General features: G+C 33.9%; 2 protein-coding genes across 3 annotated transcripts; one reads left to right on the top strand and one right to left on the bottom strand.

The window, feature by feature from the left end:
* Positions 1-10078: 10078 nt before the first annotated feature.
* On the bottom strand, positions 10079-12997 carry LOC149423841 (lysozyme-like). Its single transcript, XM_089632149.1, has 3 exons — positions 12863-12997; positions 12132-12284; positions 10079-10240 (listed from the first exon to the last, which is right to left on the bottom strand). The coding sequence occupies exons 1-3, from the start codon at positions 12990-12992 to the stop codon at positions 10089-10091; spliced, it is 435 nt and encodes a 144-aa protein (XP_089488275.1). The 5' UTR covers positions 12993-12997; the 3' UTR covers positions 10079-10088.
* A 20680-nt stretch (positions 12998-33677) lies between these two features.
* LOC149423840 (zeta-sarcoglycan-like) lies at positions 33678-47095 on the top strand. 2 transcript variants are annotated; one of them, XM_089632147.1, is made up of 7 exons: positions 33678-34364; positions 37679-37799; positions 40069-40408; positions 40704-40893; positions 42773-42965; positions 44605-44728; positions 46668-47095. In XM_089632147.1, the coding sequence occupies exons 3-7, from the start codon at positions 40070-40072 to the stop codon at positions 46848-46850; spliced, it is 1029 nt and encodes a 342-aa protein (XP_089488273.1). In that variant the 5' UTR covers positions 33678-34364; positions 37679-37799; position 40069; the 3' UTR covers positions 46851-47095. The 2 variants fall into 2 exon arrangements, with proteins under 2 accessions (XP_089488273.1, XP_089488271.1); XM_089632145.1 differs by lacking the exon at positions 37679-37799.
* The last annotated feature ends 24994 nt before the right edge of the window (positions 47096-72089 follow it).

The following is a 72089-nucleotide window of genomic DNA, read 5'->3' as shown; positions in this document are numbered from 1 at the left end:
GAAGGAATACAACAAGCTACTCCAGCGCCTCTTTCGGCTCAAATCGGTATAGTTATAGTTACACTTCTTAACATTAAGGCGATGCCATACATCGTGTGAAATTTTGAATCAAGCCGCTAACAATAACACCCCTTATGTAAATGGCGATAAGGTTTAAATTCCCGTTCAACACCATCCGACTTTTTTGATAAATACAAGAAAAAAACATCGCCAAAAAGTGGCTTTTATTTTATTTTGTGGAAGTTCAGGCACAAATATTTTATTTTTTTACGATCATTTTATAAAGAACTTAATTTGCCACATTATACAATAAATCCGTAACCGAAAATGCATTCGTAAGTAGGAGATTTTGAACTTTAAAGCAGTTTTTATAGGCCTGATACATTATTTTTTCTAGGCTTATTAAAAGACTTATCTAAAAAATACTGGATCACCTAGTAGGTTAAGATGTGTTCTATTCGCGGTATTTAATTAAAGCATCTAAAACATTTCTAAGTGATCAAATTTTCAAACCAAAAAAACATGAATTTGCATTGCTACGCATGGCATCGCCTCAACTGCTGAAAACATAGAATTGTGTTTTATGGTAGTTTTTAAAGGTATTTCACGGAGCACAATTTATTTTAAAGAATGAAAAAATTTGCCACCGGGTTCATGGAATGAGGTTTATCTAGATTGGGAGAGACTGGTTGAGAAAGACCATCTGAACTCTCCACCAAGACAAAACCTTAAAGATGGAAAAGATTTTTTAACTAATTTGAAGGCGGGTATGGGTATTACCGCCCTGGGGACTGAAGGACAAATCTGACCGGGGCATCCTTGCATTATAAAAGTATCGATTTAGTTAGTAATAGCATAGATCATTGTAGAAATGTATTTTATATTTGTACAGCGCCCTTGAGGTTATCCAAATATTATTATTATTATTTATTTTTTCTATAACACGGAGATCTGTGATTTATTCTTCTTTGGTAAAGGAAATATATATTTTTCTCAGTGTATCTCAAATAATTATACTTGATTCCATGGATAAAATCGTATAAAATTTCAAAGTACATTTTTACAAATTAGCGTTTTTTTTCGTTTGAAAAAAGCCACTTATTTAATATTATCTTTTTAAGAAATTTTCAAAATATAATAATACCTGTTAAAAATATCATTTTTCTATTTATAGAAGAGTAAGTATAAAAGCAGTTTACAGTACATAATATTGTACTGTTTTTTGTATAGTAAATACGAAATAATAGTGTTTGATCGAAAAAAAATTACTGTGAATACGGCAACAGGGTTCCAACTAATTTGTGCCAGAAAAACCCAGGGTATGTTGTGAGGCGAAAGGAGTGGCGAAGAGAAGGAGATGGGGAAGATAAAGGTTTGAGAAGTACCTGGCTATTCAGATGTAATCAGCAAACACGTCTAAAGTCTTATAGTGATATATTTATTGAGATATTGGGTCGTGTTGCGCCACCTTCTTATTAAGCTAGGGTTTCTGACAACGTTGAAGTGTCCATCATCAGGGCAGATCACGCTGAATTTTAACCAGTGACCTCCAGATTCGTAGTCGAGGATCACAATTGCGCAACCACGGACGCCGTCTATATAAAATATGGTTGAGTTTATTTCTTAGTTATTGCTCTTTAACAAGACCATGGAAATGTTTTGTTTATAAACCTTATTGTATTTATATTATCAAACTTCATGCAATTATCTTTACTCTCATTACAAAATTCATATGTTCTTAAATAACAGTTGGCGAATTTTTATAGCGCCATTTTTATGGAATACATTTTTTTATTTGAACTAAATGAAACGAACATTCGTTAACCACATGTTCGGTCTGCACCACAGGGCATTCACACACACGTTCTTTAAGACCCTACCTGTAAATCATGTAAACACACAAGTTGTGGTAGCACCTCATCCTAATGATGAAGGACCAGAGTTTACGATGAAGTATGAACTCAGCCACCCAGGCTGGTTCTCAATAAGGTAAGGTAAGATTGTCATTTCTTACTTCAGTTGATTACAACTTAAGTTTCCACCTGTCTCCTGCAGTGACAGCTAACCAGAAAAGCCTCTCTCCTTCCATCCCGAAAGAGTCTCGATGCGCTTGTGCGATTGTCCACATTGTGGCAGTAAGCTGGACATTGACCATGGAAGTGTGGGAGATTCGTATAGCTGCCACGAGGGTTTTGGCTTAGGTTTTGACAACCAGTTTATCTACATTGTTCATTCCAGAATGATTGCGATAGTACCTATATTAGATAATTTAGTCATAAGGTTCATTTTCGCACAATCTTTTTTACATTATCATAACATAACATTTTCCCCATATCTGCGAACAATAAACTAATTTATCTAACAGTCTGGTATTTCATAAACATAATGTCACGAATTTTGGGATTAAGGCGATGCACTACGTTGTGTAATATTTTAAATTGAGCCGCTATCAATAACAACCCTTACGTATATGGCGATAAGGTTTAAATTCCCGCTTAACACCATCCGCCTGTTTTGATTTATGCAAGAAAAAAACATTGCCAAAAAGTGCCTTTTATTTTATTTTGTGGATGTTCAGGCAAAAATATTTAATTTTTTTCGATCATTTTATAAATAACTTAATTTTCCACATTATACAATAAAATCATAACCGAAAACGGGTTCGTAAGTAGGACATTTTGAACTTTTATAAGAAGGTGGCGCAACACGACCCAATATCTCAAAAAATATATCACTATAAGACTTTAGACGTGTTTGTTGACTAGATCTGAATAGTCAGGTACTTCTCAAACCTTTATCTTCCCCATCTCCTTCTCTTCACCACTCCTTTCGCCTCACAACATACCCTGTTTTTTTCTGGCACAAAGTACTTGGAACCCTGGTGCCGTATTTACAGTAATTTTTTTTCAAGCAAACACTATTCTTTCGTATTTACTATATAACATCTAGTACAATATTATGTACTGTAAACTGCTTTTATACTTACTCAATCACTCGATTAACATTAACCATTTGTAAGTAAAAATAGAAAAATGATATTTTTAACAGGTATTATTATATTTTGAAAATTTCTTAATAAGATAATATTAAATAAGTGGCTTTTTTCAAACGAAAAAAAAACGCTAATTTGTAAAAATGTACTTTGAAATTTTATACGATTTTATCCATGGAATCAAGTATAATTATTTGAGATACACTGAGAAAAATATTTTTTTCCTTTACCAAAGAAGAATAAATCACAGATCTCCGTGTTATAGAAAAAAAAAATATTTGGAAGATTTCTATAGCGCCGTTTTTGTGCAAAATAACCCCAAGGGCGCTGTACAAATATACAATACATTTCTACAATGATCTATGCTATTACTAACTATAACGATACTTTTATAATGCAAGGATGCCCCGGTCAGATTTGTCCTTCAGTCCCCAGGGCGGTAGTACCCATACCCGCCTTCAAATTAGTTAAAAAATCTTTTCCATCTTTAAGGTTTTGTCTTGGTGGAGAGTTCAGATGGTCTCTCACAACCAGTCTCTCCCAATCTAGATAAACCTCATTCCATGAACCCGGTGGCAAATTTTTTCATTCTTTAAAATAAATTGTGCTCCGTGAAATACCTTTAAAAACTACCATAAAAGACAATTCTATGTTTTCAGCAGTTGAGGCGATGCCATGCGTAGCAATGCAAATTCATGTTTTTTTGGTTTGAAAATTTGATCACTTAGAAATGTTTTAGATGCTTCAATTAAATACCGCGAATAGAACACATCTTAGCCTACTAGGTGATCCAGTATTTTTTAGATAAGTCTTTTAATAAGCCTAGAAAAAATAATGTTCAGGCCTATAAAAACTGCTTTAAAGTTCAAAATCTCCTACTTACGAATGCATTTTCGGTTAAGGATTTATTGTATGATGTGGCAAATTAAGTTCTTTATAAAATGATCGTAAAAAAATAAAATATTCGTGCCTGAACTTCCACAAAATAAAATAAAAGCCACTTTTTGGCGATGTTTTTTTCTTGTATTTATCAAAAAAGTCGGATGGTGTTGAACAGGAATTTAAACCTTATCGCCATTTACATAAGGGGTGTTATTGTTAGCGGCTTGATTCAAAATTTCACACGATGTATGGCATCGCCTTAATGTTAAGAAGTGTAACTATAACTATACCGATTTGAGCCGAAAGAGGCGCTGGAGTAGCTTGTTGTATTCCTTCTAGATAATTACGTCAAGTAATTGACTTTAAATTGTATTTGTGACGATAGCAGGCTTAAAACTATTGTTAATACTACTGTTAATAATGAAAAGCAGTTAAAGTCGAAGGTAACCTAATATATATATATTTAGTTTGAGCTAATTTCGGATACATGGACTTTACCTCTATTGTTTTACCTCTTCAGTGATTTTTAAATTATAAAAAAAAGTTTTTCTTTTCATTAGCTCCACACAAGAGGCCCTAATGAAAAAAAATCCCTCAGGGCTTATGTCGTCTTTGGAGATGCTGTGTAGAAGGTCTTTCAGGGAAGTAAAGGTTATTTTGGAAAGGATATAAATATGTATGGGGGGTATGTGGGAATCTGGGGGTCCAGGTGACGTATAAATGAATCCATAACTCCCGCTGCGGTGCTAGACAATGGGTTGATAGAGTCCAGCTGTAGAGGTTAAAAGTTTTCCCGATCCGGCCTGCCACGCAGTAGGTGGTAGGTAGGACAAATCTCACCCCATGAACCCGGGCTTCAATGCTATCACGTCACCAAACGAAGCAAACCAAAAAAAGCTTCCAAAATTATGAATTAATAAAAATTGCTTTCAATAACTACAAAAATAATTAAGAAACGTAACAGGACATTCACGTCATAATTGTTTTATTTTTTTTATTTGGTAAAATATTTTTTACATTTCAAAGTTTTCCAGTAATGTTGGCCTCACTGGGTGGCTTGCCTGTGCTGAGGCTTTTATTTTATAATGTGAAAATAAAATCTACATATTATATGTAAGTAATACATACATTCTTATCGAATTAATAAGCGCTACTACGACAAGAGTTAGGTATACCGAACTCACTTAGGTCGGGAAGGCCATGTTGGCAACGGTCCCTCCACCCTTCCCATTGAGCGAACCCGCCATACGGAGCGGGTTGGCTATAGATAAGCTTGGCGCAGTTTGCAGCAGCAGTGATGTCGTCAGTTACCAGATCTGTGAAAAATTAACTACGTGTTATTTTCTGTTTAAAATCAGTTTTACAAACTCACAGTTCATAATGCTATTAATATCTTACACAATATTAATTCAAACAAGATGAAAAAGAAAAATATACAAGACTCGAACTTAAGTTTTACCTTCGCACTTGATGTTGCAACCTCCGCCGGGACTCCCAAATGTGCACCAAAATCCGTCCATGATCTGGAATAATCCCCAGACGGAGCGACCATCGGTTGTTGGTCCCTGGATATGTGTTTTAAGACTACTCTCTGCTTCCACCAGGCACACCCCTGAAATTATAACATTAATAAAGTTGAGTACCTCATACAAGATGCACTACAAATATCCCACACAAAAAACGCAAAATGTCCCGCCATCTGACTAAATATACTTGACCCACCCCTTTTCCGTTGGTGTATTGGCACTACATGACAACATTTCGTGTATGGGACAATTTTGTACTTGACAAAAACACACGACACACGACACACTTTTCGCGTTAGTATTATGATATGGGATGCAATTACCTTCCCCATCTAGACTCAGTAAAGTAGTTCGTCCGGAGGAATGGGCGTTGGAGCGATTTCGGAAATGGCGTGATGACTTAATTCGCTTTCTCTTGGACGTGAACGGATCCGATAGGTCAGGGTACCTTTATGAAATGGGTTGCCAGCTATGGGGTATAGTCTAGCCACGTCGGAGTCAGCGTTTGATTTCTGATCACCATCCACCGTTTCGTATTTGGTCAGTGGAAGAGCCAACGTAATTTGAAAAATATTTCGATCATATAGTTTACCCCTTCTCCCCCCCCCCCCTCTCGTCCCTTCCCTATAAAAGATTAGGTGTCGAGCAACAAAATTAATATATGTTAAAACAGATGGAGGCGACCCCGGAGCTGAGATGGCGAAAACCGTCGCACTATGCATGTCAATACTATACTATACTAATTTGTACAATAACGAAACTATTTCATGTCCTCGGATTTATTTAAGGTCGGAAAGAGCTTAAAAGGAAAAATTTTACAAGTGATTACTACTGTATTAGAGTTAGGCGTACTGTAGGGGACAAGAGTAGGTTAAACGCGCGGTCTTATAAGAAAGTTTAAAAAAAAATTCAATGGTAAGGGGATCATTCACTCTAATTTAAACGAAACAGGATTACCACAAATATATGCATTAATAGCCCGTTCATATCTCATATGAATTTCAAAACCAAAAAAAAACACAACGCTGAAAAAGGGGCATTATTGCGAATTAAATCTTAAGATCTTTTGCCGTATGTTCCATACGGGGATCGAAAGGCTTAGCTAGGGTTTCCTCTTAAGGTAGTTCCTTTAAAGGGCGCCACCAACAGCTTAGGAAAATCGAAGGACAATGACCAGGATGTTACAACATTTTGCAGATCAGACAGGAGAAATAAACATTATTTTAATGTAGGTATAAATGTAGCAGGACGGAAACATTACACGCCGCACCGCGAACCATTTATTGAATAAATAATTAACACTTCTGCCGTAGATCATACCAATAGTTCATTGTTATATCATATCGTGGTGCGCTGCGTTTGGTGACTTAGCAAGGGTGCCCGGGTTCAAAGTTTAAAGTTTTGCACTACGTGGTGGATTGGATTGGAAGAGAGACCCTTTGAACTCTCCAGCTTTCTCAGACTCTCTCGACCCATAGTCTTGAGCCGAAGTTAGGTATGGATTAATACACCTGTCACTCCCCATCATACTAATCCCACAAATACGGACCCACTTTTCTTCAATCTTCTTCAAATAACTGGATTTCCTTATAATATGGTGCAGTTATCATCTCCTTTGGGAATTAGACTATTTTCTGAATACCGTTTGATTGTGATAAACACTCGCTAGAACGTTGTGATTTTTTTTAAGTTTCATCTATTTTCCTTTCAATCATGGCCTGTCGTTGTCGCTGCCGTTTAAAAACATCTACCTCTTGGTATGTCGAAATTTTTAAATCAAATTTTTCCTCGTGCTCCATCTGATTCCATTTTCGTCGTAACTTACCGGTTATTTCCAAAATTATGTTTTTGTTAATTGTGCCGTCTTACTAGATAATATGCTGATATATTTATAAAAAAATTATATTGATTAAATATAAATCATGTAGTTTCCCACAGAAAAGCTAATTATATTCAGAGAAATGATTTTTAAACGTACATAAACGCATACCATTAAGAAAACATGTTTTTCTTGTCGATATAAAATTAATACAAAACTTGGAAGCGGAAATTAATCCAGTTCCCGACATCCGATCGAACTGAAACTCAGCGGACCGAGTCGTTGTCAATGACAATGCATTCCATCACCGTGCCACTCACGTACACACGCGTGTACGTGAGTGGCACGTGTTTTGTGGTACACGATTTTTCATATCATTATTTTGAGGAAATGACAATTCACACACTTTTAAAAAGTGTTAGAAAGTCATGAAATATATATGAAAACCTTACCTGCATAATTACGTTGTAATTGGAGTCGAGTTCAGACTTAGAAGAGAAGAAAACATGTTAATTAACTAACTATTTTTATCGTAATTGCTCAATATATAGTATGTAACAGAATCTTATATATGAACATCTACACATTTAGACGTTGTAACGTTAGCCTACAAAAATTTGATTTCTAAATGATAACTGTAACTTGATTTTTTCACAGACCTGACGACTGACGACATCGCGTCTATAGTCTACCTCCTCACGTAGAACCTTCTACTGAGTTGGCGTAATGTGCCAGACCAACTCGCAACGTATTGCCGTAGGTAGCTCTAGACGTCGCGAGTAGGTAGTCACTCGCAAGTAGATAGGTAGGTCGTGTTGTTTACAAATAGCGAAGAAATCTGGATTATTCTCTCGCTACAAGCGTATTTCACACTTCTTTGAATTACTAATCAGTGCGTAAAACGAGCCCTTGTTGTGATTTTCTCACGAAAACAGCGCCACAAAAATAATCCACTCATTATTATTATTACATCCATGAGATGTTTTGTTTATTTGTTGTGGTGATTGTTCGTCTTCATATATAGCGATCAACGCTAAGTAAACATACTGTTGATAGTTTGAGAATAATAATTCTCGTGGTACAGTTTATTTTGTAATCTTCGTAAGTCAGCAAGAAATTACACACTTGGAAAGTAGAAAAGACGATAAAAACATAACAGGCATATTTTTTTTATCAACATATCCACTATCATGCATTATTAATAATAATTTCATACATTAATACATGCGCTATCTTAGATATATTTGTTGAATTGTGTTCAGCGCATTTCCTACAAGATTATAATATTGTGTAGTATAACGAAAGTACATAAAGTAGGTAAATAAATAAAAATAATGAAGGTATAAACTTCATATTGTTTTTGTCCTGATGAAGAAGGACATTAACCGAAAAAAAATTAATCTGTATAACTCAAATAAAGTAGTTTAAAACAAATAACGTTTTTCATTTGCATAATGTCAAGCCATAAAGTCTTTGCTTTCTTCGATCATTGTTTATGCTTAATAATGTATTCCTGCTACTTTTGTTTCATCTCTCCCACTCTTCTTTAGTTAATTATTCCTTTTGTTGCTCTTCCGTCGATCACCATATAAGGTGATCCTTCTGATTGCATATGACCAAGGAAAGTTTTATACTATATTGCTGAGTGATCGATGTGATGGTGTATCCTCTATAATTTGTAGTCTTAGGAATACTTTATTAATGGAGGATAGGATGTAACTCATAACACTACCACTCTGGAATGTGCCGAAAATATTTCATAATTCCACTATTATATTAGTTTCATCTTCGATGTTTAATTTAAAATTTTAATCAAATTGCGGGTATTTTTAAAACGTACTAAATTTGTGTTTTATACTGATATTTTTTTGGGTTACTACGCAGTATTCCGCTTAGTTATATGAATATAGCACAAAAACACTGCTCCCAACCTTCTGTAACCAGCGAGACTATGGCATCCCTAATTCTGGCAGGGGGAGGGAAAGGAGATGAGAGGAGGACGGTAGGGAAGTGTTTGCTATTTGAATTTGGTCACCAAACACGGCTAAAGCCATTTTAATTCTGAATGGTGGTAATACACCATAGCGATGCTGAGAGTATTTTCCATCATGGAACGTACCGTAAGTATACAATATATTATTTTTAATGAATTAATTTGTAAATTACACAAAATAATCAAATAAAATTTACTTTATATAATGATCGCTAGTCAAAAGCTTTACCTTTTTTCCACGGAGACCGTCAAGTAATCTTTCAATCAAACTACCCTTATGTTAGCTAAAATAATATGGAATCACGGGTATAAGTAAAAAAAATATTTTAATTTTTTCAATCTCCGGAAAAATATCTTCTCGTTACCACGAGAAGATATTTTTATTATTTAGATATTTTTAGATATTTTTTGATACCTCAAAATAAAAAATAAACTCAAAAAATAGTCAAAAATAAAAGATATAAATTTGTTTGGTCTAAAACATATTTATACATTTTATTATGACGAGCCACAAAGTAAATGTTTATTACAAATATGCAAAAAATAGTTATTCATTTGTTACTCAATCACACAATAGAAGTAGGTACTCACAATTTATAAATTTGAAATCACTCTCCTTAAAATTTGTTTTATTTGAAATAGTTCAAGAAATTATCTCTGTATCTGAAAATGTTTGATTATTTTATTTATTTATCATTAATTGTAAAAAAGTATTAAATAACTAAAAAAAGAATAAGTATAAGTACAAAAAGTATTAAGTAATATATAAAGGTGGGTAGGTATATAAATAGAGAAAAACATTAATTACTGCATTTTTTTCAATACTTCAATTATTTATAGCTTTAGTATTAGCTATTAATGTGTAATACGATAAGTTCACAGGAGATTAAACTCGCTCAGGTCGGGAAGGCCATCCTGGCATTTATCCCTCCACCCTTCCCAAGGAGCAAACCCGCCATATGGTGCAGGTAGGCTATAGATATATTTGGCACAGTTTGCGGCAGCAGTGATGTCGTCAGTCAGCAGGTCTATGGAAACATAGTCATAGTTTATTTTCAAAATAAAGTATTTTTTTCAAAGCTTCACGATTCGTTACGATTAATTACTAAAACAAAATAACAAATTATTGTTCTTTTAAAAATAGGGAGAGAAACATACAGTTTAGAAAAAAGGCTATGTTGCGACCCAGATATGAATTGGAACTTTTTCTACACTCGTGCACTTTTGCATCAGTATTAAACCCGTGGACAAGTTTTAGTTTCATGGTTAAGTCATGTCTTTTTCTGATATGGGTAAGTTACTATAAAATATTTTTAAAGTTTTGTGAAAACTAAAAGAAAGAGACAAATACGAAAAAAACGTCTCTGGTGAACCATTAAGCAACAAGAGAAAAGACTGTAAGGCCTTCTTCGTACAAAACTTAAATTTGGATTTGAGGTCAAAATACTTTTACAAACTGAATAATTATTTTTTTTAATCAAAAGATATGGCAAATTCCTAGTACGGATACGCGGTGCTTTGGTCGTGTTTTACAATATTAAATATAAGCCATAAAATAATTAAATTTTTCACCATGTTAGACGAAAATTTGATGATTTGTTGTGGTAATTATTAAAAAAATAATCTTTCCCAACCTACTATTTGAATTAATAAATTAAACGGTGTAAACAAATTTGTGTTCCATCGAAAACCGGTCGTTTGAAATTTAAATTTAAAGTTATCAAATATATTTTGTATAACTTATATTTTTTAACTATTTTATATTTCTTCAAATTTTGCAATTTCACTTTGTGGCACCATTTTATTAACTAAATAATTAAAACACTTTGTTTTTACCACGATAATCTTTATTTTTTATATGAAGTCAGCATGTTTCGAGAACGATGTTCTCTTCATCAGGACAATTAATGTACTAAAAACTAAAAAGATTTTTTTTAAATATTTACCCTCAAGTCACAAATAATTGCCAAACTTGCCTCTAAAATTGTGTCGATCGATTTTTTTAAGGGACTTTATTTAATAATTATAAAAACAAATAAATATAGTACTACATATCCGTACTAAATTTTAGCCACACCTTTTGATTAAAAAAATATTATTCAGTTCGGTAGGGTATTTTTGACTCAAATCCAAATTTAAATCTTGTATAAAACAGGCCGCGCAACCGTTCCAGATGATATTTAAAATTACTTTTTCGAAGAAAATTTCTTCTGAAAGCTGATTACTTTGTGATGACATTATTTATTTTGTTGAAACATAAATAACTTTGTTTACATCAATTTATTATATTCAACCTCTACAAGTTTCATGAACGAGGTTCACCTCATCTCATATTACACTTATATAAGTCAATCAAGCAGAACATACTAAGATTAATAGTGCCCACAATCCAGCGAACGACTGAGATGTCGGTCACTTGATGGAGGATTCTGGTCTTACTTAAGGACTTTTTCGTAGTCATCCGAGAGAACTCAATAAGGATTCCGTTCTATACTTCGCAAAGTAAAATTCCTATCCCCTTCACCACATAAGTATATTCCTTACCCAGGGATAAATAACGGGAATCCGCCTCCTACAATCGCAGTTCAGTTCAGTTCACTTAAAAAGTCCTTATGTTTACAGTTAAAAACAATCCCTCTCTCAGCCGAGAAAACTGGAAGCTCAGTTAACGAAAAAGTCATCAAAAATTTTAAGGTTAAGGACAATATGCCTTTTAGATCTACACACGATTCGAATTGCAGAACTCAAAATGTTGAACCACCATCCGAATTATAATTGTTCCGACGGCTAGACAATGGGAATAATTTTAATTCGGTACGTGGTTTTGCCTACACACGATCTAACTTACCGAAACCCGACAAGTTGGGTTCCGCAAGTCAGATCGTGTGGATGGCCTATTATTCTTAAGGAGAACCTTACCTTCGCACTTCATATGGCAACCTCCGCCGGGGTACCCGTGCCTACACCAGTACCCATCCATGATCTGGAATAGTCCCCAAACAGTGTGACCATCGGTTGACGGTCCCTTGATATTCGTCCTCCTACTACTCTCTGCTTCGACCAAGCATACCCCTAAAATAATAGAAAAAAATATTTCAGTTTGGTAAGGTGGGGCGTGCACTGTGCAATAATACACAACCTGCCGCATTAAAGACAATCAAAAATTTAGAAAGCAAATGAAAATTCAGAATGAATAAAACTAAATAAAACCTCAGTTTTAAAATTTAAAATTTTAATACGTCTATTTTTATTACTTGACCTATTTAAAAATATAAATATTTTTTGAATTGAAATTTCCTCTCCAGATACTCGCTCTTAACTGCTGTGAACTTTTCAAATGTCCATTAAAACTTTTTTTGGTTTGACTGAGGATTAATCCTTCCTCCTCAGAGACTGGAATCAACCACGCCAACAACAGAACCAAATCCCAATCGGGTAGGACAAATCGTCGCCTGATATTTTTCACATTACCTATCCATCGCAAAGAAGAAGCAATCACAAAAAAATTAAATGGCTTTAGCATCCAACAATGGCAATCATTACCGCAGGGGTATCTGGAAGCTTTATAATGTGGAATTCGAGTTTCCACAATCTGTCAGAACGTACAAGGTTGAGTGTTTTGAAACTTGGTAAACGGTGTTTTTACTTACACTCCGCAAGTTGATCCCTGGGGAAGCCTTGCCTCAGCAGTTCATAAGCCAACTCGCCCCTGCTGAATTGTCTCGCATCCCCCCTTTGGATGGCAGCAACGCCCAACAGAACAACAATAAGTAACTTCATTCTTCAACAAGGTTCCAAGTTAAACTGATACTGACACTGATTTCTTACAAGTATATATTACAACACGAAAACCGCAAAGAAACTCCCCACTTTCTTCCGTAGTACTTTTGGAAAAATTATTTGCCATAAATGAGATATTTATATAACTATAGTTCGGTAATGCCCCTACTTTTTACAGCATTAAAAGGGAGCAACTAAAATTTATTTTCAGTATGATAAGAAGCGAGCCGGATGGCAAGTTCAAACGCATAGCTGTATAAAATGTTAATAAAACCTACCCACTCAATCAAACAAACCTACTTTATACTACATTTAAAGTCGGTTATTTTTTAATGTTTTTTTTTGCCAGTAAAAATGTGCTTTGAAAAAATGAAGACAATGTTGGTAGTTCTTATTCGAAGTATAATTCAGTTAAAAGTGACTGAGGGGGATAGGGTCCCATTAGCTCAGCGGTAGAGCAGTGTCCCGGAAAGACAAGGGTCCTGGGTTCGAGTCCTAGATGTGACCGTATCCTTTTCTGATTTTTCTGTTTCAGATTTTCGTTTAGAAATCGCTAATATTGTCTTCAATATTAAAATATTACAATTTGAGGTTTTACTCAATAAAGTTATTCCAAAAATAAAAAAAATATATTTTGTTTAAAATTGTTTCAGAGACATTACATTCAGGGAATTAAAAACACAGTCTGCAGGGGCTCTGATGGCTCTTTCAAAATTGCATTTTGTGAGGTGAGGACTAGTTTTGGAATGGAATCACATGAAATTCCCCATCCAATTTCACTCAACTGATAAACAACCATTTACCCTACATTAATGGCTGCTATGGTGTAAAATCTAATAAGCCTTTTCAAACTAGGTAAGAAAAAAACAGAAAAAAAAAAAGAAACATGGTTTTAATAAACCCAATACAAATCTTCCAGAAAGTAAAAAAAAACACCAGAAGGGATATTACACGTGTAATCGAGGCGCTTTTTATTTTTTATTTTTTTTATTTTTATACTTTTTCGGTGTATTCAATGACTAAAACGAAAATACCCCAAGGATAGGTTTGTTCATAGAATTTGAAAAATTAATCAAATTTCCAAATTGATGTTCTAGTTCTGTGAAGATTCTATTCATGTTCTGTTATTATATAATTATTGGATCAGTTGCTTCACAAAACTGATATAGTAACAAAACTTGGTAGCACCTTCACGGATCTTGAAAATCAACTTTGAAGAGTTATTATTCTTTATTCAATGGGTGTATTATCGTATTTTATATTTTTAAGAGTTTTTAATATTATTCACAATGTTTAAATATTAAAATGAGGTTTAAACTTTAATAAATGAAACCCATGTTCGATAACATACCTTAATAATCATTTTCTTTACGATTAATAATAACTTAGAACCTCGATTGAATGTTACAAAACTTAAAAATATACTATAATATACAAAAACCGTAAAAAAAAAATATTTTATAAAAAACAATAAATTGGTGCATTTAACATACATTCAGTAGTTTTGGAAAGTGTCGACAAATTAGATCATTATATATAAAACTAGTGGGCCCGGGCAGACGTTGTCCTGCCACAGACCGCCTTATATGTAGGCCGCATTTTACATAGACCTCATTTCATTTAAAACGTCTTTTATCCATTGTCGGATATTTTATGCATTTCACATACATATAATACATGCGCAGGTCACATCCATCGAAGATATTATTGACGTTTCATTTGATATCGATCATTTCAGCAGATTTTGATATTGTTCACTACGATAGAAAATAATTAGAAATGGGACTTGTACCGTTATATGCTCTTAAAATTGCTTTGAAGTATATATCTTTCATAGTGCGACAGATTGCCGATTGAATACAATCCATAGAAAATACGTTGATACACATTTCGTATTTCATTTTTTATTCATCTCATATTCAAGTGTAATAAATACAATGAAAATTATTTGATTTTGGATAAAAATAAAATGTTATAAATGAGGTAAACAAATATTGGTTCTTAAGTCTAAACGATATTGTTTTTGTAAAATAAAGTAATAAATTATAATTTAACTTAATGCAATTCGTTGAACAATATTTTTGTCAATCCGTTTATTGCCAGTATGAATAGATAAAGCTTACACAACTTTAAAATGAATTACGAACTTTTTTTCTACAAAAAAATCCTTAAAATAGCGTTAAAATATTCAGTGGGGAGTGTAGAGTAAATTTGTTGCTGTAATACTACCTATATATCTTATTTTTTTCTTTTTCCTCCATAGCGAAACCATGTTAACATCGCTTCACTAATCAATTAATCTCAACAAACTGACTCGTCCACTGTATATTTACGTGTGAGTAACAAAACGATAGCGGTAGGTGCAATTCGGCGTTAAAACTTCTTACGATGGATGGCTGCACGTACAAGAGGCCCGTGCCTGGTTGTACCTATGGATTTAAATTTAATAATTTAAGTAACTTATTGCCAAAAAAAATGTTTATTCAGGCCACCACAAACCATGACATCCGCTTTAGTTACATAGTTTTCCTGGAAGCGGTTGAATATTTTTACTATTTTTTCTTTATTTATAATTTTGATAAGAAAGGTATGTGAAATACAAATGCGAAAACAGGTTAATTTTTTGTTTCAGGAGATCCTGTGCAAAAACAAACTAGATTTTGGACAGAAGGTTTTCAACATCTCTATGGTTCATCCTGTGTTGGGTAGGGTAATTTCAATAACCTTGATGACGATGTTTTAATTAATTTATTTTTATCTTATTTCCTTTAGTCCAGATTTGATGGACTCAATGTAGTTGTGAATTAATTTAATTTTTTATATTTAAGCAGGATGGGAATTTGTTATTTAACTTAGCTTAAAGTTTCACAAAAATTCACAGCTTAACGGAATAAATAGCTTTGCTAAATTATTTAAAATATCTTCAAATTATTGGTAATCCATTAAAAAACGAATTAACGAGTTTTAATTGTCTTTTACGATCATAGAGAGGTACTGATATTTCCGAATCGAAAATTGTCTTGGTAATTCAAGGGGTTTAGGAGAACCATTAATAGCAACTCACAATAATTTATCAAAATCGTCTTTTATACAAGTGTCGCTATTATCATAGAAAAGTATCCATGATTGATGCCGGAATAAGTTTCCGGTGAGTAAATGGAGGAAATTGTGTCTGTTGACAGTGGGTCGTGGGTTGGGATGACAGCGGGGGGCGATGGGAGGGGCGCTAACAAATCTAATGCGGAGGTGGAAGCTATCTATTCACAAAAGGCGTAAGTGCTCCAGGCTTATACAGATACCAAGCAACTTCCGCTTACCGCTTCCTCCCGCCACAGCACAAAGTGTGAGGAGGTTATTACTTCAGTTTAGGCAATACCTGTGTCAAATATTTATAATGTACACAACATACAACAGACTACGAATAACATAAAAAAATCAGTTAAATAAAGAAACCAATAACATTGTACAACATCATATTAAAAAATGGATTCCATGACAGTTTTTATAATTTATTTATTTTATTTTAAATGCACATTTGCAGTTATACATAACCAATAATAAATGTACATTTAATTTTATTTTATGAAATAATAATCGCGTTTTTGAACTGTTGAATATTTAATTGAAAAATATCTATATCAGGGGACAGGTAATTTAATAACAGAATCATTTTTCCGAGCGGCAATACTAATGGTAAGTTAGTTCTGCATTTTGGAACGAAAAAGGTTCTGTGCCTGTGCGCTCATATGTAATTGTCGGGGACATAAAACTCAATTTTTTCTAGTATATCGAGAATACAGATGTTACCGTTTAGAAGTTTATATGATATTGTCAACAAAACAGTTTTCCTTCTATCGGTGATGCTATTAATACCCAGCATGCCGAATAAAAAGGCTCTAAGATATAAATATCTCTTAAAATTCTTTTGTACTTTCTCTATCATTTGAGAGTAAATTAAATCCATTAATCCCCATATTACAAAACCACTTTCCAAAATGCTACGTGCTATAGTATAGCACACGAATCGCGGCAAAAATGTCTGGAGTTGCTTAGCACAAATCCTAGCATTCTTAAAGCTTTGTTGCATATTGTTCTATGTGGACGTGAAATGTTAGGTGCGTATCAAATGCGATTCCCAAATCTTTCGAAATAACAATGTGCTGAAGAGATGAATAAGACATTCTGTAGTTATAGTAAATAGTTTTGTTTGTATTGGTGTAGCATTTTTTAATATTAAATCCTAATTTATTGGTATTACTCCATTCGACGATAGAATTCATATCACTTTATAGCTGCAAGCAATTTTCCAAAGATTTTATTAAAAAATAATAGTTTCTTGTCATCCGCAAATAATATATACTTAGAAAATTTTATGCAGTGGTAAATGTCGTTGATAAATAGCGAGAAAAGTAAGTGTCCAAGATTCGACCCCTGTGGAACTCCAGAGTTTGTGATGAAGTTGGAAGAGTGAAAAATACCATAAGTTATGTACTGTTGTCTATTTGAGAAATAAATTACAAATAGACATAGAAGTTTCGCTGAAATTCCAAATTGTTCGAGTTTATTTAGGAAAATAAGCGGATCTACTGAATGAAAGGCTTTTGCTAAGTCGTTGTATGATACGTCTACTTGATTGTTACTATCAAGAGCTTGAGATATGTACTCCGAAAAAAACCATTTAATTAGACACAGTAGATCTGTCAGACCTAAAACCATGTTGCTGGTCAGTTATAAAGGGTTCAACTTGGGTATAAATGCTTTTATGAATTATTAGTTCAAACATCTTGGCTGGAGAGGATAGGGTCGCCACTGATCTGTAATAAGACACTGAAGCCTTATCACCAGTTTTATGTAACGGTGTAACTTTGGAGATTTTCCACAGGTCTGGAAATATTCTTGAGTTAATTAAAAGATTATAAATATGCGCAAGAGGTGTTAATAAGGGCTCAAAGCATCCCTTTAACACAAATGACGGAAAAAAGATCCGGTCCAAAAGAAGTTTTGGATTTTAATTTTTTAACAGCATCGGTGATGTCAGTGTTTGTGATATTTTGAATATCTACATTCTGTGCTATTATTGGCGTATTTTTTCCATGTATAAAAGATTTCAAGTCAGCAGCTTCCTTACTAAAGTTTGATTTAAAATAGTCTGCAAATGCTTCTGGCATATCTGCTCCTGAGAAAGGCTGATTATTCCAAGTAACATAGTCAACAAACCCGCCATCACTTCTTCTGGACGAGAAAAACTTCCAGAAAGATTTGGGATCGTATTTGATATTTTTTTCAATAGAATTAATATATTGCATATGTGCTAATAGAATACTGCGCTTTATTTTTGTTCTAAGTTGACAGAACATTTCCCGTTCATTCACCGTTCTAGTTTTTTTCCATTTTTTGTAATGTTTGAATTTGAGTTTTATGTCGCTAACAACCTCACCAGAAAACCATTTAGGATATTTTTTCTACCATTCATCGGAGTGCGCTTACTTTTGAAGCACAAATCAAAGTATTAATAAATTATAAAATAGAATAAGTTTGTCCCTAAATTAACATCATTTATGTCCTTCAAAGGTTGCCTGTCATGAGATTGTAAATGGCAATAAAGTGCTTTAAAATCGCCACGTTCGAAGTTCCATCCTCGCCTAACACTATTATCAATGATATTCCAGAAATTTCGTGTTTGACGATTGGTTGTGTTTTTGTTTGGCGAATTCTCTAAACATAACAATGGATGATAAGCGTCTTTTAACTAGTGAGTATAAGGATTTTATACTTTTAAATTAAAGTTGCTGATAACAATGTCCAGCGTGTTTTCCTTCACATTTGAAATAGAGTAGCTTTGTTCCATTTGGAAAAGATTCATAAAATATATGAGATCCATTTCGGTGCCTTTGTTACTCGATTTTAGATTGAAGTCGCCTATTATAACAATGTTTTTAGTGATTAAAAAATTGAAATTCTCAGTAACCTTATCAAAAAAATCGGTATATGTTTTATTTGGAGATGCCGGTGGAATGTACACAACACGTATGTAAATAACTCCAAAATCATTTAGGCATGTCTTTATCCACATATTCTCGTCTTTATTTTCCAGATAGGTAAGTCTCTGGGTGTGAGTTGCGTGGTCACGTCTCGCGGCTGGCAATACTCTTCCTCCTCTTGAATGTCCCAAGGTTCTGTCCTTTCTGAAGACGTCAGACGTCATAAGTTGATCACCGACTGTTGGTCCACCGAGAGTACATCTCCTGGACAGTTTGTCCCCTGGAAAAGTTGATCTCTAGGACAAGATCCACTAAACAAAATATTTGTTAAGTGGATTTCCACCTAAGACGTCTGCAGGTATAAGTATATCGATTTTTGTAATACGGCCGTATATCCTCGCTGCATTACTTTGCAGATGAGGAAGTACCTGCAAACAAAAAATCCTTTAGGGGATCAACTCTCCGAGGGATCAACTGGCAGAGGGATCAACTGTCCGGGGGATCAACTGTAGAAAGGCTAATTGTCGGGGGATCAAAAAAAGATGTTGTAAAACCAGAACTAACCCGATTTATGCCTTTAGTTTTTTTTTTTTTTTTTTGTCACAAACATGTGTCTAATAATATGTAAGTAACCAACTTAGTGATCAAGAAGCCTAAAAATGATTGACCGTTCAACGTGCAGTATTTGAATTAATTGGAATAAATTAAACAACTACCGAAAAAGTCCGCATGAAAAGCGTGTCGGTGCATGGATTTGCATAGAACAGTCGAGAATTCATAGTTCATTATACGGTGAAGTGATTTTATTTTTAAATTTGTACCTCTCAACCAGCAACATGAGGATTGTCAAGGGTCATTTCCATGGCAATGCTATCAAGGATTATCTCCGGACAGCCATGAATATGCATCGCGCCATTCTAGTCGCCGAATCTATGGCATTGGTTCCTAAAAGGTGTTCCGTGGGAGTTTGGTGGTAACAGAGGTTTTGAGAGGGCATTGGCGTATTACAAATAATAGCAAGTTCGAATTTCGGATCTCAAACCTAATTTTAAGACTATAATTAATAAAGCGATAAAAAAAAATTTCCGCAACAAATATTTAAAAAATAATTTTATTCTTTATTTTCAATTCAAACATGAAACAAATAATTGAATAATGAGATATGAATAAAATAAATTTGGTTTCTATGTTCACAATTGCCAAATAACGTGTCAGTGTCTCCCAAATCAGTGTCGCCCAAACTTCCAACGGTGTTGGACGCGAGTGAGCGCCGTAAGCGATAAATAAATAAAATAACACCTTCAATCCAAGACAAATTAAATAAATACATAAATTTACGGAAAATATATTTTTAACCTGGAAAAATGGAGGAAGCGGTTGATCCGCATGCCTTCATAACAAAGGCGAAACAAAACATAAGTGACCTACATACAATCATAGAAGAAAATAAACTTACCAAAGAAACCAAATCAAAAATGATGAAAGAAATAAATAACATCATGGAAATGATATCGCACATGGCAATAGAATTAGCTAAATTACAAGAAAAGTGTGATATTCAAGAAAAAAACCAAGCACAAAAATACCCATTTTCATACTCTTCTGCAGTAAAAAACTTAGTATCACAAACGCAAGAAAAACGATTTCCTATAATAATTAAAAGTTTAAAAGAAGAAGACACTGAAAAAATAAAACAGAAAATACAAAAGATTAAAATATCGCAGTTGGGAATTCGAGTATGCGAAATTAAAAAAACAAAGAAAAACCTTATAATAACATGCCCAGAAAAAGAAGACGCAAAAAAATTAAAAGATAAGATAAATGAAGTCGACAAAACCATAATAGCGGAGGTACTTCTGAAAACGGATCCATGCGTAATATTCAAAGGTCTTGACAAAGACTATACCGAAAAAGAATTCTTAGAAGACATCATTGAACAAAACAACGACATCAAAATGATATGTGAAAAATACCAAGACAAAGAAATATTACAAGTTAAGGCCATCATTACAAACAAAAAAACTAACAGCAAAAACTTAATACTACAAACAAATCCCGAAATGAGACTACATCTTATTAATAAAAAAAAAATTCATCTAGGATTCATGAGAATCTATGTAGAAGACTGCGGTCCTCTTACCCAATGTTTCCACTGTCAAAGATTTGGACACACAGCACAAAAATGCTACAATAGAATGAATAAACCAACATGCAAGCACTGTTCAGAAGATCATCCCATCTCTGAGTGTAAATCCCTGGAACTGCCACCCAAATGCGCTAACTGCAACTCAGCTAACAAGAAGAAAGAAATAAACTCCTTGAACAGTAAAATGAATGAAGTAGACCACCGAACAAACAGCGAAACATGTAAGTTCCGATCTTACATGCTTAAATTAGCCAAAGAAAGAATTAACTACGACATTGAATAAAAATCTTATAAATAATTTTGTAAAATACAACCGAAAATGCATTAAATGGATGATTTCTTAAGTAACGAATTAGAGTTAAATATTAAAATTCAAGAATATGAATGTATATGTACCGATTCGTGTAACAAAATTATTTCTAAAAACATCAATGATATAATTATTATGCACATAAACATCCGTAACATTCAAAAAAATTTAGATGAATTAATTCTAAAAATAAATAATTTAATTAAAAAACCAGACTTTATAGTGTTATCCGAAACATTTACGAACGATGAGTCACCGTCTTATCACTTACCTGAGTACAACTATATTTCTACCAAAGTAGACATCAATAAAAATTCGGGAATAATAATATTTGCAAGCAATAAATTTAGTATTGTTAACATAATAGAACATCCAATACACTTAGTAAACTGCATCGAAGTACATTTCAAACTCGGCAAATCAATATACCATCTAATAGCTATCTATAGAACGCATGGCTCGAGTATTATTACATTTATTAATGACCTCAAATACAAATAATTAAAATTAAAAAATAAACTTTGCTTCGTCGTAGGAGATTTTAACGTTAATATTAATGAAAAAATAGAAAATATTAACAAAAATGAATACATCAATTGTATGACTGAACAAAATTTTATATCTTGCATAAATAAAAATACTAAGGAAATAAAATAACATACTCCATCTTGTTTAGACCACATTTGGACAAATGTAAACATTAAAGAACTTCACAAAATAAAATCAATTGTTTGGAAAACTAACATAACTGATCATCACTCATGCTTATTTCTGTATAATAATTATAATATTAAACATAAAAAACATAATTTAATAACCAAAAAATCAACAATAGATATGACTATTCTCTCTGAAAAATTAAAAAAGGAGGATTGGAATAATGTTTTAAACAGTGATGATACTGAAATTTGTTCGACTAACTTCGAAAATATTATGTCACAACACATTAAAAATTCGACAACTGAGATAACAACACACATAAAATCAAAATTAAGATGTTTAAAGCCTTGGATTACCAAAGGACTTATTATATCTATCAGAAATAAAGAAAAACTTTACAAAATAACTTCAATAAATCCCCAAGATGAAAAAGCATATATTTTCTATAAAAAATATAAAAATAAATTAACATCTTATATTAAAAAAAGTAAGGAAGAGTATTTTAAAAATAAAATATTATCTTCAGAAAATAACCATAAACAAATGTGGAAAACTGTTAATTTCGCCATAGAAAATACAAAAAAAACACAAAACATTAAGTACATTGAACATGATAAAAAAATTATAAATGCCAATATACAGCCTAAACAATGTGCAAACATACTTAATTCCTTCTTTGCAAATTTTGGGAAAAATCTTGCCAAAAATATTCATACGCCTTCAAACCAAGAAAACCATAAATATAAAAATATACAGAAACGTAATATACTTTCAATGTTTGAAACAACAACAGGATGTGAAATCTCGAAAATAATAGAAAATATGAAAGGAGGTTCGTCTCCCGGTTTTGATTCTATTACGACACACATGTTAAAAACTATGAAACCTCACTTAATAAAACCTATCACTCATTTAATAAACTTAAGTTTAACAAATGGAATTTTTCCAATGAACTACAAAACCACAATAATCTCACCTATTTACAAATCTGGAGATCCACATCAAGCAACGAATTATCGCCCAATATGTCTAATTTCTAATATAGGAAAGATCTTTGAAAAAATAGTAAAAAAACAATTGGTAAATTTTCTACATAATAATAAAATATTACACAAAAACCAGTTTGGCTTTATAAAATCACTCAGCACACAAGATGCTATTGCTAACGTAACTTCATACATTCACGAATCATTAGATAAAGGTAAAAAATGTGCGGGTATATTTATTGACCTTAGAAAGGCATTCGATAGCATATCCTATGAGATGCTATTAAAAAAATTGAATAATATCGGCATAAAAGGCAACGTGATTAAATGGATCACCGACTACTTAAAAAACCGTCCTCAAGTGGTAAAAATCAATCGTGTTAAAAGTGATCAAGAGATTACAAGCTTTGGAATCCCCCAAGGTACAGTGCTTGGACCAATTCTATTTACTATATATGTAAGCGATATTTTTTTTCAACCTTTACATGGTCAAATCACGTCATACGCCGATGATACAGTATTAATAATAAGTGATAAGACTTGGGAAAATGTAGAATTAAAGGTCACAGAAGACATCAACACGCTCAAGAATTTTTTCGACACTAATTTACTGTCACTTAACACTAGAAAGACCGGGTACTGCTCCATACCTATAAAGACCACAGCGGTCATTTTGACCGCTGATAACATGCGAGTTTATTATTATTGTAGTTGTGTAATATTTGTAATATTTGGCATAATATTAAATAAATTAAACAATAATTATATATTAAAATGATTAACTTTAATTAATTAGGTGCACATTTAGTACAAACTGTTTTTTTTTATAATATCCGAGGCACTTTCCGCAAACAGATTTCTTACAATTATCATATGTGTCGGTTGTTTTATTTTGCTTACATTTTTTATAAATTTGGCACTGTTGTCTTTTAGAAGTTTTATTTTCCGGTTCCCTTTCTGTCAATTTTTCAGGAGCAAATACAACTGGACCAGCTCTGCTATTTGTATATGCTGTCCTTAGTTTTCCAACAAGCTATAGAATAAAATTGTGATGAGATATATTTTTTTATAAATTATCCATGCATTTATAGCGGTTAGATCAAGTATGTTGTAGAAAACGTGCACAGGCCACCTTCTACTTCCAGCTCTTACGTAATATTTATATTGACACAATATTTTGTAGAATTGTAAAATTCAATCGTTTCGGGAATTTTCTTTGTTCTGTCGCCAAATTGAAAATTTGGATGTACTGTACTCAATATCATTACATTTTTCTTCGGTTTTCCTAGATAAACTGTTAGGACGGGTTGTTTCGGAGAATTTGAACAATTCATCGAATTTCAACGTTCATTTCCGGGTTCTGTGAAAGTCCTATTGAAGTTCTGTTATTATATCATCATAGGCTAGGTGCTTGACAAAACTGAAATTAAAACAGAACTTTAAAAAATCTTTCACAGAACTTGAAAATGAACGTTGAAATTTGATGAATTGTTCAACTTCTCCGAAACAACCCGTCCTTAGTGTAGTACCATTTTTAGCCTTCAAAATAAATTATTCATAATGTGGAGTACAAACGGTTTTGCAAACTGCTGGTATTTCTCTCCAGGCCCTTCTCATCGTCCGACAATACTTGTTTGTTCAGTTCATAATTTCTCTGCCAGCTTCATAGAAGTAAAAAATTGTCAGTTGTGATATTTCGGCCCTTTTTGAGAAACGGTTGTTTCATTATTACATATTCTGGTAATGACTCATTTGAACGTTCCACAGTTTTACCTAAATATGGAAATCTATTACATAGGTATTTAGTATCTACGTCCACTAGAAGCCAATACTTTATTCCAAATTTGTCAGGCTTATTTGCTATATACTGAGTAAACGGAAAACGAGTTTTGCTAGGAAAAAGCTGTTCATCGACCATCAAATTTTCACCAGGAACGTAACACAGATTACAGTTTTCTAAGAACTTGTTCCAAATTGCCGATGCTAGTGCAAATTTATCAGTTGCCAGTCGTGAAGATCTCGTAGTTTGCAAATCAAAACGCAAATATTTCACAATTTCTTTGAACCTGTTCTTACTCATAGTTTCTTTGAATATGAGGGGTCCCCATAATGTCAACCATAATAAGTCAATATACAGGTGGCTAGCATTATAAGCCCCGCGAGCGTAACTAGGATAAAGAAGATCCTAAACAAACCCAGCTTAAAATGGCCCTAACGGTCACATTGACCGCGGCGGTCTTTGTAGGTATAAATCATTATATTTCGGTAAATAAATAAGGTACGTACCTGTTTTTTTTCACAATGGTCGTTAAATCATGAATCATGAAAAGTAAAAAAAAATCAGATCATTACCATAAATTTTAAGCAAAATATCGTCAAATTACATCAAGAAACGGTCAAAATGACCGCTTCGGTCTTTCTAGTGTTAATAATGAAAAGACATTTGTAATTCCATTTGCAATCCATACAAATGATACTCCTAAAAATTTTAACATTGTCATACATAATAATACTAAAATTCACAGCCAAAACTATTGCAAATCAAACTGTACAGTACTAAAAACAACAAATAAAATTAAATATCTAGGAGTAATTATTGATAAAAATCTGAAATGGAAGGAACAAATATGTCAAGTAGTAAAAAAAATTAGAAAATTAATATATATATTTTTAAGAATTAGAAAATTTCTGTCGATAAAAAATCTATATTTAATTTACTATGCCTTAGTTCAATCCACTTTACAATACGCTATTATTAGTTGGGGATCCGCGTATAAATGTATTCTTCTTCCAATTGAAATTATACAAAGAACAATTATTAAAATTATATTAAAAAAATCCTTTTACTACCCAACAGAACGCCTGTTTGAAGAATTTCAAGTACCTACATTTAAAGACCTATATATTAAAAACTCATTAATCCAAATTATAAAAGAAAAAGATAAATATCAATTTTTAAATGAAAACAGAACGCGACTTAGACATGTTTTTCTATGTCCAAAACTAAATACGTCTTTTGCACAACATCATTATACTTACCAGGGAAGAACTTTTTTCAATCGTCTACCAGAAGAAATCAGAAGCATTAATGATAAAACCCGAATACTGCTCTCTGTCAAGAGACACTTTAAAAATATTCTGAAAAAAAAACTACTGTCATTTAATTAATCTCACAAATATCCTTAGTTTTCCATAACTTCCTTTCTTTTTAAAATTTATTATATTAATACATTATCCTTCACTACTATCAAAAAAATACTACAGCAAACATACATTTATTGACCGGTCAGTGGTTGAGTGGGCTTGGGTCTCACCCGAGCGTCGCGTGTTCGATTCCTCGGATGGCTAAGTCCTCCATCACAACACAAGCAACATTTTCGGCTTTCTGTGGTGGTAGTAGGAGATTTTCAAACATTGTTGGGTTATTTGTAACCCGGGAATGTTTGTCTTTCTTTAAAAAAAAAAAAAAAAAAAAAATGTACAATTAATTATTTAAGTACTAACTAACAACAACATTTATGTACACTCCCCTTCCATACACAAGCAAATGCTTTCAATGGAAGAGTAGTAAAAAAACCCAAGATGTAAAATGAATTATGTACCATGTAAACATATTATGAAAAATAAAAAAAATAATTACAAAAAAAAAAAAACTTTATTAGGAGTTAGAGTTCCCCTAAAAAAGTTATTATTTAAATTATTTAAAAACTGAAAGGATCTTCTACTTTAGCTTAATTCAGTCTTTTCCATAGGTATTACTAAATTATCTGATAGTAATATGGAAAAAAAATGATAATATGTAATAAAAAAGAGCCCAATTAGCGAGGAAACAGGATAATAAAGGTATCACAGAAGCATGTAATCCGGGAGGGGCGTGGTGGATAAAGAATATTTTAGGAAAAAAGGAACCGGTTCCTAAGAATATTTTCGTAGATAGGATATCGCGCAAAACTCTCCGAAAGAAACTGAAGAAACTCCGTTCTTGCTAATTTTTCTCTCAGCAAGTATGTAGGAAAAATTACAAATTCAAAAGATTCTCCGTTTTGGCAAATCATCAACTGGAGAACTCCACATTCATTTTCAATCTCTTGGCCGTCGATCGTCGATTATTATTAGCGCAATAGATCTTCGTGGCAATTGTTATTGCCGAAAGCTTTCTAATAAGCTTTGAGCTGCGAATTATTAATGCTTCATTATAATGGCATGCTGTATTTGGTTCCTCAATAAAAGTGCCGACGCGTAAATCATAAAAAATAGAACAGGTCGCTGCCAAAATTAAAGTTCAGATTTCATCTAAAATGCTTGTTTAAATTTCTTACTATAGAAGACTTTAGTGACGGACGTGGATAACATGGCACTATCACTGGATAAGTGATATTAGGTTAAGTAGATATTATATACAATACCGCATCCGTGTATGTATATTGAGGGTATGCAGGAGAATAATTCATATAACTGAATAATAATAAAAAAATAAAAATATTTGGTAGAACTTTTTAGAAAAATGAAATGATGACGTCCTCCGTGGTTGGATGGTTACGATCCTAAGCAACGAATCCGGAGGTCGCGGTTCAAATTAAGGGTTGCGCAATTAATATATTTTTTAATGCAATTTCACAATGTACTCATTAAAGATAATATATATTATAGTACCTACATTAACACATTTGCGGCTCGTTCTGAAGTGGTAGATACTCTCAGTATCGCCCTGGTGAAAGACCACTATTCAGCATTGAAACTTTGAGCAGATTTGATTAGCTAGTTACTTCCGTGTGATTTCATAGTCTTGTTATTTTTAAATTTAGTTGTAAAATATATATATTTCAACGTTTTTGATTACTTCCATTCGTGTATTTATATCATTTTAACTTTCTTTGATATCTAAACAATATCAGATTGTAATATGGCATGCAAAAATAAGCACATAATAATGTACACGTATTTATGTTGGCAAACTGAAGACAACAGAGCACGGGCGTAATGGATTGTTTACATGGGGTGTATTTTAAAGTTGTTCTTTTTAGCGAAAGATCCATTAATCGTTTGATCTGTATTCCAACTTTTTGAATAATCTTTACATCATCGTCTTCGTTAAGTTTATAAATAACTCTTCTTCTTTTGTGGCAGTCAGTTCCGTTTTTACTCCACGCCAATGACCCAATTCCAAGTGATCTTTATCTTCAGAAAGAAGGGGACAGTTTTATAAAAAAAACAAGAGATTATCCAACACACCTAATTTTTAAATAATTTAAAGTATTAAAATTTAATGTTACAATGAACATTATAATAATTCAAATAATAAAAGAAAAACAAAACCACAGCTTTTTAACTGAAAATCGTACTCGTCAAAAACACATATTTCAAACACAAAAATGTAACACCACTTCATCTCAACATCATGACAGGGAAATATCTAGGGAAAAAATACTTCAACAGCCTACCCGAAAATATCGGAATAATCGAAAATGATAAACATCTACTAAAAGCGATTAAATAGAAGTTCAATGTACAAATACCAAAATGATGAAACTACCTTCTTAATTAATTATAAATTTTAAAATTCATATTTCCTTAAATCATACTACAAACACCAAATATTCTTCATATTGATGCTCACAACTCTTCTACACACAAGCGCCAGCTTCTATAGAACAGGAACATTAAAATATCAAAAGCAGTGAAAACTAATTTGAAGAATTATTTTAGTTAACATTACTCTGTAATAATACTCTGTAAATTCATTAATTATTTAATACAGAGAAAATAAAATATATATTTTTTTTTTTTTAAAGAAAGACAAACATTCCCGGGTTACGAATAACCTGAAAATATTTGAAAATCTCCTACTACCGCCACAGTAAGCTGAAAATGTTGCTTGTGTTGTGATGGAGGACTTAGCCAGCCTAGGAATTGAACACACTACGCCTGGGTGGGACCCAAAAACGATGTCAACTCGGCCACCGACCGGTCTTATAATTTATGTAATAGGTAAAATGAATATCCTAAGAAATAATTCCAATGTTTGATTTCTCTCGATTTGAAAGGTAACGGATATCATTAATATGGAGAGACCAATGAATTGATTATTATCTGGATCTAAGAAAGAATTCCAATATTTTAGAATGTTTGTTCTGTATCATGAAAAGTAAGAAAAATTGAATGTCACACGGACACGTCCATAACAGACTTCTCTTATAGTATCTCATCGGGGCAGGTATATAAGATAATGATATTTAAACAACCATGAAATGGTTTATTCCGAAAGGATTATCTTATCATTATCAATAATACAAATATTTGTTTTCGGAATTTGTCAGCTACATACTGGAACCCCAAAATCCCTGACTGAATAAATGTGCTGCCCGTTTGCTAGATAACCCAATCTTAATAAACGGATTGCAATTTTTGGAACATATGCGTCAGGTGAGAATTCTGTCCTAGTTCTACTGGTATTTGGATGGAAAATGGATTCGTCTTGCACGAGTGCATATTCAGGAAATGCGCACCCAACATTTGTTCACCGTTTGATATTATTTGTCACACGAGAATGGGTCGTTTCTACGAATCGTTCTTTAGCGCAACAGGTATTGAATGATTTGCCGGCCTCTGTGAATCCTCCCTTTGGTGTTTTCGAGACTCATATTTACTCCTTCCTCCTATCAAAACGACCCTCTACATAGCCTCAAACACGACATTGGCCAAGAGGAGAATTATTTTCCTCAAGACATCCAATGAAGAAAAGCTTTTCAGTTCAAAGGGAGAATCCTTTTATGAACAACTTTTGACTTTTTCGTCATTTTTCTATTTCCATGGATGGCTTTTGTGACATCGATTTATTTTACGTGAATTAGAATTATTCGAGTGTTTTGTTTTCTATTTTTTTAATTATTTGGGTTGTATTTCTGAAAAGTAACGAACTCTCCTCATTTATGAGCATTAGAATTCAAATATTTCCATTTATGACATCATATTTTAAGTTGCAGACTACGAGAATGTCTTGATTTTAATAAAAATCATTAATAATCCGTCGGCTGACTTAGCGGAAACGAAAATAAACAACGAAGCGGTGTATTAGGCTAGCGGCTAGTGGTTCCAGCACTAAGCGGTGCCAAGTTTTCGAGTGTTTTTCTTATTTTATTTCCTCGGAGAACCCAATAAAACCACAAATATTGTTATGCTGTCATGGACGAATATTCTCAGTTGCCGTGAGAAAGATTTTTTTTTCGATTTAGATAATTAATCGGATTATTTCGGATCAGGTGTTTATCCATAATGCACGGAGAAAAATGAGAATTGCTGATTTATTAAAAATCTCTTCAAATTATTGGTAATCCTGTTGAAAACTCTTTCTGATAAAGTGTTCATTATAATATCGAAACGTGTTCATCCACCTGCGTTTGTCTTGATAATATATCATACGTATGAACATCGTTACACGACTTTGGTATTTAATATAAAGTTTATCAGGATACCTATTAATTCATCCGTTAATGGCCTACTATCCCATTTTTATCAGAAATATAAATAATTTAATAAGAAATTTTGTTATCGGGAACTTTTCTCTATGTGTCACTTACTATTTTTTTAAATTGACTGCTTTTCTGAAATTCATTTGATACATAAATATTAAATTAATTATTACTCTTTTGTACCAACGATTTGTTATCGTCCTCTTCTTTGGTTTTTCTTAACTAACTAACCATCACGCCGTTTCCCCGCATGGGTAGGCAGAGAAGACGAACCGCCAAACAACTCAGCCTTGGCACACACTCCTTGTCTCATTCACATTTATACATCGTTTTATACATACTCTTCTATTATTCAGACTCTTCACATGGTCCGACTCAAGTAGGTATCTGATTCACTTGATCGTGCCATGTCTTCCTCGGGCGTCCCCGACTTCCTCTACCATTCACATTTGCATCATATATTCTTCTTAAGCATCTTTCTTTGTTCGTTCGCTCTACATGCCCAAACAATCTGAGCGTCCCTTACTTAATCATACTCGTTGCTTTCACATCAGCATTGCATTCTTTGCGGATCTCCACATTTCTCATCCGATCGTTGGTGATTTTACCACACATACGCCCCAGGGATCTCATTTCCACAACATTCAGTCATCTTTCATCCTTCCTCTGTCAGTTCCATGCCTCACTGCTTTACATCAGAGTAGGTACCAGTACTCCATTGTAGACTGCTAACTTCGCTTCTTTAGACAGTTTTTGTTAGCGCCAACCGTTTTCAGTTCTCCATTAAAGGAGATTTGTTTTTCTTTAAAAAATAAAAAAAAGTGTTTTTGTATGTCGCCTGCTGGGGCCAGTGGGAGTAGGAAGGAAAGGAGGTAGGAAGGAGGAAGGTTGAGAAGTACCTGTCTATTAATATTTAGTCAACAAGTACGGCAAAACTATTTGAAGAAAAAATATTAAGATCATTATTCATTTTAATTATCAACTAGATTTTTCAACTTATTACTACGCTTTTGCGTTGTATGATGTACCTACGTAGATGTTATGTTATTGACTATGGGTCAATACTGTTGATGTGGTGATCAGTTTTATATATGAGTTAGAAATGCATTTTTATTACATTAGCTACACACAGGAGGCCCTAAGGAAAAAAACCTTAGGGTCTATGTCATCTTTGGGAATGCTATGTAGTGTGTTTTTTTAGGAAATGGAAGGAGAGGGGAATTAAAAGGTATAAAGGGTAAGTAGGAGTATGGGGGTCAATGTGTCCAGGAGTGACGGACGTATGATTCCATCCCTTCCACTGCTGTGCAAGACGATGGGTCGAGAGACTGGCTGGAGAAGTCAAAAGGTCTCCCTCAACCAGCCTCTCCCGTTCCAGCCCGCCATGCAGTAAGACCTAGAGACAAACCTCACCCCATGAACTCGGACACCTCTGCTAAGTCACCAAACGTACGAGCCACTTGACCTATAGCAGGGGTGTTGGTGATCCAATAAATGGTTCCCGGGGCGGTGGTACTCATATCCGCGTCTCAAATTGAAAAATTACTTTTCATTCACAAGATTTTTTTGCATTTGATATTTATAATGTTAGTACATATGTTTTTATAACTCCCACTGTCAACCGCCCATATTCCAAGCTTTATGTTATGAACATTTGCTGTCGATATAAGTTATATCAATGTCATTATCAAATTTATATCAATGCATAAACCAAACAAAGCAATTGTAAAAACATTGAAAAAAAGTTATCAAATATTATAAAACTTCTCAGCATTGAAAATAGATTATCCCGGTTCCCGAAGCAGTATCTTTGACTTCCTGGCCCGTTTGTAGTACAGAGTTCAGGTAACCTGCAAGTGGCTCTCGCTTTAGCAGCTAGTTGCTGGCTGGAACTCTGCTTAAAATCAATGACAATCAAATATAAAAGGAATACTAAATTCTGACCGCTATTTTAGGAGCGGTTCAAGCATTCCCAAACATTTCCGGCAGTGTGTTTATTTATAAACAGAACACTCAGCTTTTTTCTGACCAGTAAAACGGAATTAGTTTATTTGATTTAGATATATAATTATAGTTAATAATTACAGATATAGGACAAATCTTTTTTTAATCTTAATGTATACATTTAGCAAAACAAACCAGCATTCTTTAAGGTTTAGATCGTGGTTTGATGGAGAGACTTTAGCGGTTATTTTAATACATGCGTCAAAAGGTCACTAAACTGTCTATATGAGCGCATGTGCCACTGCGACGCAAAAGTCCTCACTATTTTTCCTAGGGCAATAATGTTTTTTTATGTCACAATTATTCCTCTTTCAAGAGAAGTGTAGTGTTTTTTTTTGTTCGTGTATTCTGCTTTTGTTTTTTTTAACATTTGCTTACGGTTGACATTTCGAACTTGCACAATTTTTCATGCAATGTGTTCCGAATTTGAAAAAACAGGTGGGAAACTGGATAAATTTAATTTCAAGGAACCAACCAAGTTCAAATTTCATGACCAACTAATAAATTATCTTCAAGATACTTTGATCCTAGAAAGCTGATCCTCAGTTCATACTTTTAACACCTGTTTGAAATTTGGAACACATTGCACGAAAAATTGTAAAATTTTTTTGGAAGAGAAGAATGATTTGGGTTTTCATGGTTGCCGGGGTATATTATCTGTTTTTTTAGGTATTTGTATTTGTTAATTTTGAGATAAATACCTCGAGGTATTGCGATGGAATTTACTTTACTAAAAAGAATATGTTCAGTGATTCATCGCTAAGATGATACTGGAATGGTAAAGGTAAGTGATTAGACACCCTTTTTTCCTTCCCATACCTTATTTTCTATCCTACATCTTCGATAACACAATTCCGTCAAATAGCAATATGTTTAATCCTGTGCAGTCCACCTGAATCTGTACAATTCGAATGCAGTTTCAGATGCGACAATAACAGTTCCTAGATTACAGGATTAATGCAAATGATTATACGTGCTAATGGTAAGATAATCCCCCACAGTTGATGAACCCACGGCGGTTCAGTTTCTGACCAATCCAACAGCATCCCACCTCTCCACCTTGTTGTATTTTAAGTAGAAGTTTCCCTCTCTCTCCGCTCTCCCTGACCCAGTCTGTGCTCATATTCCTCCTCACACAGAACGAAAATCGCCGATACTTTGGTGAAATTTATAAATTTAAATTAAATTGCTGTCACCACATCACGAGTGTATTGTAAAAAATAGAGTGCAATGATTAGTTTATTTAAAAAAAGGAAACAAATAAAAACATAGAAATTTTTTTAATAAAAATATAATATTTTTTTAACCTTAAACTTTAAAATGACTTTCTGATCATCGCTAGTTAAAAATCATCACCAAGTAAATGTGTGAAAATGTCTGAGAAAATAAATGAAAAAGTGATGTTTTGTTTTAAATAATTCCATAAAATAATCAACTCATGTAACAAAAATCTTCCAAATGTTCAAGCTTTTCTTGTTGTCTTCAATGTAAATATCGTTCAAGTAACGTTGTTTCTCTGGTATTATGAGAACAACAACTGAAGTTTAACGATGTGTTTGTAGATTCAGTAGTCTTGAACTTGGCTTTATTGAACGCTACATCGATAAAGTGACTATTAAATTAATATAATGTGTTTTTAAATACATTTAATTATCCGGCAGTTTAATCCAATATTAATCTTTACTACACGACAATTTAATGTTCGCAAAGTGCAAGTGAGCTAATTCCGTAAAATATGTGTAAGTGTGTCAAATGAATTTTAACAGGATATATATACCATCAATTTTGTCAATTTGATGACCACATGAAACAGAAGGTAAGTAAAAATAGTTTAAGATGGGATAGAGTTTGGTCTATGTTTGTCCTAAATCCAATTTGTTAGACTGACTGACAGGAGCTATTGTGACTTATTTAGAACAAAGTCCAAGAATGTTATTTTTAGAGGTTCCGAAATAACGACGAGAACAAAGGATTCTTCGATTTTTGTAACAAACCTTAAATTATTCCCAAACGTTTGATTTCCCACTTATTTAACATCGAAAGTAGTTTTTTTTTCTTTTAGATATCTCGCACGTGACAACTCTTGGAATCGTTGAGATTATTATCTGAGAGAATTATTGTTTCTGTGCTGACTCTCTTAGTGCTCAAGTAACTGTTTCAATTATCACCTATTGCTACAATACAAACATTTAATCATTCAGTTGTTAATTTTGTTCGTCTGGGGGTTGGATAAATTGCTCGTTTTCGACAGGCGACCAATCTAACCACAACAAGTTTTCACAATTGTCTTATTGAGGCAAAGTGTTTGGTAGGTAGCACATCTCACAGGCATAGTATTTTGAGGCCCCTCACTGACAATTTTTTCAGCTCCTGTAAATATGTGTGCATTTTTGTGCATCTAGATATTTAGTGTATCTTAGATAGAGACATCCGGGACCGCATCAAAAGCATCGATCTGTTAAGTTTTATGGTGGACTATGTTTCGACTCTGTATAATCACATAATATGACTTAATAGTTTCATTTTATTTTCTTCCATTTTGATTTGTAATTTTTTGTTTGACTGCCTTTGGCGTTTTTGTTACGGATTTTTCTGTACTCCCATCATTGGCAATCAATGATTTTAGACAGTTTATCCCTTTTATCACTTTGTGGTAGGGAAGTATTCCATTTGATCATCAAATATTAGCTATCATGAATTTTATAAGTTTTTGACCCAGAATTTTGCATTGTTCTCTAACCTTTTTTACAAATGCCACTCTGTTTTGCAACTGAGAATTGTTGAAAAGTTATCAGCATATTAATAAATAACGTGCAATATTTTAAGCTTTCCTTTAAACTCTACATCTCATGAAATGAATATGTCAGCAACTGGTGCTGTGATTGTTAAGTTCCCACGTGGGGAAGAGTTGAAAGAAATGTCTTTCTCTCCCCGAATCAGCAATTCTCACCTCAGTAATCGAATCGATCAACATTACCCTTGATTGGATTGCACGAGAAGATTAAACGAGAGCTAATCGTTACCCTCGCTTGTAAATTTAAGGGCGAACAAATACCTTAAAGTTGTTGGAGTTTAAAGAACTTAACTTTATGACTTCATTGAATTTTTTTCTCTAAACATGTATTAAAATTAGGAATACAATTATGAAAATAGTTGGTGAGGTTAATAATATATTTTGTTATATGTTACTGAAATCAGTTCACCCCAAAACTTTCAGAGCTTCATTTCATTTTTTTTTGGATTGTAGATCATAATCAAATTCTTGGAATAAAGTTCAAACATACGGCTACCATGAATATTATTATTAGTCGATTATTTTTTAAATAATATAGATAAAGCTTATAAATAGTTTCTGCCTGTATATTTGGGTTCAAAACTGTTAAATTTAAATTATGCTATGTAACACCTTCATGGCAAATTGAATGTGTAAAAGCACCTTGGATATGATCTGGGGGATCGAGAGTTAGAAATATAAACAGAACAAAGGATAACGTATTACTGTTTTTTTAAGGCGATGCACTACGTAGTAATGCAAAATCATGTGTTTTTGGTTTGAAAATTTGGTCACCTAGAAATGTTTCAGATGCTTTAATTAAATACTGCGTAGAGAATACATCTTGGCCTTTGAAATATATTATATATATTAGATAAATCTTTTTATAAGCCCAGAAAAAAATATAAGGCCTATGAAAACTGCTTTAAAGTTCAAAATCTTCTACTTACGAACCCATTTTCGGTTGTGATTTTATTTTATAATGTAGCAAATTAAGTTATTTATAAAATGATGGGAAAAAATTAAACATTTATGACTGAACATCAAAAAATTAAAATAAAAGGCATTTTTGGCCATGTTTTTTTCTTGCCTAAATCAAAAAAGCTAGATGGTATTAAGCGGGAATTTAAGCTTTATCGCCATCTACGTAAGGAGTGTTATTGATGGCGGCTCGATTCAAAATATTACACGACGTAGTGCATCGCCCTAATAATTTGTAGAAAAAAATCTTATTAAATATTTTTTTTTGATTTCATGAGCAAGTTTTATTTCAATGTTTAATGCTCCGAATTTATTATTGTACAAAAAAAGTTAAGTGCGACTGATATATACCAATGTAAAGGGATATTTCTATCGCACCAGTTCCTTACCTAGTAAGAATATTAATAGGTAAAATATTGTAATCAGCAACATAAATTAAATTTATCTAAAGAGCTTCCTCAATTAAGGTTTAGAATTATGACTGCACCTGAATGATACTGCTAGCAATTATTGTGTCATACGCAATCAATAAAATATTTTTTCGTAATTTGTTTTCGAGATTCATAGAAATATTTTTAATTTACGTCTGTTTAAAAGCAGTGGCCGTTGGTGACTTGCGTCTTCTGGAGTGCTAATATTACAAAAAATGGCATTATTGATGTTGTTGTAGCTGAAAACGATTTATTGTGTATTTTCGAAAAATCGATTTATTGTATGAAGATTTCAGGAAATTTCAGTTTGGCCGTAAGCCGCACGGATTTCATACAAAAAACAGAATTTTCGAATAAAATAAAAAAAATCGTTTTCAGCTACAACAACAACAATATTACCATTTTTTGTAATATTAGCATTCTAGAATACCCAAAAATCACGAGCCGCCACTGTTTAAAAGTTTAATTTAATCCTTCAAACAGAAACACAAAGCTCGCGGCAAATCTTATGCATAACAGATATTGGAAAATAAAAAGAGCATAATAATGTATTTGCTAAAGTGAATTTCGAAATTTTCTATAGTTTCTCTGAATTGCTTACTGTTTCCTTTACCGGAGTTAAGATAAAGCGACTGTAAGTAATTGAATATGACGAAAGCATACTTCACATTTCAAAGAGAACCCAAGTGAATCCTCTTAGATATGCTTATTTTTACAACTACTACTTTCTTGCAAGTCGAAGAACATTGTGTATCAGAAGAACATTATGTTAATGAGAAAAGTGAACAGGTGTCCTTAAAGCATTGCTGCACTAAGAAAAGAATTACAAGAATAGCTTTGTATAATACAAGCACTTAGTAAAAAGGTGTTTTTTCATTTACAAAACACTTTATTTTTTAAATCAGTAAAAATTTCCTTTTTAAAATGTAGTTTTCCTATATACAGAACTGTCACTGATTGGAATGCTTAGCGTTGAGGGTGTAGAAGTGTTTCGTGGTGGAATATTGGAAGGAGGAAGTTCATTGAAGCCACTGACGATAATAACATTGGAAAAGTAACAGGTTGGGTGAGTGTAAAATAACTTCTTAATAACTATTAACTGTTTTTCATGTTAAGCTCTTACAAAATATTCATAAGAGTCGACAAATTTGCATTTATTGAAAATTCTGCGTCTACTTTAAAAAATGTTTTTGTTCCAGAATCTTAAAATACCTTACATTCTATTTATATATATATATATATATATATATATATTAGCGATTCCATAGACCCACCGGCTTCAGGCAGTCAAGACTTGTAAAACTCGAGTTTTTTTATTTTTTATAAATTAACTCCACACAGGAGGCCCTGAAGAAAATAATTTCCCTAATAATAATTTAAAAAAATTAAGTGACATCGGATTCTCTCAGAATTTCCTCGCTTTTGTGGCTAGCTACTTACGCAATCGTCGTCAGTATGTCAGTTACGGACACCATATCTCTCACGAATACAAAACTAACTCCGGGATTCCCCAGGGATCGAATCTAGGACCCCTTCTCTTTCTCTTATTCATCAATGACATTGGCAACACTATAAACCACTCAAAATATCTCCTTTTTGCTGACGATATAAAACTTTTCAAAGCAATCAAAAGTTACATCGATTCCATTCTTCTGCAGAACGATCTTGATTCTCTTGTCAAATGGTCGGAACTGAACAACTTACCCTTCAGTATTCAGAAATGCAGTGTCGTTACATTTACAAGGTCCAAAGATACATTCCTGTTCCCCTACCACATTAATAAACATGAATTAACACGTAAAAATGAGATTCGAGACCTTGGCGTAATTTTTGAAGCAAATCTCTCTTTCAAATCCCATATATCTGATATTGTCTCCCGTGCCAACAAAATGCTTGGATTTGTTCTTCGTAATTCAAGATCATTTACCAACGGAATCGCAATCCGAAGAACGTATGAAGCACTTGTTCGCAGTATCTTGGAATATAGCTCCATTATTTGGGCCCCTTCTGAGCAAAACCATATTCTCGAAATAGAAAAAGTACAAAAGAGATTCATGCATTACCTATATATGAGGGAATATATGTACTACCCTTTCCTGTATCCATCCTTATTCTTAGCAGGAATGCTCGATCTTAATACATTAGAAGCCCGCCGAAAAATATTTTTAGGAAAACATTTTTTTAAGATAATCTCTGGAACTATACATAATCCACCTATTTTGAAAGAGATTAACTTATATGTCCCAGACAAGTATACTCGTGGAAGGTCCCATACCCTTTTTTATGCTCCAAAAGCGAGGACTTCTGCCTATCAGAACACCCCAGTCAACAGAGCGACTGAACTGCTCAACGAGTCTGCATTGACCATCGACATTTTTAACGTAACCTACAGGCAGTTTAACAATTATCTTTTGACGTATGTCACAAAGTAGTGAAACTGACCTTTTTATGTGTTTTGCTATACTTTTGTCTAATTTGTAATCTTCTCCATAATGTATTGGTGAATAACCGTTTTACGGAGAACATGAAAATAAATAAATAAATAAATATAAATTACAAACAATACAAAACAAAATGAACCTTTGTCAGTCCAACTGGGAAGGATTCCCGTTTCATGACAGCCAAATTGTGTATTTAGTACCTAATATTCTTACAATGGAATGGCAATGCTGTCAAAACAAATTTTGAGAATATTGTTGATTGCATTCCAAGTGACAGGATGGTTTCATTATCCTTTAAAGAATCGCAAAGATGTCATTAATTACCAGGGTCAATTTGGATAACATTAGTAATTGCATTCAGAACAGATGAATGGTTTCTTTCGGGACATCACAAGTCTGAGATTCTTTCCAGGGAATTTTATAGAACATTTACAATTGTATAGTTAGAATTTCCACGTTTATAAATCAGTATAAGACATATTATGAATCCTATAGTACTATATTTTTAGAATTTCTTAGGTGATAGAAATTACACATTACTAGACCAGAATATATGCCGTATGACATATGAATTTCCAATTTTAAAAGTTCGAATCTTTATTTATTAAATGGCTAGTCATTATTATACAGTAATCGAAATAAAACCGCGCAAAAGACTCGTAAATTTAAATTTAAATAATAACAACAATGAAGATCAGGTTATTAGAAACAAAAATAACCATTTTTAAACTTTAAATTAAAAAAGTGACTTTAGATCCTTATCTCTCTTAAGTATAAAATAGCCTTTTGGAAGATAATTTTTTTTTTTTTTCTATCTAAGTAATTAAATATGTACTAAAAAAAATATATATATTTTTTTTTAATTTACATTTTTTACTATTTTCTTCTTTGCAGAATGATACCCATCGTCGTACCTCAAGACTGGGACGCCATCCGGGAGAGAGCTCCTTCCGACGCCGATTCGCGAACATCTGCCTCACCCCGCGGCTGTCATTCGTGCCCGCCTCGCGCTTGGGGCTGCGCGTCGTGTCTGAGCGGCTGCGCGTCGTGCGCCCGGGCCGGCGCACGTGCCACCGCTGCCGGCTGCGGCGGGTGCGCGTCGTGCACACGTCGGCTAGCGCGCTGTGGATGGCGGACATGGTGCCTATTCGCATTTAACGTGCTGCTCATTCTGCTGGTCGCGCTTAATTTTGGTGTCACGCTGTGGCTGATGACGGTCATGAAGTTTACCAATGTAAGTAATTCCACGCGCTTACTCGTAAATGGCTTAACCTATCCGTACCCAAGTTGGCAATCGACATTACGAAGCCTTTATATATTTACGTTCTCCGTAGGCCTTTAGTAAAATCATTAATATTTATTAATTTATTAAATTTATATTTAAAATGTGTTTATATTGCACTACCGTAAATCTACTACAGTAGCCTATCGGTTTCGTTTACATAAAAGATTCGGCTTGAAGAATGTTATTGTTTTATTTTATATTTAAAAAAAACATGTTTTCAGTAGTTGTTGCGATTTTTCAACAGACCGGCATGGGCCAACTAAAAATCAACCCTGACGGCATGAGATTAGATGGCAAGGCCTACATCATGGACTCGCTGGTGGCTGCTTCTATAGCCTCAAGGGATGAAGAGCCTATCACCTTCGAATCGTACGATAACTTTACCATCGTGGCAGTTGACAAGGGAGGGAATACGGAGAACCGCCTGTTCATTGGTAAGGCTTTTTTTATGAGTAGACCTTGCATTTTGTACAGATATAAATATTGTATGAGTGGGCAAAAATTTAGTCATGAGTGCACTTTTTTTCCAAAGTTCCACTATTCCGTACAAGTTGGCTCCCAAATTAAGAACTGACGTCGAAACCACTTTAACCTTTAAACATGTTTTTTTATGTCGAAAGTAATCACTTTTTATTTTTTCATAATTATCAAGTTGTTCAAGAAAATTGAAAATAACAAAAAAAGAAAAAACAATGGTATGGTTCATTTGTAGTTATCGTTATTTTTCAAAAATAGAAAGATTTAGAACACTCGCTGGTAGACAAAAAACGGATAAGTTTCGACAATTTTTGTGCACTCTGTGATATTCTGCAAATAAAAAAATATTCATTAAATAATTAAAAATGTAATATATGAAAATAATTTATGGCTTTAAAAACAATCACATTTTATTATTACGGTTTTTTGCATGTTTATCACAAAATGCATTTAAGGAAAATCATGGTTTGGACTATTAATTCTCCAAACTTCTAAGTTTATATGATGGTCTAATGAGTAGGAAATAACTTGGGAGGCTTTGATTCCACCAACAATTTCTACGACCACAGGATTTTTAATAATTTTAAAGAGGTCGGTGAAAGAGAATGTTTCAATTTGAGAAAGGTATAGTAATACACATTTTAAAATATTTTATTTTCTCAGGGTGGAAGGAGGATGAATAATTTGCATTTATAAATGAATTACACACAGAAATAAATAGCGTGACATTAGCGAAAGATTGTACTCTGAAATACGAAAAAAGTTTAATTTTATTTGGCCGGCTGAGTTGGCTTCCCTTTGAGTTCCCATCTAGCTATCGTGAGTTCAAATCCTCAGCTAGCTAAGTCCTTCATCACAACACAAGCAAAAATTTTTAACAGAAGATTGTTAAATATTTTCAGGTCTCTTTTTTATACTCCTATAAATGAAGTTGTATCTATTATCTAACAACGATATCTTCCAAAAATAAGCAAATAATCTCTATTTTGCATTTGCGTCATAAATATGTAGGTAAGTTAAAATGTTTTAAGTGGAAACCTCCCAAACAACAACCTTCCAAATTTCAAGAGAAATGAAAGAAATACCGAGAGAAAATTGCAGCCAGAATATTCATATCGAAAAAAGGCTCCCGTTCAAATATTTATGATTTACTACTAATGGACTTTTCAACGAACTTCTTCATTAAAACGGGAAGATGTTTTTTCTTCCGTCTTTGCTGTTAATTCTTGCCTTTTTTACCCCTTCGCTATCTTCCGATGCAAGTATTTTATTATTATCTAGAGACTCATTAATTATTTGGTAATAATTATTTGGTAATAATTACGCTTTTTCACAATAGCACATCAGAAGGTAAACAGAATTATAAAACTCATACCTACCCCAATATTTATTGTTGGTTTTGTAGAAATCATTACAACAGTCGTTAATAATAACGTAAACATACTAATTTCGGTTTTCGAGGAGTAAAGTGATTGTCCGTTATAACTTTAAATTTAGCATATTGGGTTTTCACCGACACAACCAGCGACAATTGAACTGGTACACTTATCTTTCATTAAATAATGGTTGAAAACTGAGAAATGTTAATGATTCAAAAACCCCACGTGCTATAGGAAGAAACATAGTCGGTCTGTAAGTTGGTGTGATAGCTCATTGGTGAAGATTTCCGGAAAGCGTACACTCCCAAGTTCAAGTCCGGAAAGCCTACACTACCTAGATCAAGTCCGGAAAGCGTACACTCCCGAGTTCAAGACCGGTTACTCCAAAAGCCTAATTACTGTGAATTGAAATGTTATGAGTAAGTTCATTTTTACAATGCTTTACTATTTTTAATAGATGCAGATAAATTCCAAAGTCGTGCAAAGAACTTCATAATACAAGATGATTCTGGCAAGGTGGTGTTTGGCTCCAGTCCAGGGGAGGTGACCGTAGGGGCGGATCGGATGAGGATCCTCGGAGATGGGGGTGCCATTTTTGACCACTCTGTGGAAACACCCCTAATAAACTCAGAATCGGGGCAGGATTTGAGGTGAGGAAGATATTTATGTAGTTTTTGGGTGTTTAGTACGTATTTATTTAGTACGTGTATTATTTAGTGTTTTGTGTGAGGTAGGCAAATTAATTTATGAACAGTTCTTTGATGATTTAACAAAAAAATTATAAAGAATTTTAAGGTATATTTAAAATTGGTTTTACACTTGGTTTTTACATATGAAGTTTTAAAACTACTCTTCCATAGAGAAAGTAGAAAAAGTGTGAACATTATTACAGTAATTTATTATTAATTCATAATACAGATAGATTGATTTGTATAATGTACCCAGCACGGGAAATTATTATGAAATGTAAATACGTCATTACTAAACTCAATAATAAATAACATTGTTAATTAATAAATAAATAAGATTATTCGGAAATATTGAAGATAATAATTGTTATAGTTGAAGTGTATGTGTATAAGGTAGCTTTATATGTGAATTATCCATTATTATCTAATTAGCCAACGTAAAAAAGGGCATTATTTTCAATTATTAATGGTGTATGACGTACCTTCCGAATCTTATTTTATTTTATTTTTTAAGCAAAGTTACATTAATTGATCTGTATAACAATTTTTATAAAACAGCAATTTCTTTATTGGTATTTTCTGGGTTTACTACAGAACACTAAATTTACTACAGGAACTCAAAAGTCTTTCAATAATTTACTTCTGACTCAACGATAAACATTACACACATCTTGAAATTCCAGAATTACGCGATGCTGTGAGCTGTTGTGATAACTTCAAAAAGCTCTTTGTGCTATTATACTTTAAAAGTTGTCATACTAACGAGTTAGTAATTAAAGAAAAAAGGATTAACTTGTTTTTATTTTATTATTGTATGTTTAGTTAAATAGCCGCCATCTCGGTATATCCCTTCACTGAAAGGTTATACCAAGATGGCGGCTATTTAACTACACAATAATGTATGTATGGTTAAATAAACGCCATCTTGGAATAACCCTTCACAAAAAAGTTATACCAAGATGGAGGCGATTTAACTACACAATAATATATCTACGTACATGTACAATGCAAGAGAATTGAAATATTTAAAATCCAAATCTTTTTTTTTCACAACAACTCAATGAAATATTATGATGTTTATTAACAATATGTTCTAAATTACTGAATTTTTAAAACCAAAATATATACCTTGAATGTATAAAATGCGATGTGGTAAGTTATTGCAATTAGAAAACTTCAAAATACAAGGTGTTCGTGGTAAAGTGCGTTAACTTCGGGGGGGGGGTGATTCTACATGCTAGTTCAAGTAAGAAAGACATGAGGCTTACGGTATTGGAGAGGGAAAGGAGATAGGGAAGAGGAAGGTGGAAGTATCTGGAAGAATTATTATACTCACAATCGTCATTCACTCTATTTAGCCCCTTTGACTGCTCAATTATTAAGTTGCTAGTTGGGAACGGCTCACGTGCATTGTATATCTGAACAAAGGTAATAAATAACTATTTTTTTAAATTAGACAGATCGGACGTGCTGTAGAGAAAATTTTCTGTTCGGCTGATGACCGGGAGAAGTTTTCAACATTTAAAGAACTATAAAAAGTTAAATCATTGAAAAAAGTAACATTGGTGTTGAGGTTGAATGATTTTATTTTTGTTTATAGAATAGAATCGCTGACTCGAACCCTGAAAATAGATGGCCCCAAGGGAATTTCCATCCAGTCAAGTGCTGGGAGTATAGAGGCCACGTGCTTGAAAGACGTCGAATTCAAAACGAGAACTGGAGCTGTAAGTGTTTATTATTATTTTTTACATTTAATAAATAAAATACCCTTCGTTAAATGGATTTAAAATATGACGTATAAATATTTTTTTCGCAATAGAGGTTTTTCTATGTATGCACCATAGACATTCAAATTAATAGACTTGCCTTAACATGAAATCTGGGTATCATTTTGACGACCTGGAGGCAAATCATAGAGACAGCTGACCATATTTTTGTCACCAGGAGGGTTTGAGAAAGCTTCATAAACTATGAAATTAGTCATACATTGACCACCGAAGAGAGCACATTGAAAAAACTAGGCAATGCGTAGCAAAATAAAGTTCGTTAAAGTAAGGCAAATGTTTGCAGAGTTGTACATTATGGGACTTGTACAGAATCTGAATGTTTGACCTTAAACGAAACGCCTGGCGTATCGATGCCAAAATTGAGTGAGGTGGGTAAATAACATATTTGTAGAATTGTCTAACCAAATAGTGTAACAAAATCGATTGATTTGCGCGCTATTGATGAACGATGATTAAATGGTAGGCACCTACTAAACACTAAGCAACTACCAAGGACCAAGTGACCTTATTTACGTCGATAAAATATTTCGTATGAAATTTTGGTTATAAAAAAGTACAAAGAAAACATTTCATTTGAATATTGTTTATAAACACCATTTGTTTGAAAAAAATGTAATTTTGTTAGGCAGTAATTGCAAATGCTGCAATTACTGCTCAACTGCCATGAGATTCATATCCGAGGAGTTCCTACATCCTCTTGTTGCGTGAGTTGCGTGAGGTTTTAATCAAAAAGTGAAACGGGAATCAGCCTTGAACGAAGACCCTTCAAATATCATAACATCAAAATGATCGTCGATTTGGTAGAAATTATCTCTTCACTCTGTTATGAATTAAGCAAAATGTATCAGAAGAACAAAAATCGTATTTTGTGTAGAGTTAAGTTGACATTACTGTCCAATAAAACCAACAGAAAAAAGTTCATCTGAATAAATTCCGCTAGCTACCAAAACTGTGGAAATAATTTCGAACGCATTTAATAAATATATTAGTCAAATATATTATTATGCAGAACGGCGAGTGATTTCAAGTCACTTGAATGTTTGAAAACATTGTACACTTTTTTAGTAAGAAGCCAGGTAGGGTATAATTCGCCTATTTGGTCCCCATTGTATAAAAAGCATTCTGACAATATTGAAAGGGTACAGCACAAATTTCTAAGATTTATTAACTATAAACTGAATATTCCAATTCAAAATATTAACTATTTTCTTTTGATGAAACAACTTAACTTAATAACGCTATCAGATAGGCGGATCATCTCTGACCTTGTACTTTTAAATAAAATTATTAATAATTCCATTGACAACCCTGAAATTCTCGCCAAAATAAAACTTTACGTACCGACTAGAAATACGAGGCAAAGTGCTACATTTTTCTGTGACAATTTTAAAACCAACTATGAAGCTCATACACCTATAAATAGACTACATCATTTTGGCAATAAATTTGGGAATATTGTAGACATGCTTAAAGATTCCGTATTAGTTATAAAACGAAATCTTTTTAATCATTTTACTGAGATGTATGAATTCACAACTCTGTAGTGAAAACACTTTTGTTTTTATATGTATATGTTCCTTAATACATATTTAGCTTTCCGTAATCCACACTATTAATTTGAATTTACCTTAATTTAATCAAAAATCATAATTTATTGTAAACTATGTAACACAACTGTATTACTTGTTAACAACTTTTGTAAAAGCCCATTAGGGCGTAAATAAATAAATAAAATAAATAAATAAATAAAATAAAATGAGTTTGGTGAAGTACTTTTAGCGGCCAAGTCAATTATTGTTCGGCAGTAGGCAATGAAACGCCATTTATCTTGATCATTTATGAAAGAATTAAGAATAATGGTGGGCGTTGGTTCTAGATAAAGCTGGAGTCCAGTAACATCTTCATGGCCAATCTGCAGACGGCTCAGCCCTCGCGCTACCAGTCCTCAGAGAAGACGAAGATCTACCAGTTGTGCGTGTGTGAGAACGGGAGGCTGTTCCTGGCCAGCCCCAAAGGACTCTGCGAGATTTACGAAGCCGAGTTCCTCTGCCGCTCATGACACTAATTAATTTCATTATTTTAAAATAATAAATATCGTAACTGTATTACTTACTGAATAGTATTGCGCAATTTTTTTGTATTCTTCAGAATTGAACCTTTATTTTACAGTAGCTGAATGATGAAAATATAAACCGATAAACTAGGTGTGCCAATTTTATCGTACTTCTAAGGAAATATATATCGCAATCCGTTTTTGGAAAGATAAGCATTTCAACTGGCGTCAAAATTTCTGAGAAAACTTGGTCGGTCCTCCTGATTTATGTATTGAAAAGATTATCAATGTTGATATATAAAATGTTACAAACATTACAAATATACTGTTATCATGAAAAATGATAAAAATGCAACAGGCACAACCAAAAGTTATCTTTGTTATTCAATCATGTTATTAATCATCATGCAGCTGTGCGTAGGCAAAATAAAGTATTACGAAAATTAGCAGGAAGATAACACTTATTATATTCGGTTTATATTAAAGCAATATTTTAAACAACACTTTGAGTTCCACAATCTAAACTGAAAATCAGATAGAAAGTACTTGCATTTATAATGCATTCTAAGGTAGGAAAGTAGCACATATTGTGGTTAGATATAATATCTTCATTTGGGTTCATTATTTTAGTATTTATGACAGGAAAAATAAAAAATAAACTTTCATAAAATCTGTTTTGAAAACCGCGAAATTCGCAATCTTCGAGCAAATAACATGACTTCGTAATTTTCACTCAACTTCCTGGCATTTCAAAATAAGAAAGTAATTCTGTAAAATAAATACTCTGCATACAATTTAAATATTTCTGTTTCTATGTTTTCGACAAACTTGAAAAGCAAAAAATTAAAACAGCTGATTTCACGTCGAAAACTCCGTTTTTCGTTTTTCTTTAATTTTAATATACCACCGCATTTCATGAAAAAATTAAAAAAAAAACCACAAATTTCATCTTAAATATCGCAAAATTTTTATGTTCCTACATAAATACAATACTTTTTTTATTCTGACGAGTAGGTAGGTATGTGACGGTTAGTTTAAATGCATATAATCTCTCCCTCTTTCTTAGAAAACAACGCATATAATAGAAAGAGCGATTATAACGGTTATGTAATATAAACTAACTAACTAACCATCACGTAGTTTAAACCATCTAAACTTTTTTATTGTTTGTTTTTGGGGTGTTATGCCGTGTTGCGCTAACTCCTTCTTTAGCCGACGTTTCGGACAGCGTTGCAGTGTCCATCATCAGGGCAGATCCGGTAGATCCGAATCATACAGACATCTTCGGATCTACCGGATCTGCCCTGATGATGGACACTGCAACGCTGTCCGAAACGTCGGCTAAAGAAGGAGTTAGCGCAACACGGCATAACACCCCAAAAACAAACAATTAAAATGCTTTTGGCCGTGAGAATCTAAAAACTTACCATCTAAACTTTTGTTCATTATGTTTTCATCAGCCTTGCGTTATTTGCAAATCTACGCATTTTTCACACGATCAACGATCATACATGATTTTACTACACGTGTGCTTCGGGGCTCTCTTTTCCAGAGCATTCAGTCTACTTTCATCCTTACTCTGCTAATTCCATTCCTACATACCATATATTATGACAGGTATCAGCACTTCATTGTGGTCTGCTAGCTTCTCTTCTTTCAACATTATTTTGTTAGCGTCAACCGCATGCAGTCATCCTTTAATGGAACCTGCATTTACCCTTCTTTCAATATCTCTGTCAGCCTTCCCATCTCTCGAAAACATACTTCCCAAATACACAAACTCATTCACCTTCTCAAGTATTCATCATTCACAACTGTAATGTCTTCAATAAAGGTCTGTAATAAAATGGAAGAGTGAAAGATTACTGTGCGAAATTTTAAACAAAAAAGAATTTTAATATTTCGAGAATAGAATTTTTCAATTTGCATAATACCTTTAAGAAATGCAATGTAGAATAACAAGGCATCAACACTATCGCGGCGCGAAGAATTCATTTCAAGATTCAGGCATTTATCTTTCGCTGAAATATTCCATTAAGTATGCCACATGGCACATTCCACACGGCACAAGACCACTGAAAAGATAATTCCCAGAACGATTTATAACGTTTAGGAAGAAAATGGATACAGCCGATTTAGACAAGCCTTTTGGACTCTTAGGCTTCAAACAGGCCAAAGAAATAGATTATCTGACCATGAGTAATACCGACATGTGAAAATTTGAGATCATTTCAAGCAAAAGTAGTGAAAAACTACGCTTACTTTGATAACAAACACGCCTATAACATTTGTTCATCTCTTCAATACACAATGACGTACGGTAAAAGTGAGCGTGAAAAGTTTAGAGTCCATGTCTTTAGTAACATCGATTCAAAATGGATGTATTGTATATTCAGAAAAGTGTTTTAGATTTATCTACAAATATTGGGGATCCTTTCCGTGGCTTCATCAAACAAACCATCTTCTGAGCATGCTCTAATTCCACTCCCTGCAGCAGAGAAGATAGGGTTACTGCTACTTCCTTTGTAGACTGCTGCGAGGCTGTACATAGTGTACATAGAATGTTGCTGTTTTGAAACGTGTAGATCTCATTGTAACTGTTATCATAGATTATTTTATCTTCCTATCTGAAGGACCAACCTGCCAATGATTCTCCCGGAGGAGTGATATCACAGTCTCAGAAAGAGGAAGCACGTGAAGTGAGTGTTCTAGTATCTTATGTCGTTTTCGTTTTCATAAAAGACGTATGAAAAGGAAGAGAATGCTTGTCGTTGATGTACGCACAATATAATTTTTCTCTGTAACTGCTACATAAATGCGTCGGTGAGGAGAGATTTAAAAGAGAAATCTTATTGTTTCTTGAAAGAGTCTCGCCTCACTGGTACGATTTCTTGATATCTTTAGTAATCTACTATCTTTAGATGGTATTTCTCAAATGTATAAAAGGTATTTGTTTGTAATACATAATGGCATTTAAAATAAAAAATATTGTTATTACATATTATTGAAAATGTTTGACGTAAGGACTTCACTTGAATTAAGGATGAGGTTTTATTTGGGCCCGCAGACACGCCCACAGGACACTTCTATCGGTTTAGTGTATGTTCAGGTACCTACCGATGCCATCTCAGAGCATGCAGATCCTGCAGCAGCCTCGATCCAAGATGTCTGTGCGCCACTTCCTGTCCCCGCCAATTTGGAACTAGAGCCGCTTTGAGTTGCCATTCTTTCTGCACCGGAAACGGAAGGCCCGCGTGGCGTGGGAAACAGGATGACACTGCGTCTCATGCGGTTTTCACACGTATTTGTAATTCAGGAACAGTATTCATGTTCTACTCCTATATCTTTAAAAATTGTTCTTTTTTTCCAATAATTTTTTATTACTTTTTGCTTTTTTGAATGCTATATGGGGTTTTTTTACGAAAAAACGAAGGGAAAGGGGGAGAGGGTGATCTGGGAAGGAAAAATATATGAGGGATGGGTATTAATCTAGGTGGCATGGTATGTTCAGGAGTTACGGACGTTTGGTTGATCTCTCTCACTGCGGTACAAGGAGAAGGGTTGAGAGAGTCCTGCTGGAGAAGTAAAAAGATCTCCCCCAACAAGTCTCTCCGAATCCGTTGTCGTCGGCAAACGAATCCGCCGCCAAGACCTAGATGATCTTCACCCCATGAACCCGGGCTCCCTCTGTAAACATCACTAGTAGCGAAACACTTTAGCCACCTATGGCGGAAGTATTAGATATCTTATGAATTGATCCCTGTGCGGCGGTACTCATACCTGCCTCACAAATTTTTAGACAATTATGTTAACAAAATTTTCAGTGTGACAATAGTGAAAGACCACCATTCAGGTGATTTTTACGGCTTTAATATTGTCAAGTGACGAGATATGAATAGCCAGGGACTTCCCAGCTTTTGTCTTTGCCATCTGCTTCCTTTCCGCACTTACTTCAGCCTCACAAAATACATCGATTTGGGATCCATAGTCCCGCGGGCTTCGGACAGTTGGGAATCTTGTGCGGTATTCACAAAATGATGTAAAACTTAGTCTTAAAATATGTAATGCGTTATTTTTTAAATATATGATTTAACTTTAGAGGTACCTGAAGATACAGAGAAAAAAATTTGATCATCATCTAACAAAACATTGTCATTTTTAAAATCTTGTACAGTTTTCATGATCATTAAGTATTTTCCTAAACTCTTGCTAACAAAGAGATTAACCAGATTAAACGCAACCGTAATATTCCAGTTAAGACTACAGACTCGGTCTCCAAGGTATATGACAATCCCTCCGTCATTAATCCTCTGGTCTATTTCTGTGCTGTATTACTTCCCGAAGGATATTATTATCAATGCATCTGCAACAATGGTTACCCATATGTTACTAGCACAAATCAAATCACAGCAAAATTCGTATACATTAATATTATTAATACGTGTGAAAAATCACGGGATATTATAATTCCAAATTTGAAAAAGACAATCAAATCATTTTCTGTGAAAATAATATATAGGCAGGTGTACTTTATCTGTTTTTCTTCAAACAAACAGTTCAAAGTTTGAAAATTACATTTAATTGCCGAAGAAAATCCAAGTTCTTGAGTTCATTGAACTAGAGTTACAGACACACACGAGGAAGAAATCCGGGAGAAATCCGGAGGAAGGAAGAAAAGTACCCAGAAATCTCTGATATACCAGACCGTCCAACTGTATAACAAATTTCCGAATGAAATTACTGAGATTTAAAATATGATTCATTTTGAGAAAGAATTGAGAGAGTACGTCTAATTTAAATATTGATGTATCGTTTATGATTTAATATGTTTTAAATTTCAATATATATTTTCGCCATATTATTTTATTTTTATACATATGTTTTTTTAAATTATTAGCACACACGACAATGTGAGCTATTATAAAATAACATACTTACCATGGTACTGTGCTGCACTTCTTAGTTCAATTTACATCAATAATGTAAAACCATAATGATAATGAAAACATAAGGATGTAAAAACAGGTAAAACCTAAAACTCATTACCCTGTAACTATATATTTATATTGTACCTACTTACTTCCTTTATAATCGAAAAATGTTGTGTATTATTGAATTACTCTTTGTTAAACTAAAATATATATATGTAGGTATATATAAATAAAATAAGACATTTCAAAGATATGTAAAATCCTTTAGGGCGTCATATATGATAAAACAATTTTTCATCATTGGAACATTTGTTCTTTTATGTGATGAGAATACTTTTATAAATGACTTTAAAATGTTTACATTGCAATTGTACACAGTAATACTTTTTAAATAATGTATACATGGCAATTGTACACAGTAATAAATTTTATAAAATGTATACATGGCAATTGTACATAATAATACATTTTATGTAAGGTATACTTGGCAATAAAAAGTTGTCTCTGAACTGATTATATTTTTTTATAATTTACACTGTTTAATTTAATTAGTTGATCTTGTTTCAAAGAGTTTCTACCAAAGAGAAGATTAATTATTTTTTAAAGTAAGTGTACCATTGATGTTATGGCAATTCACCCTAAATCCTTATTTGGGCAAAGACATTATTTGTACCAGGCTTCACTTCTATTTAATAGCCTTCCAGATCACAATAAGTCTTCAAATTCTTTGTGTATATTTAAAAATAATGTAAAATTAATTGTGCTATCGGAGGATTTCCAACATATTCTTTCATCTCTGTCCTTTTAAATTGTGGCATAATATTTTGTAAATTAATATTTTTTCATCCTTTTCCTTTTATAATGTTTCATTTTTTACTCATACTAGCTTTTCTCCTTTTTAAAATTATAGTTTATTATATATTTTTTTGCAATAAAATATCATGGTCACCCTACATGTTTACTACATTATACTGTAATGAATTGACTGGAATTAGAATTATAGGTACTAAATTCGTAGGGACGTTAATGTAGCAATATTTTTAACTTAATTTATAATGTTTGTGCTATTTTTTATTTTGTAAAATTAGTAACCTCGACACAGGCTTGTGTCAAAAACTTACGTTAAAAATTCTAACGTAAAAAAGATACAATGTAAAGAAACAATAAATAAATAAAAATTAGCCAATAAGGTGTACCCTAAGGCGGGGTTATTGCCTAAGACAATTTCCACCAACAAACATGTTAAAACATATTGTTTTTATTTTCCACTAAACATAAAATACAACCGCACTACAAAATAATTTTTATAATAATTATTCGGGTGGAAAAATAATGAACCATAATTTAACTAAATAACTAACTGACCATCACGCCGTTTTCCGTAGGGGTAAGCAGAGAAGACGGACAGTCAGACAACTCGGTCTTGGCACACACTTCTTGCCTCATTCACATTCATACATTGTATCATAATTACTCTTCTAATATTCTGACTCTTGTCATGGCCCGACTCAAGTATCTTATTCACTTGATCGAGCCATGTCTTCTCTTTTGCTACCATAATTTTATTATTAAATGGTAATAAAATTGTACTTAAAATCGAATCTACTCAGAATGTTAGCGACCGTCATTGGCAATTTGATACACTATCTCTATTGTGTTTTTTTCTTTGGTATTTTCCGCTCTGATTTCAGTTTGGCAGGATATAAGAACATGTACTTTCACTAGCATATTTTTTTCTGTTTTTAATCTTTATAAATAATTAAAATTCAGCTTAACATATTCTGGCTAAAAAAGGAGTGTTTTATGTCCATTTAAAGTAGATAACTTTTAAAGGCTTGAACAAGTTCTTAAACCTTTTGAATTTTAATTCTAGATGATAAAATGCGTGTTTAGTGATAAATAAATAAAAAAAGGTTTTTACTTTAAGTAATTGACATTTTGAAAAAGCTAGGTCATAATATTTTTTTCATATTTTCTGATGCTGTGTGGAGGGTACTTTTGAGGAAAGGAAGGAGAGGAAGTTAAGGAAAAGAAAAAGGTATGAGGGGTGGGTAGGAATCTAGGGATCACTGTGTTCAAGAGTGACAAACGAATGAAAATATCCCTCACTGCAACTCGGGCACCCCTGCTAAATCAAAAAACGTAACGAACCACTTGGAGTGACCTATGGCAGAGGTGTTGGTTATCCAATAAATAGTTCCAAACCCGCCTCCAAAAGTTAATTTATTTAGTAAATTTATAATAGTTAGTATATTATGCAATTCCAATTCATTTAATATTTTATGTGATAAATAATCATTTAATTATGAATTATTATTTTAAATAAAAATTAAGTCAATTGAAAAATGTGAGAGATGAGTGGAGGGAGATTAGAAGTGTAGAATGTATGGGTGTTGTAGTTGAAATATATTGCAAATTTTATGATCTGTGGCGTCGAGAATAATCCATTGAATAAATAATAATAAACCGCTCGACCTACTTAGGTACGTACTCGCAGTCGAAATCAAAACAGAGCAACCTACGTACTACAAGCACCTACTTGTCTATCGACGACAATAATATCGCAAATCCGTCTTTCACATTACGAGAACTCGCCAGAAGGTTCAAGTCTACCGCTTAGGCATAATTGCCGTGCCGCCGAAACTTCGGGAAAGGGCCAGACCGAGCGAGTGGCCTCGATTTAATTGCAATTTACTACCTACTGTTGCCGTCGGCCGTGTAGTATAAATAAGCCCGACGCAGCGAGTCAGTCAGTCAGTTATCTATCAGCCGTCAGTCAACGAGGCTCAACGAGTGATCACCCGCGCTCCTCTTATTAGCGCGAAGGACAACGTACCCGGCTTCGCCCGCACCATCATGGACTCCATCGGAACATCATCATAGCGCCTTGTCCAGATTGCCGTCCCTGGCAAGCGCTACTCGGATTACAAGCGCCCTGGTTCCAGCGTCTCTGAACAGCGCTTCTTCCATGCCACTATAACCACCACGAGGACACGCAGCATCTTCACTGGTCTACGCCGCTCCCGTTCAACTGCCTAGAAGGTCCGCCGCACCTTCGGCCTCCGTCAGCACTGGAGTATTGATTCCCCAGATTGCCAGTGCCTGACAGTCATCGAGTCCCGGTCACCAGCGCCCGGCGTCGACTCACTGACCCGTGCTTGACCAGCACATCACCGCAGCAACCGGAGTATTCAACTTTTGTCCTACATCATCTCATCGTATCGGCAACTGACTCAATATACACAGTGACCTTCAACACCGCCTTTTATTTCGTGCCTCACCATGATCCCCAAAGATCCATAGAGTCATTTGTGTTTTGAAAGTATAAAGTGGAGTTTCTTTTTTTAGGATATCGGGGAGAAGGTTGAAGGTTTTGGGAGCTAGATAGGTGAATTGTCTTTTTGCTGGTGTAGTATGAGGTTTAGGTACATTGTATTGTCGTTTAGTTTATTGCTGGCGGTGTGATTGTATTTTAAGAGTTTTTTTCAATTGTATTTGTAGAAGAAATGTGGATATTTTAAATGGCGTTGACGTATATTTAAGACATTATACTCGATAAAAAGTAAAAATAAAGTAAGTTTAAAGTATGTAACTACTTCCGGTTGTTTGTCTATCTGTAACTCTGGTTCAAATAACCCTAGAACTCAGTTTTGCTTTGATCGTGTCATTTTCAAAATTAGAACTCATTGTATGAAGGATTCAGCCAAGCAATAAACTTGGTAGGTATCTACTTATAAGATAATACTTAGGACGGGTTGTTTCGGAGAATTTGAACAATTCATCAAATTTCAACGTTCATTTCCGGGTTCTGTGAAAGTTTTATTCAAGTTCTGTTATTATATCATTATAGGCTAATTGCTTGACAAAACTGAAATTAAAACAGGACTTTAAAAAATCTTTCACAGAACTTGAAAATGTACGCTGAAATTTGATAAATTTTTCAAATTCTCCGAAACAACCCGTCCTTCAGGACAGGAAAATCAATTTCAAACATTTCAATTATCAACCCATATGAATATATATGATTATTCGAGAGACCAGTTGGAGCTACAGCTGGTGGGCAGAATTCTGAAAATACCTAAATACCTCACCTGATTCATTTCATAAGGGTTTAATACTTCTAACTACATTTCCCTAATGCCATTCCAAGGTAGTGCCATTTTTTTAATAAACATTTTCTTTTAAAATATGTTAAACTAAAATACATGACACAAGAGCAGAAAGTGTTAAATAGATTTTGAAAATTCGTCTTTGTAAACTTTGACACATCAGAAATTATTATTATTTTTTTTATATTAACCCCACACAGGAGGCCCTGAAGAAAATAATTTCCCTCAAGGGCCTATGTCATCTTTGGGGATGCTGTGTGGAGGGTCTTTTTGTGGAGAGGAAGGAGTGAACATGGGTCTTGAAGAGTCCCATGTTGTTGGAGGGAGGAAACACAGAGGCCGGCAGTTCGTTCCACAGCTGAGCTGTAGAAACTTATGAACGAATCGTAGAAGCGACCCGTTCTCATGTGACAAATGTCAACCGTGTACAAATGTTGGGCGCGCATAAAATATTTATATTAAATATATTTATAATATATATAGCATAAAATATTAAATATTTTATACATCCTAAGCCGTGTTGGTAATTTGAAATCCGGGCTAAGATGCTGGTAGGCCGACACGCCACTGGACTCAGGGGGTCAAGTTTCATTCCTTGGAACAAAGAAGCTGACACTTCAACAATTAATTGGTTTTGGAACGATTGAATTTGATGTGATGGGTTCTAGGGTAATAATATATGTGTTTTTTATTGCGATTCTGTCCTTGAATATACAAAATTTTCAGAATTCGGAAACATAAATTAAAAACTGATAAATGGCGAAAGGCGGACAGACAGTATAGGTTGGACGACAGTCTAGGTTGGAAAGACAGTGAGGGCTAGGTAGCGGTGAGAGGAGGTTCAAGGTTCTAAAACGGTCAAGCATAGTCAGGATAGGTCAGCGTTTTAATAAAGTCGATTGCAGTCAAAGTGGGGAGACCCGGTAGATCCGAAGATGTGACACATCTTCGGATCTACCGGATCTGCCCTGATGATGGACACTGCAACGCTGTCCGAAACGTCGGCTAAAGAAGGAGTTAGCGCAACACGGCATAACACCCCAAAAACAAACAACAAAAACGACCGGGTCTTGCTCATTTCAAAACTAAAAGGAACAAAACAATAGAAATTAGTCGGCTAGCGGGTTAGTGTATTTTTCGTAATTTAATATGACTTAATGATTCTTCAGTAGCTATATTTAACGTCTGGGTATACGGAATTCATAAAATATAAGCCAATGTATTTATGCGATGTCTAGGATAATATGAATATTATATGCTTTAACATCTGTTATTTAACAATATGTTCTCGTATTCTCCTTGAACATTCAATATATTTGGTATTGCCACAATTATTCAACCACCACTGTCACTTAACCATGTACCACAAGTACACCATTATTTCAACTATTAGAGCTACGTATGTATATCTATGTACTGCTTATATCTACTCCCAACTTCGTTTTACGAAATTTGTAAATGTTACGGTGTATTATATTTATTACAGGGGGTTCCCTGTCAACATATAATTTTCATTTATCTTTGAATCGGGATAACACAGCGGATTGAAGGTAGTCGCCGAGAGAACACATCTGTCTGGCTTCCATATTTTTTTAATTGAGATTGTCGTTCACATAAGTTTGGCTTGGGACGAAGTGTACAACTTTTCCGTGGGCTACCCTATCTTACCAAAGCGACAAAAGCGAAGGAAACGATATTGGTTGTTTGGCTTGACTAATGGGGACTTTTAGTATTAGCAAAATCAGAACCTTAGGTGGAAAAGCGTTTATTCCAGTAGGGCGGCACCTTAATTTGGTTGATTTATCCCGTTAAATCATTGGATTCTGTCGAAGGTATTGGAGGACCAGCCTAAGATGGTTACCCTGGGTAGACCCCTGTTCCGAGTATTTTCAACTGGTGAGAGGACGCTTTCACGGAGTTCCAATCGAAGGAAACAAAGGTTGCCAATGGGCTTTCCTACTCGAGTTAACGTGGTGGACAAAGGAACAAAGCGGATAATGGCTATGCTATCCTATTCTGACGTATGGGGGGAGATTTTCTTGTTGGCAGAACGAAGGGATCGTGACGAATATTAAGTTGTTTCGATGATTTTCCGACAGCCTTCCTGTCACATCCTATAAATATTTACCCCCACTATAGGAGGAGAAGTCATCTAGAATTAGGTTGGAAATGGATTCTGACCGAAACCGTTTGAGGTGACGGAGATCGGATGATTTCAGATTCATGACCTGATGATTCCTATATCCCTGATCCTTATCGCCGGAAGTCGAGGATACCATTTACTACCATTCTTCGATATTCGAAGCAAACGGGAGGTAACAAACGATAGAGCGAATGACCATGACTTGAAAGTGGATTAAAATCTCCCGTCCCGGAAACATTCGTTATGTCGGGTGGATGCCTTCATCCAAATTGAATATTGATATGACTATTGCGATTGCGGACGAAAGACTGAAGTATGTTCTGTATTGCACATATGATAAACATGTGTCATTACCTCTATTGGAACGAGAAGCTGTATAGGCTGGAGACAAGAGCTATTGAAGGATATGTGACTGCAGAGGCGAAGGCGAACAAACTGAAGCTGGATCTAACTTATTCTTACAAGCGAAAACCAGAGGGGTGTTTACGTGATTCCCGAACTCCTGACATTGCTGATGCAAACCACTTCGGTATATGTTTATGTTTGAAGTTAGTGGAGTGGACTCCTAACATTTGGCATGCTGGCAGAGCTTTTCTCATCATTGAAGCCTCACGCCAACCACGTACCTCAAATGGTTCCTGACATCAGCTTATCATGCCCACCGAACCGGAGCTGCTACTTATAACAGTATAATATGAATCTTCATCAATCATCAAAATCACCATAATCATTTACCACCAAGGACCTACATATCAGAATTCAAAGGAATCCTACCTTCACCACTCTCCGGCAGGAGGCAAAACATGTAATTATTTCACCTGTCGCTGAGTGATATTCAATTAATTTCTGGAGGAGTTGGAGTTTGATCGTGAACTTGGCTGTTCTCGAGCTGACCACGTTGAAGGATGGGAATTGGAAGGAGACCAACCAAATCAACTCATGTTTTGTCTCTAACCATTCCTAAAAATACCTACTTGTAGAAATAACTCACAAAATTAACAATCCATAGTCAAATCACTAACCTAGAATCTTGTGCATCTTGAATTGAATTGTCTATAGAGAATTTCATGTACTTGTATTTAATTGTCCGATTGTATTAGCACATCATCGACTGCAGTAACCAGAAACGTTTTGGCAAGCAAACAAGGTAGGGAAAAGGTAGTTTAAATCAGGGTAATCGGTCATTGTCTTATTTTAAAACCATACAGAATGTAACACGCCTCATCTAAAAGAACCAAAGTTACCACAACAACAAAAAAGATCCTTCAATGAATTAATCACTGTCGAAACAAAAAAATGACACAACGTGACATATTAATTCTATAAGATTGAAAATTTGACGTACCGCGAGAAACGTTAAGGTTAAAAGCTACAACGCGTAGAAACAGACAGGTGAACTCCTAGCGTGGAGGACAATATACTATACCATTGTTTAACAAATATATTAAAGCATAAATAAAAATAAAAAAAAACCTAAACGCGAGGATCAGCCTTGAAAAACTACAAGGCGTGGATCGCAACAACTACAGAAGAAAACGTATACACAACATAAATACGGAGGTAGGGTCATCTCAGTGGTATTTACGTTAATATACTTTTTCGTTTACCAGATTATTATTATTATTGACTAAGCGTACTTGTAGAAAACTAAGTACGGCTTTTTATCACTATACTGTTAAAAATGTGACTGCGTGATCATTTCCTGATAGAATATTAGTCATTCAAAATATATCTGAACACGCGTTCAACGCATGTGGTCTTGTCCGATTAAATATTAAATATTGGAGCCCGCTAGTTCGTGAACAGATAATTGAATGAATGAATAATTATTTACACTAGCTTTTATGAGTCGCATAGATATTATGTTAATACAACTAGTACATAGTAAGTACATATAAACTTAACATTTTTATAAACAATTTTCGTCTTTATACCTTAGAAGTAGGCATATTATTATTTTCTTACAATAGGCTTATACCTACAAACTATCATGTTTCCATTTGCTTTTTGCTTGTTTTTATATTTCAAATGGTGAAGGTTATATTATTGCATTTACTATTCTATACTTATAATCTTCACAATATTTTTTTTATAAACTATGTAAAATATGTATGTAAAATGGCAGACCGAACGCCTTCGATTTAACAGGCCACGATAACCAGTCAAACGCTCTATATTTGCTAACAATACATAATATATTATTCTAATTTTTGTACAACAGGTTCATACCTACAAACAATTATTGTATGCACTTGCTGTTATAATATGTCAAATGGATATGTTTATGTGTATTATTACTGTTACTATTGCGAGCTTACAATCTTCAGAATATTTTTTATGAACTATGTATGCAAAAGCCCAATATACGGACGAGATGCGAAATTATTATTGTTTTAAAGAAAGCGCCTTCCGATTACCTCATAACATATTCGTGCTGTACTGTTATTTTGTTATGAAATTTGTCAATTCATTAGTTATAGGTGTCCAGTCCTATTTTTAACAGGAAAGCAAATAATTTTACCAATTAATTAAAAAATTTCATATCAGCAAGTTTTCTACGTGTAGCCTACTCTGAAATCGTTTAGTTAGACTTTCTGTATTGTGGTACATATTTTTTACCTAGCTGACTGAAGAATGTTTGAAAAATGAAATGTCTTTGAGATAGTAACATTATATAACTGTATTCCATTTTTTAAATTGGAAAAAATATATTAAAATTGATTTTTTAAATAAAGTAAGTATGTATTTTTTTGTTAAATACGAGAAAATTAGAAATATCCGGTTTTAGCTGCGAGATCTACTGTTCACAGAGCTACTGATTTCTATTCACACTGAAAGCTCCGAGTTTAATAGAATATATTTATTTGAATATATTTTATTTTATTTATTTACATTATTTAAATGTGTGATAAAAATTTTAAAAATTTCCACAAATAATTATTTTGAGTAAAGTAAAATATAGAAGATGTGGTGCAATTAGTAAACAGTGCGCGCGCCGGAAGTCCGCTCTCAGGTGACGGCCCGGAAGGAGGTTTCTCCTCTATATTTCCCCGCGATGCCTCCTTTGTGCGCTAGTAATGAAGCAGGGAGAATATCAAGACGTGCTATCATTGTGAACTTTAATTGCAGTATAAAAAAGACATGTGATCATTAGCCCGGAGTGAAAGAGGTCGAAAAATTTTTTTTTTCGAATTTCAATAACCCTATATCATTTAATGTTGCTGTAGATAAATAGCTGTTGAAAAATATTTTTTATTTTTTTTTGACATATGATCTTCAGGTGGCGCAGAGGACCTGAAATTTTGAAAAAATGATCGATTCTAGAAATTTTTTAAAAATTTAAAACAAAATTATTATCATATTTAACTTTATTATTTGCATTCAAATATAAGGAACATTAAGAAAATATATATTTTTTAATCATTTCAGCCTTCAGTCGTGTCATATGCGTATGGGGTAGCTCCCTGAATTCCAGAGGAAAAGTGTAATTTTGTTCCGAATTTCGGCATTTCTTTTCTCGATTTTATTCTTGCTCGAATATATCCATCGTGTGCTGTACTTCCGCAAACAGCTAAGCTAGCTTCAGTGACCAGCTTCACACCTCTCTCCACAGCCTGTGACAGGGAAAATTTTCAATCCGGATATTTATATGTTCGCTCATAATTTTGTCCCATAATTCACTGTCACCGTATTTTTTTTGAATGGTGGCTAGAATATTTTTTTTGTCTTCCAGTTTATCAAATCATAATAATCGTTGGCTTCGAAGTTTAGTTTTGGAGTCAAGAATGTCCTTACTTTTTTCTCCTTTGCATTTTGTCGGGCTTTAAGAATTCTTCTTACTGCTAATTCTTTTATATGCTGTCTTTCGTCTTGTAGCATCGCTAATAAAATATTTTCAGAATGAGCGAAGAAAGAGTTCCGCTCGATTATTCGAAAAACAATTGTTTTCAGCTCATATTTTAAATAGGAGCATCTTTTTATCATACTAAGGACATGTTTCGGACAATCTTTACATGAAGGTTTTGTTTTTATGGTGAACCATATTGGCGCATACACTTTTATCACAAACGTAGCAATCTCAACCAGACTATGAGTTGGAAACTTTGTTGCTACATATCGCACCTCCGGTGCTAAACTGTCACTTATGCAAGTTTTGTCAAAATTGATCTAAGTATGAGAAAAAATAACTAATGTACCTCTTTACTTGGTGTGTCATCGTCGTTTGTGTAGTGCGTATAATTTCCGCGTGAGGGTAGTTATGTCGTTATGGTTTTGGTGCAAATCTAACCTCCACTGGGAGAAACAACGTTTGATTGGTTAGTTGCGCGCGGCACCCCGCACGAATAGCAGTCTCCTGGAGCTACAACGCCACTAAGGTAATTATGACAATTCATTTTTATGATTTTGGAGCAATAACAACACTTAAGTTGGTTGTGACATGAAATAATAAAGATACTTGTGTACGTAGTGACATTGTTTCCCCAACCCTTATGTTTTATGGTATAAAGTTTTCGTTCGATTAACAATTGTGACAATGTTTCTGATTCGTGGGGCGAAGAAGACTGGTAAACCATTTGTTGTAAAAGAAATGAATTACGATGATTTCTTTGATTTGAAGTCACTTGAGGAAAACATGAAGTTCAATATAGCAAAAATTTAAACGGAGATGTAATCAAAACTGGTGATATTAAATGCATTAAATTCACAAAGAATTGTGAAAATTACCGATATCGAACAACTTACAAAACTGAAAACTGGGAGGAAGCAAAAGCTATAATTCAACCAAGAGGAAAAAATTTACGCGGAAGTAGAGGCAACGCCCAAAGAATGGATGAAATTCCCTTCAAGCAAGCATACACTTCAAAAATACCAATTACAGAACGCAAAAAGCGTGATTTATTGCAATTAGTGGAGGCAAATATCATACCAAGATACTATGAAAGTTTCTATAATGATATCATTTAATTTTTTGTGCTTCTAACATTCTATAAAGTCACATTTCCACTTGCAGGGAAAACAAGTTTATTGAAACCACATCGTTAAAGACTCCCTGATTTTCCTGGGAATGTGACAATAAATTTAAGGTTTTTGTTTTTTTAAGAGTAACCAATTGGTACAAAATTAATGCTAATTAAAATAATAATAATAAGTAAAAGAAATTGTATTTGTTTGATACTGTTGTTAATTGCGTAATTATAGTATTTAAATAGGAACCATACGTGACCAATGACTGATTTAATATAAAACATCGCTGAAAACCGTTCGTAAAATGGTAAGAAGACTGAGATTAAAAAGTCTGATTAATAGTAAAGTTCTATATGTAGAATTAAAAAAGTTTGTTATACTGCTTTGATATTTTAATTAATAAAACTTTAGAAAAGTATGATATCGTGTTTTGATTGTTATGACATAATTGCCTGGTAAATTGTTTTCTAGTGCCATAATGTCACTTCTGGGAGGGTTGTAAATTTAAAATGTTTATATTTTTTTATTAAAAAGTTGTGAGACGTTTGCTTTTACTTTGATATGAAGTTTAAAGTTGTAGTTTAAATAATTACCAGTTCATTTTTTAGACAAGAAGAACTATACAATATAATAGGATATCGAATTTTCAAACGCTTCTCCTGAAAAATTACATTATTTGCATAAGTGACAGTTTAGCACCGGAGGTGCGATATAGTCTCAATATTCTATTTGCACAGGTTAGCCAACGAGAGTGTGCCAGCTTTCCTGGTTGCTTATTAGCCAAATCAGTTTTTACGCTGCCTTGTGTTACAGCTTGAAAAATTTCATACAGATATTTTTGATCATTGCTTAGAATTTTCGATATCGGGTAAGACTGTCGTAATTTTATCAATTTTCACCACAGGGAGGTCTTCACAGTGCTGTAACATCTTGCCAATGACTCCGGCGAACGTATTGGGACCTGAAGTACTGCCATCCAAAGTATTAAAAAGATGACGCAGTGGTAATTCGTTGGCATGCAACAAACATATAAACCAGTGTAATGGTCTATTTAAATGTCTTTCAATCAATGCGATTGCTTACATTCTTGAAGCCCGTGTTTACAGCCGTTCCATCGCATACAATGGCTACAATGGTTGATAAATCTCCGAAGTGCAAATTTAAAAATTCTACAATTGAATCCTTAATAGAATTAGCGGTTCCAGAAGGAGGCGCGACGTGGCCAATGTACTGAGAATCTGGCTCGGAGAGCAAAACAATATGTTCTTCAGTAATGGTTTTCCTGTGGTACTTGTTATCATGTTGTTCCTGCACAATGGTCTTGTCTTTCCGACCATCAAAATATAACCCACTTATTTTACCGTCAGAACTCCCGAAGCTCGAAATCTGCCTTCTTTGCAACTCTTCTCGAACTTTTCGGCGCTCGCGTCGTAATTTACTTCTATCTATTACTTTTGAGAAATTTTGTTTACAAATAAAACCAATATCTTGAAGAACTGCACTGGCGATGGTTGATGCTGATCTGTCGGAGACACCAGTCCTGTCACAGGCAGTGGCAAGATTTTTTAATCGATGCCTCATCTGATTTGTTTGTGATTTCGATGTGGATGGCGTGGAGTATGTCGGAAAAAGTGTATAAAAGTCTGGATCTTGATTGCTGTCTGATAATCTTACACTATCATCCGAGGTCTCTGAAGTCTCTGGTGAGGGGCTCAGAGGTTTCTCAACAGTCTGTTTTTGAAGTAATTTATTTTGCCTCATCAGTCGTAATTGCCTACGCTCCAAAGCCTTAGATGCCACTATATCTTTTGAGCCGATATACATTTTGCGGGTACTTCTCTGAGCTTGCAGGAATTCTAAGCTCCTTCTTGGGTATTTTCCCTAAACATTTACAAAAATCGACACAAATGCACTTGCAAACAGCAATATCAAAGATTTTTTTTGTTGCATCTTCATAAAATTCAGTTTTCTTTTTAGGTACTCGACATTTCAAGCATTTGTACTTGTGATAATACCGGATTAGTTTAGTTACAATTTGACGTTCAGTTACAATAGGAATAGACGCTTTATTCCACAACGTAATTATATCAATTGCAATTATTTCACATATATCTTTCACAGAAAGATCTTTTCCATTTGATAACCACTGCAAGTCATTTCTAATCCACAATAATACTTTATTACATCCGAATAAGTTGGCAACACATTGTCTTTTAATTTTTCTGGGCCACCAAACATAGAACACATTGAATTTTTTCTTGTTTTAGGCATATTACAAAGAAATCACAATCAAGTTTTCGCAGCTGTTCCAACAAACGTGCTAATGTCTGTTAATTACTGATTAACTGCAGCTGTTGCTACGCAAAATAGTGTCAAAGGGTGGGAGGAAGAGGAGTAAGTTAGATGGCTAAAACTAAAATATATTTTGTGACGTTTAAGCTGGATTAGATGATGCGCTTATTTACTAACAAAATCTGAAAAAACACCATTTTTTGTAGAACTTTAGGGTCAGTGCGCCACCTGAAGATGAAGTTGGAATTTGATGATATTTTGTGTACTTTATAGGGTACTACCAAGGCACCCATTGGTAATATAGGAAACACGAAATTTGAAAAAAAGTTTTTTCACTCCGCCCTAGTGATCATGTACTTAATTCAGAGCAACTATAAAAAAACGGTCAGCATCGAAGCTGTTTTGTATAGTCTCAGTATTAGTGTTTTAGTCTGAGTTATCTCAAATACACGGGGGTTAACTGCGATGAAGATATGTAGGTAAATGAATGTTGGACACGTCTCTCGCAAAACTGAGAACTTAAAACTGGAGAAGCTCGTCGTCACTGACCTTCCATAGACCTTCCTCTAAGGAAGACAGGAGTAGCAGATTAAGATCGCCGATGCATTGGAGTGATCAAGTATCACAGGCTTCGGAAACCTCGGTGTCCTCCATAGTCTTTCAAATAAATAGACTTAACATGAAATCTTGGTATATTTTCGACGAGCCTGAGGTTAACCACATGACCATATTTTTGACCTAAGGATGGTTCAAGAAGACATCAGTCGTACGTTGACCGCCGAAGAGCGCACGTTGAAATAACCAGATCCTGTACAGAAAATTAATGTTCGTTAAAGTAAGGGAACGGTTTGCAACTCATTTCATTGTGGGACTTTTCTGCGCAAGATCTGAATGTTCGTAAAAACGGCTTTCAATTCGGTTGCTTATCCACACTAAAAATAAATGAGGTAGGTGAATCCTAACACATTTGTAAAAGTGTTTAACTAAACAGTGTAACAAAATATTCAATTTCGGAAACAAACCCGAACTTTTGTTTACCCAATTTGCGCGCCATTTTAAAAAGATCTTATAATTCGTAAGCAGATTTATTTTTCTCGGACTAAATGGTAATATTGCATTGCGAGTTGCCTACCATATTAATTTATTGACAAATACAGAAAATGTTACGAGCACGTCCCCTCTCTCTTCGTGCAACTTGGTTGGTTCCATTTTCCTTGATGGGCTATTCTATTAATATGGATTATATGGTGTCCTTGGCTCTCGACACAGCATAGGACCATGAGAGGTGGAGGAGTCTGGTTCATTAGGACAATAATTGTTCTATCCAATTATTGATTTAGGGTCAGGATTGGGTAAACTTTCCATCCATCCCGATACATCGGGAATATCACCTTTATCGGTCCCGACTGATATCACGACAAAACCTAAAATGTCCCGACAAACCCATACCGTCAAAAAATCAGCAAAATGCAATAATGCTATATTATGAAAAAATGTGTTCATAAACCTAAACTATAACTTGTTGTCTCTTATCCCGTCGTATTGATATTGAACAAGTAAATACATATTTCACCAATTTCCTTTCGGTACGATGGCAACTTCGGCAGAGAAGGCGACGGGGTCTGCTTTCCAGCTGTGTTCACGCGACTCGTTATTTTTTAAATATTTTTAATTATCATTAAGGCCCCGTAGCAAGCGTTCAAATATGGTTTGAAAGAGAGATATGTAAACGAATGTTAGAGGCAGAGAGCTAATTAAAAAAAAATAGATAATAATTAAGCGAAAATGTGGAAAATATATAATACTTCACGACTCATTTGAAATAAAGAAAAAATCTCTTGAAAAATGCCATAAAGATACACTGTGAATTTTCATGCCTATAACATATTAAATAACGGAACAAAACGTATTTTTAATAATTTTCGGAGCTTACTTTGCGATTTTTTCTATCGAGAAAATTTTATATGATTAACGTTTCATCGTATGGATATTATCTTAAAATAACTTCTTTTTTTGGAACTTAACTTAGAGATTTAACGAGAAATTTGTTATAAATCAGTAGAAATTTGGGGATGCGGGGGCTTAATTAACCTAGCCAACACGCCCAAATGCATCTTATCAGCTGTTTACTAACGAACATTTTCTGCCGCCGTGCTGACTGCCAATGCCTGTCTGGCTATCTCTACTGCGTGTACTTTTCTTTATTTCTTTCAAATTACTTATCTCTTCCTATTTTCTCATTCGGATCTTTGTATTTTGTATTTGGTGCTCTGAAAAAACTAGACATTCCACTCACATTAACTTTTTGATACAATCATTATTCCTGAATGTAATGGATATGTTCATATCGTATTTACTACGTAGTGCAGTACTTACAATAATTGTATTGTTCTCGAGAGGTTTACATATTGCAATGTGCAATTGGGAGTAGGTATATGAACATAGTATATGTAATGGCATAGTGCGGGACTGTACAGGGCAGTACAGTAACAGTGCTGGGGCAAATGTCATTTACCGCTTCATCTCCTTGGTGACTTGTTAATGGAAATTATTTCCGGTGATTGCTTTACTGTTCCCGCTGCCGGAATGCATCAAGCAACAAGTCGAATTGGGGACCGACAACTAGAGAAGACACCCGCACAACTGTAAATGTATATTAATGTGATATTTTTTTGGTTTATTACGTGTTTCGTTTTTTCCTTCTTTAGCCAACGTTTCGGGCAGGATCACCTTAATGATGGGCACTATCACGATGTCCGAAAAGTTGGCTAAACACTTGAGCACTGGGATATTTAAAAAATGCCTTAAACGATGAAGATTTCCAGGCGTTCAGTTTTGTATTCGGCCGCACTCATTATTAATATAAAAACAAATTACTGCTTACTGTGGTTTAAATCCAATGAATCAACCTATATTTCATTGTTTATCTTATATTTGTTTTTTTTTTATAATTGAACTGTTTGAGGGAATTTATCTAAATAGTCAACCTAAATTTAAGAAGCCATCGCTCAAGGCCTAGAGCAGAGGTTTCCAAACTTTTTTGCCCCGTAGACCACTTGCCAAAAAAATTTCCCCTGCCTGCCGAATATTGAATTTTTCTCAAATCCCATGTGATAATCATTTCTCTTTTTCGTAAAAAGATTCCCTTCCATAGCCTGTCCACCAACCGGGTGGCGGTATAGTTCTTCTGTCTTTGCATTGTGCAGACAGGGCGCCCTTGTGAGGTATTACACCAAATGAAAATGAAGCAGGATAAGCAACGGGAATTTTCTTTCTGTAGCTGGCCCTACAGAACTGCCTCTAAGTTCTTTGTCAGTGCTTATTCCGGTCAGTTCTTCTTGTCACATGATATCCGATTCTTCAACGTTCCATTTCCATAGACAAAATGTCCTCAAACTTAGTTTTGAAGTCTGTGTGAAGTGCATTTAGTGTTGAACGTCATTATTACCCTGGACGTTTTTCAAAACAAGTTGGGTAGCTAGGAAAATTCGCGGCTTCCAAAATAGAATTTTTTGCTTGAATATATTAATTCTTATAAAAAAAGGAACGTAGACTCTAGTTATATACTTCAATTAACAACTTTACGAAATATAAAAATACAAATATCAAATAAGTAATTTCTCAGTCTATTATATTTGCGTTAGGTCTATTGTGTAATTTACGGAACTCCTAAATTTTGACTTGAGGTAAATGGGAGTCCACTCGTATGTAGTCCCATTTGAATCTCGTGGACCCCCAAATTTTTTTCTCGCTGACATAGACCCCCAGCAAGCCGATATCCACCCTTGGGGGTCCATATAGACCACTTTGGGAATCTCTGAAGGACACGGGTTCAAGTCCCGTTGGCGTCATGTATCTTTTATCAGGAGATTTTTCAATGTGGGTGAGTGTTTCAGGCTAATAATTATTGTTTATAAAAATAATTGTTACCCTTTGTGCTATGCATAAAAAATCTTGTCTTAAACATTAGTTTAACAAAAAAATAATAATTAATATTTGACAAGTTTTAGTATCTTCACCAGAAAATGCAGACAATTTGTCTCGACGCCATCTAGTGAGAGAGTTTGCACTTACAATGCCTTTCTCATATAAAATAAAGTTGGTTGTTTTCAGGTGAAAAAAATGTAATAAGCAGTAATTGTTGAATGAAACACTAGTATATATTGAATTATTTCGCGGATAAGAGATAAGCCGCCATAGCTCAGTGGTCAGAGCTGTCGACCGGAAATCGAAAGGACACGGGTTCAAGTCCCGTTGGCGTCATGTATCTTTTATCAGGAGATTTTTGATGTGGATGAGTGTTTCAGTCTAATAAATATTGCTTATAAAAATTATTATTTAGGTGTTGGCAAAAATCATCAACGATAATTCATAAGAAACATAAACTTATTCAGACTGGAAATAAAAATATTTTAAAATGGTATACTTAAACGCTAAAGATAAATAACGTTTATTAGGTTTTAAACAAATACATAAATCTAGGTTTTATAAAGCTGGTAACCAGTAACGAGGTAGCAGGCGAGCAAGCCAGGCGGGGGCACGGAAAGGCGTCGGTCCCAACGCAATTAGGGCAGATATAGCGGCCAATTTCCTGCAATTTGTGTCACACTTTATAGGGGAAACTAATAAATTGCACTGCGATTATACCTTAAACGTATTCCGTTCAGCTGATGGATGATCAACATACCGGAGCGGAAATGAACGAGCAGTAAGCGTAAGTATATTTTTCTGCTAGTCGATTTTACACTCAGTCCTGACAGAGGATTGAAGGAAGTTAATTAGGTGGTCCCTGAAAATACATTTTAATTAGTTATGAGCAAACTGTCCGTGTGAGACTAATATGTGAGATATAATGCTTTGTGATACTAATGTATGCGAGACATAATACATGAAAACGTATAGTGTTATAGTACGTAATATGTAAACTTATGTAAAACATATTATGTTTTAGATAATATAATGGAAATAATTCAGAACAGAGGTATGAGGTGTATATTGTGCTGTAGCAGATATACTAGTATAAGACAATCCAACTCAATATTTTAAGTGGGTGGCAACGTTTTGTCTATAATACCCAAGTATTATTATATTATTATTCGACGGCCGGCGTGGTCTAGTGGTATACGCTTTTGACTACAGATCCGAAGGTCGCGGGTTCGAACCCGGCGTGCGCAAATAAATTTTATTTGATTAATTTGTGTTATTTCACAATTAATTAATTTAAAATAATATATAGTATATTTGCGGCACGTTCCAGAGTGGAAGATACTCTCACTATCGCCCTGGTGTAAGACCACCATTCAGAATTGAAACGTTGCTTGAAATGGCTTTAGCCGTGTTTGGTGACCAGATCTGAATAGCCAGGTACTTCCCCACCTTCCTCTTCCCCATCTCCCTCCCCTCCCCAATACCCTCAGCCTCACAACATACCCCAATTGGGGAAGCCATAGTCTCACTGGCTCCAGACGGGAGCAGTTGGGACTCTTGTGCGGTAATACTGTAAAAAAAAAAAAAAAAAAAAAATTACAAGTTAAAAATTACAACAATATAAATTTTTTTTGGAATTACTTTATTGAGTAAAACCTCAAATTGTAATATTTAATTATTGAAGACAATATTAGCGATTTTTAAACGAAAATCTGAAACAGAAAAATCAGAAAAGGATACGGTCATATCTAGGACTCAAACCCAGGATCCTTGCCTTGCTGGGGCACCGCTCTTTATCACTGAGCTAATGGGACCCCCCTTCGGGCACACATAACTGTATCATACTTCGAATAAGAACTTCCAACATTGTCTTCATTTTATCACCGCACATTTTTTATTGGCAACTATCTTTATATATGATCGCGAGATTCAACCCGAACTAAATGCAATCTAGACAGCGTCTTTTTAGATAAACCTACCTTATTATTTATTTTAATGTGCGAAATCTATTTTTATTATTTTTAAATTTAAAAAAAATAATTTTCAAATAAATATCGATTTCATAGTTAAGTTTATAACTTTCAAGGTTTGCACTTTTAAAATCCTTCTAAAATGATCGAGATCTGATGGGGTACGCGTGACTTCATACATACCTCGGTTCCGTCGGTTATCATTAAGGTCAATCCCACACTGATCGGTTTGACATCAACAATTCCCCATTTAAATATTTTTCCATAAGATTTCCAAAAAACATAAATTCTTTTGAAATAATTTGTGAACCGTTGTGGTACCCTTGTACTAGTCAAAAAGTTATAGAATTAAAAAAAGATAGTCATCTGTTTAGCAAATGAATCAACTTGAATTTAATGTTGGATTATAGTTGGTTAGTGATAATAATTTGTCATTACGTTAAATTTATAATAATAATGACAAATCGCTATCCTAGTTCTTGTATGTTCAATAGACCTTTTTTTTGCAAAACTGAGTTATGAATGCCAATATGTTCATTAGCCTATTGCGTATTAATGAAGCTCAAAAAAATTTTTTTTTTTTGTTTTTAAGTGACATTTTCAGCATTTTTCGAATGCCAATATCCAGTCACGGAACAATGTCAGTTCTTATTTGTTCAAACTCCCGGATATTGAACATTCAAACACTCAACATTATGAATATAATATATTTTTTAAAGTTCGTAGATATTTGTTCAACATGCCGCGGAACGTTGAGGTCTTGAATGTTCAATCTCCACTTTTAACCAATCAGGAGTAGGCTAATTAATATGAGCGGCCATGTTGATTTTTAGTTGTTTTCTTACAACTAAATTGTTCCACTAAAAATACGTTTAATTGCGAATATATACTGTTATTGAACTGAAAAA

Source organism: Hesperophylax consimilis, chromosome 5 (assembly GCF_061612785.1).
Source record: "Hesperophylax consimilis isolate HC1 chromosome 5, BYU_Hcon_1.0, whole genome shotgun sequence".
Classification (NCBI taxonomy): domain Eukaryota; kingdom Metazoa; phylum Arthropoda; class Insecta; order Trichoptera; family Limnephilidae; genus Hesperophylax; species Hesperophylax consimilis.
This window is presented reverse-complemented; position numbering and strand designations above follow the sequence as displayed.

Bases quoted from the DNA above. Each gene is read 5' to 3' on its own strand.
- LOC149423841 (XM_089632149.1), bottom strand. From the start codon at position 12,992: ATGAAGTTACTTATTGTTGTTCTGTTGGGCGTTGCTGCCATCCAAAGG. The intron at 12,285-12,862 runs GTAAGTAAAAAC...CTATTATTTTAG, and splicing joins CAGGGATCAACTTGCGGAGT to GGGTATGCTTGGTCGAAGCA. The intron at 10,241-12,131 runs GTAAGGTTCTCC...ATGTTTCCATAG, and splicing joins TTGCCATATGAAGTGCGAAG to ACCTGCTGACTGACGACATC.
- LOC149423840 (XM_089632145.1), top strand. From the start codon at position 40,070: ATGATACCCATCGTCGTACCTCAAGACTGGGACGCCATCCGGGAGAGA. The intron at 40,894-42,772 runs GTAAGGCTTTTT...TATTTTTAATAG, and splicing joins GGAGAACCGCCTGTTCATTG to ATGCAGATAAATTCCAAAGT. The intron at 44,729-46,667 runs GTAAGTGTTTAT...CGTTGGTTCTAG, and splicing joins TCAAAACGAGAACTGGAGCT to ATAAAGCTGGAGTCCAGTAA.